Source organism: Pezoporus wallicus, unplaced genomic scaffold (genome assembly GCF_028554395.1).
Source record: "Pezoporus wallicus isolate ANWC-B61680 ecotype Strahan unplaced genomic scaffold, APGP_CSIRO_Pwel_v1 contig_7866, whole genome shotgun sequence".
Classification (NCBI taxonomy): Eukaryota; Metazoa; Chordata; class Aves; order Psittaciformes; family Psittacidae; genus Pezoporus; species Pezoporus wallicus.
This window is the reverse complement of record NW_026636013.1, coordinates 603,129-675,217: the sequence shown is the minus strand read 5'-3', so window position 1 is coordinate 675,217 and position 72,089 is coordinate 603,129.

Below are 72,089 nucleotides of genomic sequence, written 5' to 3'. Positions count from 1 at the left end.
CCCTTCTCTGGACCCTCCCCAGTCTATCCACATATTTTTTGTACAGCAGGGACCAAAACTGAGCACAGTACTCCAGATGTGGCCTGACAAGCACTGACAATGGCATCTTTATCTCTGCTAGTGATGCCCTTGTTGATGCAACCCCGTATCCTGTTGGCTTTCTTTGCCACAGAAGCACACTGTACATTCATATTAAACTTGCTGTCCTCCAGGACCCTCGGGTCCCTTTCCACAAGCTACTCCACAGCCGGGCAGATCCCAGCCTGTGCTGCACTTGGATTGTGTTTATCCAGGTGCAAGACCTTACATTTGCCCTTGTTGAACTTTATAAGGTTCTTGTTACTCCTCTCTTCCAGTCTGTCCATGTCTTCCTGCAGGGTGGCTCTCCCTTCCAAAGTGCTGATTTCTCCACAGAGTTTGGCATCATTAGCAATAAAAAATATAGAATATTAAAAATATAGGTTTGGGTTTATGCTTTTATTTTTTAGTATTTTTTTATATATTTATACTTCAGTGGTAGTAAAAGACCATGCTTGGTCCTAGGATTCAGCATAACTCTACAAGTGCTTCTAGACTAAACCTGTTTCCTTCTTACCCTTTTCACCTTCTTTCTTTTCCGGTTTTTCTGTCCAGCTATAAGGCTTTTTTTTACAGCCAGTTATTTGGTTCTCTTTTCATTCAGACAAACTCAACACAAACCTATAGAATAACATTTCTTTTTTTTTTTTTAGTTTCTTTTCTTCTTTGTTTGCACTTCATTTCCAGCTGTGAGCTGGGGTCAGGGTACCATCAGCAGCTGGAGTCGTGTTGAGCTAATGGCATGCTGAGGGAAGAGGTATGTTCACTATGGAGCATTAGGAATCAATATTTAAAAAAAATCCCCTTGAAAATATGGCTCCGGCTGCTCTCTCTCCGTTTAGAAACCTCCTTCTGTTTTTTTAATCCCACTACTTTCATGCTAGATATGACATGGACATGACAGTTTCTTGGGATTACAGTTTGTTTCTTCAATGTCAGTGAGCTTCTTATGCTAGTTCCCTGGTGGCCTCAACAGTATTTTCTATTCCTGACCTTGGAGAAACTTTATAGCATGTAAGATTGGATAACTGAGGCTCTCACACATGCTGAAGCCTTGCAGTGGGTACTGATGAACAGAATAGAGCCCTGCACCCAGAGAAGAAGAAAACATTTTATGCTCAAATGCAAATCAGATGTACAGGAAGATTTTCTTTCAATTCTTTTGTTTGTCATCAGACTTCCTCTATTTCCTTCCTTTAACATTAGTCAGAGTTTCTTTGTTTTCAGTATATATACATATATTCATTTATTCATTCATTCACTCAGGTTTATATGGAAATTTTCATGCTATAATTCACCTTTGAAGGAAAAAAAAAAAATCAGTAATGATGGTACTGCTCCTGCTTCTTTTCTGCTATGAACTGCAGTTTTTGAGGCTTCTTACTGGAATAGTGACTTAGTAAGAAAACAAGGGATTATTTCTATTAAGAAACTTTGATTTAGGAAACTCTTCCATGCCTAGTGTTCTACACTGTGAGAATATTGCACACTTTTTGACAATTTGAAAAAAGCATCCTTCTGCAAAAATAATAAAATGCAAATAGATCTACTCTGTCACACCTTTTTAAACACTGGCTTTTGTTGTTGTCAGAATAAGTATATTTTCGTTTGAGTCAAAAATAGTCGGTGAACCAAGTGTTTGACAGTTGTGCTACTTAATGAAAACATTATGTCATGAGAAATTTGTTATTGCCTTTGTCCCTCATTTCATTCAGAGGAAGGAAAAACATTCTCAAGGGGTTTTGAAGGTAGAACAGAGAAGTAGTTCTGCAATGCCATATAGGCATGTGTGCACTGAAAATAAGTCGAAGAAGTAGGGCATTTTCCTAAATACCAAAAATTGCTGAGGAATGAGTGAGGAAAAAGTGTTACAGCCCTTCAGAGATGGAGACTGTGGCTTTGCAGTCATTTTCATGGAATCATAGAATCATAGAATAGTTAGGGTTGGAAAGGACCTTAAGATCAACCAGTTCCAACCCCCTGCCATGGGCAGGGACACCTCACACTAAACCATGTCAACCAAGGCTCTGTCCAACCTGGCCTTGAGCACTGCCAGGGTTCGAGCATTTACAACAGCCTGGGGCAACCCATTCCAGTGCCTCACCATCCTTATAGTTAAGAACTTCTTCCTTATATCCAATCTAAACTTCCCCTGTTTAAGTTTGAACCCGTTACCCCTTGTTCTATCACTACAATCCCTAATGAAGAGTCCCTCCCCAGCATCCCTATAGGCCCCCTTCAGATACTGGAAGGCTGCTATGAGTTCTCCATGCAGCCTTCTCTTCTCCAGGCTGAACAGCCCCAACTTTCGCAGCCTATCTTCATACGGGAGGTGCTCCAGTCCCCTGATCATCTTGTGGCCCATACCTATAGAATCCCTTCCTGTTATCCTTAATACCCCTAGCCAAGTTTAATTCTAACTGGGCCTTAGATTTCCTAACCTGGTCCCTAGCCTCCCAGACAACATCCCTATATTCTTCCCAGGCTGCCTGTCCTTGCTTCCACTTTTTATAAGCCTCTTTTTTCCCTCTAAGTTTCCTCAGCAGCACCTCATCCATCCAAGGAGGTCTCCTGGCCCTCCTGCTGTACTTCCTTCTAGTCAGGACGCAACATTGCTGCGCTTGTAGCAGGTGATCCTTGAATATCAACCAAGAGTCTTGGGCTCCCCTGCCCTCTACGTCATGTATCTGTGATACCTATTATAGCATATCCCCTTAGATGTGCACACATCTCTAATTCATCTTGTTTGTTCCCCATACTACGGGTGTTTGTATAAAGGCATCTGAGTCGAGCTCCAATTGAAGCTGGCTGATTGGCTGGAGTGGCTGAAATGTCTGTACATTGCTCTGAGCATTTATTACAGGTGCTGGCAACTGACTGGGAGTGTTGGGTTGGAATGATGTCCCTCTCCCCCAGTACTTCTAGTTCAAAGCTTTATTGACCAGCCTGGCAAGCCTCCTACCAAAACCACTCTTCCCTTTCATTGTCAGACCAGCTCCACCTGGACTCCCAAATAGAGTCTCAATCCTTTTAAAATCTTATATTAGTGATATAAACCTTTGAAAGGATCTGGTAGTGGCTATTGTTAGTAACAGGATATTGCACCAAACAAAACATTGGTCTGCCTTTTAGAACAATTCCTAAATATTTAAATTGTCACTCATCTTGTGTGCCATGTTGGTATTCTTAATGTCAACTATATAAAAAAATAAAAAATAATTCAGAAATAACAACTTAATGTTGTAAAACCATAAAGAGCAAATAAGATTAGAAAAGCCATTTCCTTTAGTGGGATTTGTGAGCTAAAGGTTAACTTCCAATTAGAGTTTAAAAGGAAGAACTTTTATTCTGCATTGGTTGAGGCTTTTAGCAAATCACATTTATATGTGCAGAACATTTGTATATTTCCTAATAATTTCCCATTGCATTAAAGGCTGTAAGCATGCTGCTAGAATTTGTATAGCCAATTTGAACATAAGATATTATCAGATGATATTGCTTTGCAACTGATTGGAATCACGTTACTGTTCAGTTGCCAGGTAAATCCTATTCGCCAACCTTGTGCTGCTACATATAAATAATATTCAGTAGAGGAAGATTAATTCCTGTGTCATAGTCGTATTGCAGCAAAACAGCAATAATAATATTGCATTAAAAATAACATAAAGGAAAAAGATAAATAGTGCAAAACAATAACCGACATATTTAAATAATAGCAGGCCCAAGGGATTAAGTAATACTTTGCATTTTTATAGAGCTTTCAATATAAGGATCTCAAAACACTTCACAAACATTAGCAAAATAAGCCTCCCAACACTCTTTAGGTAGGAAAATGTTATTATCCTCATTTTACAGATGAATAAGCTTCTTTATGAGGAAGATAAAGCCAAGCGAAGTTCCCAAAGCCACAAAGCATGTCAGAAGCAAAATTACTAAATAGGCTCCGTGCTTAGATTACACAGAGTGTAGACAGAGACCTTGACGGATAGATGAGAAGCCATCTACTGCCTTGAAAGACAGGTCACATGTTATGGAGTCACCATCTTAATGAGAATTGTAAACATGAAAAAGCTACATTTTCATTTCTGAAGTCAAAACTAGACTGTAGTGAGAACCTGCCATCACAGTGCCTGCAAAGACTGCCCATGGAATCTCAAGGCAAAGCTTTGCTCATTGTATGGTTCACAGCATACATACCCCGGGGGACCTAGCTTGAATTCTCTAAAGGCTTGTCCCACACTGCCCACACTGCTTTAATCTGCCTCACATGAACCCAAATTTCATTTTTGCCAGTCTGCAGATTTTTTTTCCTGTTTTCAATTGATAAAAAATGGTCTTTTTTCCTGTCAGTGATGCATAATTCAGAGTGGGTGCAAGCAGACCATGAAGCAGATGGGTTTTTTTTCTTCCTGTACATACCCTTTTCTCAAATGATCTGTTGATAATAGAAGTTTGTTTTATAGATACAGAAATTTATTTTACAGGTTTAACTGCAAAATCACTGTGAAACTTGGATGATATCTGACCTAGTAGAAAAGATAGGAAATAGACAGCTCATATCAGATATCAAGTGCCCAATTCTGAACAGCAGCTGTACAGGAAAATCTAGTTATCTTGGTTTTTCACAGCTGTAATAAAGCACAGAACCTGACTTCTGGCATAAATAATGGAACTAAATTGCTAGAATGAAAGAAACAAAAAAAAATCAGATCCAGATGATTTGGAGGTTTTTTTGCAGGGTAAATAAGAAGAAGCAGCTGGGGCAATTCCTTTGGGTGGGTCCTGCTCATTTTAGGTGCGAGAGAACCTGGAGAAATTAAGAAATAAATATCTTCCCTTCCACTTTACTCTGATTGATACAGATCCCACTGTTACTGCTGCTCAGTCACTGTCAGAGCAGCAGAAGCTTCAGTAATGTCATCAGAAGAAAGGGTGTGTATATATATCTACTTATACTACTGCTATATATAGATGATACACATACATGTGTATCTATCGACAATCTAAGCTTTCAAGGCAGGGTCACAGCAGCTCTCAACCCCTTCTCTGATATCAAACTTCTAGCCACCTTTCACAGCAGGGTAAGTCTGACAGTTCCATGCACAGTTGCAGAGGAACTGCTGAAAACTCATGTTCCTAGATGTGCTCATGTCAGCTGCTCACATGAGGAAGTGGGTTTTTACAACAGATTTAAGCAAATCTAACCAACTCCATTAAAAGGAATTATCAAAAGAACAGACTGCTTTTCAGCCTGATCCACACCTATGGCACAGTCACTGAGGACGCGTGGCCAGGAGCAGAGATGGGGACAAGAACATCCCTTTACAAAGCAGCCCACAGTTATCATAAAACGAGGTGAAATAGATAGAGATGTGTGCACATCTATGGGGATATGATATAATAGGTATCACAGAAACACAGTGGGATGGCTCCTATGCCTGGAGCGTTGGAATGGAAGGTTACAGGCTCTTTAGAAAAGACAGGCCCTGCAGGCGGGGATGGGGAGTTGCCCTTTATGTTAGGGATAGGCTGGAGAGTATGGAACTCTGTCTAGGGACAGGTGAGCAGTCCACAGAGAGTTTGTGGGTCAGGGTTAAAGGGAGAACAGCTATGGGGGACATTACTGTGGGGATCTGTTACAGACCGCCTGATCAAGAAGACTCTGTGGATGAAGCACTCTACAGACAGATAGGAAAAGCCTCACACTCACAGGCCCTTGTTCCCATGGGGGACTTCAACCACCCTGGTATCTGTTGGAGGTACGGTACAGCCCGGCACAAGCAATCCAGGAGGTTCCTCAAGTGTGTGGAAGACAACTTCCTTCTGCAAATAATAGAGGAGCTGACAAGGAGAGGTGCCATGCTTGACCTCGTGCTCACCAACAGGGAAGGGCTCGTTGGAAATGTGACTCTCCAGGGCAGCCTTGGATGCAGCAATCACAAAATGGTCAAATTTGAGATCCTCAGGACAGTGAGAAGAGCGTGCAGCAAGCTCACTGCCCTGGACTTCAAGAGAGCAGACTTTGGCCTCTTCAGGAACCTGCTTAGTAAGGTTCCATGGGATATAGCCCTAGAGGGCAGGGGGGCCCAAGACTCTTGGTTGATATTCAAGGATCACCTGCTACAAGCTCAGGAGTGTTGCATCCCAACTAGAAGAAAGTGCAGCAGGAGGGCCAGGAGACCTCCTTGGATGGATAAGGAGATGCTGAGGAACCTTAGAAGTAAAAAGGAGGCTTATAAAAAGTGGAAGCAAGGACAGGCAGCCTAGGAAGAGTACAGGGATGTTGTCTGGGAAGCTAGGGACCAGGTTAGGAAATCAGTTAGAATTAAACTTGGCTAGGGATGTTAAGGATAACAGGAAGGGATTCTATAGGTATGTAGCGAATAAAAGACAGACTAAGGACAACGTAGGCCCCCTCAGGAAGCCATCAATCAGAACTGACTACCCTGGATTTGGGGAAGGCTGAGGTTCTTAATGACTTCTTTGTCTCAGTCTTCACTGGCAAATGCTCTGATCACACCACCCAAGTCTTGGAAGGCAGAAGAAGGGACTGTGAGAAGGAAGACCTTGGGCCCACTGGAGATGAGGATCTGGTCTGAGACCATTTTAAGAACCTGAACGTGCACAAGCCCATGAGACCTGACAAAATCCATTCGCAGGTCCTGAAGGAGCTGGCGAATGAAGTTGCTAAGCCGCTGGCCATCATATTTGAGAAATCATGGCAGTCAGGTGAAGTTCTTGACAACTGGAAAAAGGGAAATATAATCCCCATTTTCAAGAAGGGGAAAATGGATGACCCAGGGAACTACAGAGCAGTCAGTCTCACCTCTGTGCCTGGCAAAATCTTGGAGCAGATTCTCCTGGAAGGCCTGCTAAGGCACATGAAAATCAACACGGTGCTTGGTGACAGCCAGCATGGCTTCACTAAGGGGAAATCCTGCCTGACCAATTTGGTGGCCTTCTATGATGGGGCTACAGAAATGATGGACAGGGGTAGAGCAGTTAATGTCATCTACCTGGACTTTTTAAAGCATTCAACACTGTCCCACACAACATCCTTGTCTCTAAAATGGAGAAACATCAATTTGATGGATGGACCACTCGGTGGATAAAGAACTGGCTGGACAGCCACACACAAAGAGTTGTGGCCAATGGCTCAGTGTCCAGCTGGAGACCAGTAACAAGTGGTGTCCCTCAGGGATCGGTGTTGGGACCGGTCTTGTTCAACATCTTTGTCGTTGACATGGAGAGTGGGATTGAGTGCACCCTCAGCAAGTTTGCCGATGACACCAAGCTGTGTGGTTCAGTTGATACCCTGGAGGGAAGGAATGCCATCCAGAGGGACCTCGACACGCTTGTGAGGTGGGCTGATGCCAACCTCATGAAGTTTAACCATGCCAAGTGCAAGGTCCCACACCTGGGTCGGAGCAATCCCAGGCACAGCTACAGGTTGGGCAGAGAAGAAATTCAGAGCAGCCCTGTGGATAAGGACTTGGGGGTGTTGGCTGATGACAAAATGAACATAAGCTGGCTTCAGTGTGAACTCACAGCTCAGAAAGCCAACCGTATCTTGGGCTGCATCAAAAGAGGCATGACCAGCAAGTTGAAGGAGGTGATCCTGCCCCTTTATTCTGCTCTTGTGAGACCTCACTTGGAGTATTGTGTGCAGTTCTGGTGTCCTCAACATAAAAAGAACATGGAAGTGTTGGAACAAGTCCAGAGGAGGGGCACGAGGATGATCAGGGGACTGGAGCACCTCCCGTATGAAGATAGGCTGAGAAAGTTGGGGCTGTTCAGCCTGGAGAAGAGAAGGCTGCATGGAGACCTCATAGCAGCCTTCCAGTATCTGAAGGAGGCCTATAAATAGAAAAGGGTTTGCTTTTAATATTCTGAGTTTTTAGCCTACCATTGTAGTTGAGTATCCCCTCATTAATGGCAGAAAGAAGAATCTGTTAAATAGGGCTGCCTTTTCCACTATCTTGAGTATTTCTGTACCATTCCTCTTACACTCCAGTGTAAGTAGTGCTCTTTGTTCTATCAGTTGTTTCCAGCATTTTTTGTTGACACTACATTATCCTAGAGTGCCTTATCATTGTTATCTGAGAGAACAGGCCTGTTACATGCAGGCATCCTTTGGAGTAAAACGAGATTAGTGCCAAGAATCCACTTAGGTTCTTTCATATATATATATTTATAAATTTCCTCCTTAATTGCTCCTTAGCTCCCTCACATTTTCATGGTATATCCTTAAAATATATATATATTTAGATTAGCTCTTCTGATTTGTTCTTTAAGTCCTTTAACTCTTTAAATTATCTCATGAATTTTACAGCATAATTTGTTTGCCCTTGTTTAGATGTCTCTCCAGGGAGATCACTGTGACTTCATTTCCATCCTTTGTTATTTCTTGGGTTCAGAAATCTTCTTTTTCTCTATTCACAGTAGACCTGTTTCTCCTCTCTTTTGTTGATTTTAGGATCACTGTGGCTTGTTCTGTGTTCAGTCCAGTTTTGCTGTCCATTATGTTGATGGATTTCCTCTGTACTTAAGTATTGGAATTCCACAACCATTTAGAAGGACATAAAGACTTAAATCAGAAAAACACTCAAACCTATATTTAAACCCCATTGACTTAATGCATGTCACTGATTTGCTGAATTAGTCCTAAGTGCAAGCAATAAGTGAGTCCTAAGTGGGAACAATAACATTTCGCGACAGAACTTTCTCAGAGATGGAGGAATTGACAGGTATGGGATATTGCCTAATGGCTTTTCCTCTTATTCTCTCTGGATCCCTTGTTTTATGTTTCTCTATACTGTGTCTTGAGGCACTGGCTGTGATCATTACATGTCTGAAGCAATATACAATATCAGATCAGATATCTGATTCTAAGCCACTGATTTGGTCTACAATGGCAAGTTTGACATTCCCAAATATTTAATATAGGAAAAGAATAACATGTGCATGTAAACAAACAAACAAACAAAAAACCCAACCCTGAAACAAAAAAAAAAACACATCCAACCAGCAATGAATTTATCTCAAATTGTATATATGCTGCTGCCCAGTAACACTTTTCCTTCTTAAATCTTTAAATCTATTTTTTCTTTTACAATTCACTGATATTTAGACTTTTCCAACAATCTTCTCAAATCTGCAAATAATTCTTAGCTTGCTGCTTCCAATAATACAACTGATACATGTGGGGTAGTAAAGCCTGTGCTTGCTATGAATATTTTCAACAGTTCTTAAGGTTTCGCAGGGTGAAGCAGAGTAAAATCCCAGCATCTTTGTAAAGGGACCCATAGCAGTTCTCATTCAGTGCTGATCTGTCTTTTGTTTTCTGCTTCTCATTTTGCCAGAGGTTTGTTGAGCAAATTAGTTTGTCTTGTCAATCTTTTTCTTCCTTGTTCTCCCCTCTTTATTATTTATACTGTACTTTATTAAGAGCTTTTCCTACAACTCTTTCTCCATAGTGGAGCTGTTCCTATCTTAATTTGCTGTAAGCAAGGTCAGCATCTAGCCAAGCATGTTAAGCCAGCTATACATAACACAGACCTGACTTACCCTTATGCAAATGAGAAGATTTGGTTTTGGGGTTTTATTTATTTTTAATTAAATTATTGCACTGTATAAAAACTAAAGAATTTACACTTACTGTTCCAAGGACTAATTGTTATGTGTCATATACATGAGGGCAAGAAGACAACATAACTCTCTGATCATGAAGATTCTCAGTGATGTTATTATGGAACATAGATGGACTTATTAATTATTAAGATAATCATAATATAATTGTACACAGAATAGCTATGATACCTGCAGTCAATACCATGAATTATATTTATTCCCCGTCTTTTAACAAGTCCAAGACCTGAGAACAGCTAATAACAATGAAGGCACAGACCTGGTAAAAGACATTGATTGCATGAATAATGACAAATAAACTCAATCTGTCTGATATGAGTGCAATTTGAACTGTCAGTATTGTGTTGCTACGATTGTGGTGAATACCATCTATCCTTAGGATTCTGTACAAAGTGAGCTTACAAGTCATCCCCCTCCTTCAAGACCTTCCTGTAGTTTCCTTCTGAGGACTCACAGTTACATATATGTTGAAAATATATGGATCCCTGTAAAACAAGCATTCTGAGAAAACCAGGTTTAAAGGCCAAAGTCATTTACAATGAGTGGTAAGGATTTCTGAGACTTAAACCTGATAGGTGACCCCCATCTTTGTTTTGACACTGACTGCTTGGTTTTAGGCAAATAACTTAATTTCCAGTTTCTGTATCTATAACATGGAAGATATACCATAATATCAGAGTTGACAAATTTCCCTTATTAAATGAGCTGATAAAATCCTAATCTCACCAAGAACTACAAGACAAGGGAAGGAAGAGCTTGGAGAGAAAAACTCAAGAAAGTGCTAACAAAAGTTTGCTGGAGGTTTCACTGCTCTCAGTTTGTACAGTATGAATATGAATAGGAATCCCAGAGCAACCCTGAAAGTTCAGCGACAACACCACCTGCCAGCTTGTCCCTACTGCAGCCAGTGCAGTCCTGCTCCTAATCAGATGACACAGTCATTGTGTCACAGTCCTGACTGTTGGAAAACTGCCTGGGGATCATGCATCACCACTGGGGTACTCCTGTGATATAAGGCCAACCTTGGAATTTATTGATTAGTGCTGAGAGTTCTCTGAGGTGCTCAACTACTATTTCTGCGAGGAAAACTAAGGAATATTTCTGTTCTTGGGTGAAAGCCCACAGTAATTAATAAAAAAGCCCGTTCTCTTTTAACTGGAGCCAGTAGCACCCAAGGGTTTTTCTTGATTTGCAAGATCAAACTGAGTCTGAAGATTTAAACATCAAATATTGTTTATGGGCATTTACACTTAGAGAGACAAAATTTGAGATGATGGCTGCAGCTTGATATCAGACTCAACCACAGTGCAATGTTCAATATATATGGATTTTTTTCATCAGCTGTGTCAAATAAAACATCATGAAAAGAAAATCAAAGATCACCATAAAATGACAGTATGATAGTAGTACACCTTGAAAAAGGTCAAATGAAGAGTACTTTTTAATCAGTTGTTTTACTTTAGATCACTCTCTCCTACTGAAACATTGCTATGTAGAAAGAACAACCGTATTTGTCTAGTGCCAAGGACCTGCTTCTGTACTAAATCTCTTTTGTATAGTTGATAATTTATTTATTCATTGTGTTTCTTCCATTGGGATATGTGGGTTTTTTTGTCAATAATCACAAGAAAAAAGAAGCAGAATTAAGGAAGTTAATGGAGTGCTTATGCTTGCATAACTGTTCTCTCTTGCTTGACGTTCACAGGCCAGACCCAGAGACAGCAAACAACAGTTCACACACAACAAGATTGATTTGGAAAAGTCAGAATTCAGAATCCACTGGAAACAGTATATTTAGTAGAGATTTCATATCAAGTGACTACTGACTTCAGCTAAAATACCCTGATCCTGCTCTTGTAAGAGATACCAGAAATAGGAGATGGTGCATTTGGAAAAGCAGCTTGAAGCAGAGTAGAATCCAAATCAGACTCCTCATTCCTTTCCTTCCACTAGCACTGATCCTACTGCTGTGACAGGCTGGCATGTCTCTATATTGAATTAACATTTTGCACTGAATTCAGCTAAGGCAGCCGGTTTACACAGGGAAGATTCTTGAGGCTTTATTGAAGGTCAACACTGAGAAGGCATGAAAAGAGCTTTTGACCGCCTCTCACTTGTTGACCCACCCCTGTAGAAAAATATTCTTTCTATACAGACGCTACTATGGAGTATGGAAGGATCTGGAAAAGATCTGATCTAGGCTAAAATCACTGTCCATATGAGTACGAGCACAGAGAATAAAACTGGCTTTACAGCAGGGTGCTGTGCTGTGTAAAGGCACACTGATACATAAGGAGAACTTGATGGAGGATTCACCTGGCCAGAAAATTGAGCTGTTCCTGATATCACAGTAAGGGTAAGATAAGACATTAGGAACTTTTGTTTTCAAAAATCTCTAAGTCTTGTTTGTTCCAAGACTTCAGGCAGTCTCAGAGCAGTTTTGAAATGTCTCTGCTAAGCTTCCTTTACATGCTTTTTTGTCACCTTGTTGACCAGAGACCAAGAACCTGCAGTTTTAAAATGCTTGGGAGTTTGTAAAGTGTCCATCTACAAATCAGGGAGTTTCTAGTACATCTGTGGGATTCTGCTGTGTTTCAAAGAAAGAAAGAAGAATATTCCACAGCAAAGCAGACTGTCAGGCTGAATGAGGAGGCTAAGCAGACGTGTTACATCTGTAACAGAAAACCTATAAATGTGGTCCAGGTTCTCCAGTTTTAGAAGGAGTTGGTTAAAACTGTAATTTAGAGACAGACATTGTTTTAATATGCAGAATATCTGTTGGTAAAATACCTTATTGTTATGCACTGACTGACCCCATCTTCATTATTGGTTCCAAGAAAGCAGGTGTAATTTCCTTATCCATCCCCTTGGGACGTTTGAATAAATTATAGAGCAAAAGAATTTACAGCTACCTGTAACAGCAAATTGAAAATGTACTGAATCACTCAGAACAGATAAAACAGAGTTACTTTTTGTTGCAAATTTCATTCTCATAGCAGCACTCCCACCAGCCTAATCATAACTCAGTATATTGGGAATTCTCTCTCTTAATCACCCATTCTTTCTCTGACTTTGGCCTTTGGATAACATTTTTGTTATGTGCATACAATATATAATGTGTATAACTATAAATCCCAGATTGAAATCATATATAAGTTCCTAAATCACCCAGGGCTGAGAAAATGTTTTCACTCCAACCATTACCCAGGTTTAACAGTATATCCAGATTTTGCCCTTGTTGCAAAGGCTGTGACTTGCACATGTATTCTGACACAAAATAAAAAACACTTCTAGGGAAGTCCTTCTGTTACAGGTCATCACTCTTACTTGGGGAAAGACTACACTTAGTGGCTAGATGGGCTTAATTTAGGTATCTTCAGACTCCTTCCTAAAACCCAAAGTTGGATATCTTAAAAAATTAAAGAGAGTAGAGTAAGAGATCTGTGTTATTTGCTGCATCTATTGCTTTTCACAAGGTACTTTGCAGTGCAAGAACATTTTATTACTCAAGGTTAAGCACCAAATATTGGGCCATTTCAATCACAATACTGCTCAGTACAGTACATGCTATCCATCTTTTATGTGTATTTGTGTACTTTATACCACCCTTCAGCGCCATATCCCTAGGTTGTTTATCCACTTGACGGATTACTCATGCAGTGGGTCCAGGAACACCTGGAGTAGGTGTGCATTGGCATAGCTGTTTGGGCAGGAGTGTGTAGGGTGAACTCAATGGCTTGGCTGTAGGGTAGTTTGGGAATCCATGCTCTTCACAATCAACACTGTCGTGGATCTTCTGTGTCTCCATCCTCTCACTGTACAGCTGTTGTAGCACATGCCTTCAATTATCAATGTTTTCACTTTCAGTTATCCCACCTCTCTGTTATCTTTGTTAATTTTGCTCTGGCTACACATTTATTTTGCAAATGATGAGCTGAAGTCCAGAGTGAGGAAATGAATTGCCCAAGGACACTCAGGAATTCTATGGCAAAGTCACAGAGACACTAAAGCACATTAATTATTTAGGTAACCTGCTATTTAAATGGGGATTCATGCACAGAAGCAAGTGGAGTGCAGAGCAGTGGAAACTTGAACCAGTTAATCTATTAGCACAGGGCAGTGCAATGTGTTCTCATCAGTTCATTTCCAGTTTGACTCCAGTTTGTAGTCCTGCATGGTGCCCAGGCTGATATGCCTTGGTTTCAGCAGGGCTCATGACCTAGGACCACAGCCACATGAAGGAGCTAGGCTGTAATCACAGCCTAGCTGCCTGACAAACAGCCACCTCAAATGCCTCCCAGCTGTGCTTGCCCCAGCTCTTGTTTCAGTATTCACAGGGACAAAGGAACTTGGATCTCTCTCTGTCTGCCTTTAGGAAGATGTTCTTTGTGTCCTCTGTTTTTTGGCTGCCAATATTGCATTCATATGACATCAGGAGGCACACATGAGTCCCTGCCTACCCTTACTGCCTTAAGTCTCTGTGTGGCTGCTTTCCATCAGGACTCTCTCCTTTTAAGTACACTAATACAGAAGAGCAAGTACACTGTTTTTGGTATTCTGGTATCTGACTAAGGGGAAATATTTATGGCTTTATTTATAATTACAGACCTACTGTAATTACAGTTATATATTAACATTATATTTTCCAAGCAACATTAATAGAAGTAAAGGTAATAAGAGTATTTGCTGTCTTAATGTAGGAGGTAGGGGATTATCCTTATGTACTGTTCCTTAGAAGCGAGAAATTATGCACAATCCCCTGACTGTGTATAACTCCTGTGGTCTGGCATTTCTTTGGCAAGTGATCACAATTTAGCTCCAAATTGCCTGAGACCAGTATAGTGGAAAGAAGAGCATTTGCTTTGTCATAGTGGTACTTGCAAAGTCAGCTGAGGTAACCACTAATTAAGGGGCTAATGCAGAGTAAATACCTTCAAATCCAGCTCAGACCTCCATGTCCCCTTCCGCAACCTCAGCTGAAAACAACTCCACAGTGATCAGCAAATACAGTGAAACACGGCCACTATGTCACAGCTCAAACCTTGGAACGGCTGCTCTATCTTGCTGGTCCTCACTGACTGCTCTTGCACCCGCCTGGGATACTGTGCAAGCAGCCTGGGATGAGCAGAGGTGTGTTCCAGAACAAAAAGCCAGCTACCCACCCCTTGCAGTTTGTGAATAGCAAATGCTTGCCTCATCAGGGAGAGCTGTACTTCACAAGCAAATGAGGAGACTTCAGATCAGCTCTCACAGCTGCTTTTATTCTTACTACATCCTACAACTGGTGCTTACTAATAACACAATATAAGTGCCTTGAAATAAAAGTTCATTTGCTAAACCCCTAACATGCATTTGCATAAGTTTTGCACTGACTCTCTGTTGTAGTCCCACTATTCAGTCATGACCGCATTTCATTATAAAGATAGGCAAATAAACCATTTTTTTTTGTTTTCTTAGCTCTCCTTCATTAATTAGCTCACACTCATGCTTATCTCCTTAGACACCATTTTGGCACTTGCTTTGTGGCTAGTTTCTGCTTGATGTGAAGAACAAACTGGCTGACTCTCAGAGCACCATAATTTAATCTTTCTCAGAAGGGTTCTGCTGCTCCTTTATCCGATGTCTCTACCTAAAGGTTCTGCTAAAATTATCACTGGATAGGAATCAAAAGGAGGTACATCTGACACATTTACAATATTATAAAGAAAATAAAAATAGAATCACACCTTAAATGTTCTCTTCTCCAAATTGATCAACAGTTTTGTAGAAAAAAATACCTTTACCTTGCCTGTGGTGTAATGTGTTATGAGAGACAGTTCTACAGAGATTTATAATCTGGAACAACTGGAAAAAAATATTTATAGGGTAGAAAAAGAGTCATGGAAAAAAAAAAAAGAAAAAGAAGGGAATTGGAAAATGCAATGAAATCAACAGCCAGGCAAAGATTCAGTTTTCTCAGTTTTACACTGGTTTATGAATCCTGAAAGGTGGTTTAGTTTATATTCAGAGCCAGCTTTATAACCAACAGAATTATTGAAGTCATTAAATGGAGATGATTGGTTAGGCACAATAGAGAACTAGACAGGGGGTTAATTTACTTCTGAAGCATGACAAAATTGTGCCATTATTCTTAGTTTACATGACTTTTAAAGAGAGACAGTATATGACATTCAGGTCACTGTATTGGTTTGAGCTCATCTCTAGCTTGTAGATGATGGTGAGAGGACCTGTTAAAAAGAGATAGTTGGTTAACCACTTCCTCACTAGCCCCTGTTAAAAGCAAATTCTGCACTGCTTTTGCACCCAGCAGTCAGACTATCCTTTCCTACTTCTTGTCAGCTAGCAATAAAACACCAGATGGTGTCCTTCCAAAAATAAATTCATTACAGTTTCATTCTGGGTTTTCTTTAAGAATTTAGGGACAGAACTTCAGCTAATGCAACTCAACACAGTGCCGCTGAAGTCACTGCGGCTATGACATTTTATACCATCTGAGTATTACAAACTAGTATTTTTTACTTTTTGGAAGGAATACCATATCCTTTCATCCCACACAAGCTTCATTGCAAGTTTTATGCTAGCCACCTTACCCAGAATTCATAGCTGGTGCTTCTTGGTATACAGCAATTCACAAGCCAAGTGTATTGGATCAGACTAATTCACTGTTAAGACTCTCATAACTATTATCATTTAGTGTCTTTGTTTATCTCCATCGGCACACCCATTAGCTTCCTCTGGTGACACACAGGACTATTCATGGAAGAATATTTTAAGAGCCGCTAGCATCTGAATAACCCTGTGATGCTTATGCTTCTGTGTGTGTTTAGTTTTGCCTAATTTCAACCATCAAATGAGAACAAAAGTCTTTAACTATACCATTAACCTAGACATATAAATAATTCTAATAGCAAAGAATCTTAAAAGAAGCCTTGAGCATTTAGATAAATCAATTAAGACTCCTTTCATAATTGTTACTATGCCCTAGCATTAGTCATTGTTTCATCAAGCTGTGCATATTATCTCTTTTATATATCACTGCTTCTAGCCTCGCAATAACTTTTGTTCTTTTTCTTCAAGATCTCTTTAACTTATCTGTGTCTTCCTGGCAATGCTGTGCCCAGAAGTGAGCATGAGTTTGCTTGCAGATGGAAAGCTGCAAAATTACAAACACCTACAGCACTACAAACCATAAAATGGAAAGTCTCTGCTGCCCTATTCTGAAAATGAATATCAAAATAGCTAAACGCACACATTTCAGCTGCACAGCTGAAGGTATTAATATATTAATAGTATTTATTTGTTTATTAATATTTAATATTGTTCAGCTGTAGGTATTAATAGCCTAAGAGGGAAAAGGTGATCATTAAATCTGCCTTTATCATGTGTCCTCATGTGTCACACTTTTATCTAGTTTCTCATACCACAAATAAAATTGTTCTACCAACTTCTTCTCTTCCATATGCCTTGCCTTCCTGTGTTGGGGAGCATCAATGTGAAAGAGACTTTTTAAAACTCTTTTTTAGCATTCCCAGAATTAACCAGCTTGTTTTCTGCGAGCAGATGGGTGGTGACCTGAGATTTGGAATTCAGCTGCTTCTCAGGCAAGAAATTCTTTAAAAAATCTCCCAAGAAGAGATGTAGGAAGGAAACAGGTGCTTTCGATAAAACAGTAGCACTTATTTATCAAAGATGCAAGGAGAAGATCATCAATTTTATTCCTCCCACTTGGCGATACAGCTAATAAAACAAAGTAGTGTTGGGTGCCACAGTGACACCCAAGATGATACATTTGTGAGGCTTTACCCAGGCTTTTTAGGAATCAAACCCACCTAACCCAGCATATTTTTCTTGCTTAATCAACTTATCTTTTCACACATCTTATCAAAATGTGTACAGCTCTATTCTGCTCTGATGACACACACATTGTTAGGTGGCTTCGTCGTCCCTGAGCCTTATATGGCTGCCCATCCTCATGAGCCTCACACCCATGAGCAGTCTCCTAATAGAGAGCCTAGCCCACAGTCTAAGGCTCACAGTTGTAGAAGCCTCAGGTATTGTTAGAGGTGAAGGTGATGCTGCAAGGGGCAGAGACAGTGCGTGTTAGTATTGCATGTGCTCCACACCATGTAGTGGGGGGACTTTGCCAAACTGCAGGTTTCCACCTTGTTTAATTTCTCTTACCACCATTAATCTACTGCAACCCTGGGTGCTATTTATTGGCTTGTTCTTAAGCTTCGCTTTACAATATAAAAATTTAACTCTGTCCTGGTCCTGTGTGATCTAAATACTGCATGTTTTTTTCTTCTGTGCACCCCAGATGCTGAGTAACAACAGTGCCTTTGCATTTTAAATGCCTATGTTAAGCATAGATTTATCAAGCTTTTGGTCACCTGGTAAAGAACGGTCCTTCTTCTCTTCAAGTTAGGTTTACTCCATTGATTTACTCAATTTTCATTTATTCTAAACCCCTGTTTTATCATTTGGTTGTGCAAAGAGGGCTTCCTGCACCATGCATCAAGATGAGGAGGCCTCAGAAGTTAATACGTAAGTAACAGTAAAACACCGTCCTTGAAAATGTCACATCATGATTTTTGTAACAAGGGTCAGAAATACGCATCTTTTCCTCCAATGGCTGTTAATTCTTCCTGCTTATCTATATCTCAACCACTACTGAGCAAAGGCATTTATTTATTTGTTTATAAATGGGAAACATACTGATTGGTTTATTTTGATTTTAACTTGTTTTTCCAAGAAGGACCAATTCCAAGGAGAGCATTACAGGCTGAGTAGGCTCCATTGTATTTTTCATGCACAGAGGCCCATTACGGATCAAGAGCAAGTGAAAATACTGGCTTGTTTTAGGTTTCCTTTTACAGTCAGGATGGTGAATACATCTGTTTGTGTCACCAGCGCAGAACACATCGTTTTATGGTTCTCAAAGGTTATTCATAATTCAATTATAGGATGTTTCATGAATATTTGGAATGGTATTTACAGAAGGCAGTACTGAGCTTGGAGGTTTACTTGTGACCAAGAATATGAAGAAAACAGCCTATAATTCATTTTTAAGTACCCTCTAGAAATCATATAATTATATTGTATGACAGTGTTGAAAAAGGAAGAAATGTAAATTTTAAATTATTTGTATTGTGGTCTTTAATCAAGCTTATATACATACAGACTGGTACACAGTAGCAAAGACCAGGCAGGTTACAATGAACACAACACCATGTTTTTTTTTTGTTTTAGATTTGATTCTGAGCCAGCACTGGTTTCATACACTAGAGCATTTCCCTGGTGTATGTTATAGACAGATTTTGTAGTAAGAAAAGGAAAAGGTAGTTTTCTCTTTCAGTATCTCCAGCAAGTAATGGAAGTGCAAAGCATCTTGTGAACTCTCACATGATTCACGACAGAGTGGCAGAGCTATTAAGGGTCTCAGGGAGACCTCTGCTTTGTCTTGGGGAAGACTGCTTCCCTTCCTCTGGGGAAGAGAAACCAGACTATCCCCACACCCCATGCTGTTTTTGCAGCACCTCAGCTGCTGCAAAAAGCTATGGCTCCATTCCTCTGATGGGGACCAGGGCTGGTGAATGCACATCAGATGCATTCCAAAACTTAGGACTGACACCAGGGAGAAGGCTATATAAAGCTGCCCAGCCCCCAGTCACTGTCCAAGGTTTAAGCTGGTGTTATAGCTTGAGATTTAAAGATATTTGTAAATTCAACAAGAGCACTGAGTTTCAATCTCAGTTGTTTCCCACACACACTGTGAAAAGACTTCAGAACTAGAAAAAACAGTCAGCATTTTCTTTCACAAGCCATTGCACACAATAAGTATGTACCAGAAAATGGGTATAGATGTCTCTCTTACTTGCCTTAATAGGACTAAACACCAAGAAAGAAGCTTGTACATTCCGATCTGGTAGCAAAAATGCAATCGTGTTCCTGAACAGTATAAATAGCCAGAACCACAACTGATGGCATTTTTTTCCTTTCTTTTTGACTTCCTTGTACGTTATTTGCTTTTGCCTTGTCCTTTGTCTATCTGGACAATAAATAGTCTGGAACAGGAACAATATATTGTTGTATATTTGTAAAATGCACAGCAGAAAAGGGCCCTTATCTTGACTAAATCCTCAGAAGTAGCAGATTGAATGTAATCAATAATGATAAATTAATTCAATGTAGAGGAATTATTTTTATTTACCCCAAATGAAAGTTTGACCTATTAAAACAGAAGTTACTGGCAATACTTGTTTGTAAAATCAGTGTTTTGTAATGGGAAAACAGGGCTGGTGAGATTACAAAGACAATAAGGAAGTAAAGAACAAAAAAAAAAAGAGCAGAAAAGGAGAAAGAACGTCCTGTGTGTTGTCTCACATAGGAGAGGAAATACTGGAAATCCGCAGTCTTGGCTTTGGAGAAATGCTGACAAGTTATTTTGTGTTTCTAGTCTGAGGCGTTTGCTAGAGACAGTTAATTTGCAAATTGTGTGCAAATCACCAATCTGTGGATTGGGATCATGGATTACCAAATAAAATTTTCATAGAAAAGAGCTGTGAAGGCTTATGCATCCATCATGAGTGACAGATATTACAGACCTGATTTGCCCAGCTTTACTTCAGATGCTTTCAATGTCCCTGTTTATAAGAACTGGTGTTGATATCAGGAAGGCTTCACTGTTCAATGAGAATTCTCAATTTCTCACATACTTCTTAGTGGGCCCAGTACACATGGTAGTGGTGACAGCTGAACAAAATACTAGTTTATTGGTTATAAAGAAGACCCACCTCTACCTGAAGAAAAAGTGAGTGGAGGGCATCTGGAGCTGACTGTGAGCTGCAGAAGGACAAGCCTGATAGTTGCACACAACAGATAAAATTTTTAATACCATATTTTGCCATTGCAGGTTCATGACATTTTTTTATTATTATTTAGTGAGAAATTTGGTGCATGAACCAAAAAATATTTCTAGCAGAAGGGAAGGTAGATTGGTTTACTCTGAAAGTAGAAGGCAGGTGCTCAGTGCGTCATTGGGCAGCAGTTGAACAGGACTGTGAAAGTTCAATAAGATACTTTGGTTTTGGGAGACATTTGCAATGAACTCACAGACAGCAAGGAGAGCATTTCATATGATCAACCCACAGAGCAGTGGCATGCCACCTGCTGAGTATTACCTTACGTGACATGGGGCATGATCTTGTCACTTAGCCTGAAGCATGGACTTTGGGGAAATACTTGCTAGGACCCATACCTCACTGTTAATTGGCTGCTTTAATGGTCTATGAGATGTATTTCCCTAGGAAATAAAGGTATTCTCTTCCTGCACCTTAGCTAACACTGAAACCAGCCTAACCTAAAAATGTTAGGAAAATGTATTTAATACAAGTTAGTTGGCCAAAATCAACCATGTGATTTTTAAAATACCTTAGAGTTTGTATTTTAACCTTCTAAAGACTTTCTTCTCTGAAAAATAAACAAAAAATAAAGAAAGGGGTTTAGTCACCCTCTTGTTTCCAAAAAGAAAGTCTCTTTTTCTTTTCTGGTTTCACTGACAAATTTCAAAAGTTAATAATATTTTAGTAAGGTCAGCAAAATGTTCACTTTTTCTTCAACACAGAAAAACAAATTACTAGAGCAAACAGTGGCTTACAGAGAGTTTTAACGACGCTGGTTTTTCCTATTTTCTGTACTGTTAATTCATATAATAGCAGGGACTATTCTTGGTGAAGTATAAGGTATATGGGCAGGTTAAACCTGCAGCAGTTTATCTATTCAAAATGTTTCTGATTATTTTCTTTGCAATTTGTTATCTGTGGTTTGCTCATGGTTCACATGTGCAGTGGGGAAGTCTGGGACTGCCCTGCTGCGTGACCTGATCCATCCACTGTCACAAATCTGAACACAACATTGCACAGGGGAATAATACCAGTGCCATCACTTTTCTGATCCTTCGTGCCAGAAAAAAGCATATCTGTGCCTGGCAGATGGGGCAGATCATCATACAGGCCATGTGGGTGACAGCGGCCTGTGCAGAGAGTTAGGGTCAGAGACAGCTGTGTGACACCCATGCTTAGTACATGAGACTCAACAGTCTGCCAAGACACCAGAGAGACACCCAAGAGAAGGTTAAATTGCCACTTCAAAGACTTAGTTTTGTAGCAGATCATTTCAGGGGTCCAAGGTGATTCACTGTCTTCTGCATGCGGAAGCAAATGCATATCTATCTCTCTTGCACAAAGCCATGCCTGTACCCTTGAATCTAGGCTCTCTGAATTTGAAAATTGGAGGCTGAGAAAGTGAATCAGGAGGAGGGAGTAATTAGAGTTGAGATGTCACACTAAATCACAGGCGCTGGTTAGTCAAGCAGCTTGCTTCTGACAGCGCCAGTTGGATGCAATGAATAGTGGACAGTAGTAGAGTTTAATATTTTAGCACCTGCTTTATTTTGAATGCAGGAGATCAGCTTCACATTTAAAGATGTCCACAGTTCTAAGCAGCTTTTCCAGGGGAAAACTGCCTACTGCCTGTTAGCTTGCAAATGACCACTTTAAACCCCAGCAAAAACAGTGAGTAAGTTACAGATAGGACTGGCAGAATAATGAAAATGCCATAAACCTCTTTCATTTTGCAAAAAACATGGACATTTCTGTATTTGGTTTGGCTTTGAGGCTTTTTTGAGGCAATGGTGCTGTTCTAGCAAGCTTACTTTGTACAAATAATTAAAAATGAGGACATGGAGGAAAAGAAATTATTTATTTTGAGTCAATCCTGTAACCTGGCGTTTAAGGCTGTTACCTGAATCGATGACAGGTTTAATGCGTATTAGCTGCTGGGGATTGCAGTAGAAAATTTTGGGATGTACTTTCTGTGTGTATGTGTGTGTAAGTACATAGATTTCACTATATATGTATTCAATGTGTATGGGCATGAAGCTTAAAAGAACAATACTGTACAAAACAAAAAGAACATACATTATTCATCAATAAGAAATAGAAACAAAGTATTTTGGTTTTAAATATATGGAAAATTAAAAATGGCCATTTGTTTGTGAAAGACCTTGTAGCTTTGCCTGTATGCCCCTTACTGATCTCAGACCTCATTGCCTGTCCCTGCAAATCTGTGTTCAGCCCTGCTGATGGATGGTTACTGTGCAGGGTCAATGCACTCCCTGTTTGGGTGCACTCCTCCTCCACTGTCCTGTACTGCTGGGCTTGGTGTCAGCATGCACAGTGTCTGCGCTTGATGTAAGAGCAAAATAATACAGAGACTTCATGAAGGGATATAAATAGCTCTTGGGGACAGACACCACCATCCCCAAAGAAAGAGATACCCCAATATGAGGTGTGGAAGGAACACGTCAGGTTCAAGGAGCTGCTCTTCACCATAAACGGCACTTATAACTGGGATGGGTTCCTACTGCTGGGGAACAATTTGCTTTTCATACATTAAAAAATAAAATAAACCAAAATCTTTAAAGTATTTTTAATTACAGCTGATCATTAACTGTTCTTCAGACTTCGAACAAGCAATCAGCAGGAGTTTATACTTTGATTATTCCAACTTGTCCTTTGCTAAAGCTGTGAAATGGGATGCTGTCTGAGCCTTGATTTCATCTAGGAGTGTGCATCTAAACTACTTCATCTGCAGGACAATTGAAATGTAAATTATTATTTTTTGTTACTATCAATATGTCTAATAATTTAATAAGTGTTGAGCACTAACATTTTCAGTGTCAGTTATTAACCTTGCTGAATAGAGTCAATATTATTGGCTATAATGTAGTAATTGATCCAACTGACTCTGCAGTGTTCCTTGCTTCTATTAAAAAAAAAAAAAAAAGAGAAAGTATTTCATTCAGGCACAAAATACGCATAGAGAAAATGTCATGACTATGATTTACGCCCATAATGGAAATGTAATTTGAAAATCTGGTATCCTAGGAAGGCAGATTTTGATCTCAATTATATTGAGATGTTGCAATTGAAACCAATGTACCAGAATAACAGGTAGGGGCTACAGGCCATTTCTCACTGGGCTGTGCAAACAAACTCTATTCAAAATGGATTCAATTCAGCCCCCAGGGGCTTGAATCAGGAAGATATTCTTGCATTCCCTGTAAGGACGTGGTCAGAGTGATACCACATGTTGTGCTGACACTGCAGTACATTTCCTACCCTAAAACCACCCCTGTGCTAAACCTTTCTGACCACGTTCATCTCCCTCTTCTTCCAGGAGGTCTGCAAACATGAGCCACAGCTCAGTGTCAAGCTGCTCTCCTTTCTCCCTCCCAATTTGTTTCAATAGCTTTTTACTTTCTGATGGCAGATACACCGCAACCCTTAAGTTTCACCAGTTCAAGAGACAGCAGAGACTAAGGAGGATGATGAGGTTAAATGGTATTCATGAGGACTAAATATAGTCTTTTTAAGAATTATTTTTAGTTTCTTTCCACTATCCCTGGCATTCAGAAGTTCAAGAACATCATCAAGAAACTATAACACTAAAATTATAATGAAATCTTGGAATTCATCTTTTGTCTTCATCATCCAGTGCAGAATGTCCTCACAAGTACTTAGCAGATGATTTAGATCCCAGGTGTATTTGGTTGTTGATGCAGATAGGTTGTATTTATGTGAATGTGGTGACTAAGAAACCTGTCAGCCAGAATTGCTGTGAGCTAGAAAAGATATTTTTACAGTTTTTCCTAATTTTCAAATCTCTTTTTTTTTTTTTTTTGGTGAAAGAACAAATATTTCTCTAATAAATGTAAACCATATTTTCAGACACCCTGCAAATAGCTTGAAGATCTTTTTACCTTGGAGTCCAGACAACCTACATGAGAACCTGCCTACAAATCTCAGGAAAAATCATAAACAAAAGCAAATAGAAAAAGTAGAAAAACATACAGTAAAAGACTCCAGGGTTTCCTGGGAAACAGGATTTCTCTTTCATGAGAAATTTTGAGAAAATGAATGTGTATCTTGAAATTATAATGGAAACTTAACAGTATATCCACGCAGTGATATTAAAAAAACGATACCGATAATTGAGAATTAAAATAATTCTGTAGTGTTATTTGATCATAAACCATGTTATTTATCTTAATATTATTATATGAAATATACATAGACAAAATTAGTCATTGAATAACAGTATTACAGTGTTTCTATTTTAGAATAATATTGTTTTCAATAGTATTTCTCAAATAGTACTTGTGTGTTCAGATTTTTCTACCAGAGTCAAAACCCATAGTCTTCCAAATGCTTTGTTTCAAGCCTGCTCAGTATTTTTGGTGGCAACCTGAAATTTCAGAGTGTAACCTAAGATTCCTTTTACACTTCTCTTTTTACAGGCAATGGACAAATGTGTACATTGATACCGTAATTGAACATCCCTTTCTGAAGTTTTGATTGTGCATCCTGATTCTTGCACAATTCCAGACCTACATAGATTCTGCGCAGGGAGGATGACTGCAAGAGCTGTTCTGCAGTGTTAATCACTCAAATGCAGGAAATGCTGCAGCACCATTTCTCAGTGTCATTGAAGCACTTCCCTGGCACCAGATTGGCACTGGAATGGTGATTACAAGGATACCTCCAGCTTGTCGTTAGAAGGCAGAGAACTGTCATCTGTCACCTGCATGTCTAGGAACCAAGCGAGTGCTGACTCTTTCCTTGATGTCAGCTGAAGACATATGCATTAATTAAACAATATAATAATAGAGTCAGAAAATCAACTAGGTTGGAAGACCTTTAAGATCATCAAGTCCAACCGTTGCCCCAGGACTACCAAGTCCACCACTAAACCATGGTAGTTTTGTAATCAGGTACTTTTTAACCCATACTTTTGTCCAACATCCATGGAAGTCATTCTCCCTTTTCACAACTTGCTAGCTTGTGCCAGTTTGCAACCTACTTGTTCACCCTGATGATTTCCAGCCTAGCATAAACATTTCAGCAAAAGTAGTAATTTTTAATCCCTCTGTTTAAATAACCATTGATGAGGCTGGCCTCTGAGCCAAGTGATGGTGGTGGTTGGTTAACCTTTTGAATTACATGTAGAGCTAACACAGCATGCTCATCCTTTAGGCACTAAGCTCCAGTGTCCTTTCTTGTCTTTTGTAACCTCATAGGCTGTTGTGTTAATATGCAGACCATTACTACTTTGCTGATGAGACAGACTGCCGAGGATCAATATGTCTTTGCATTTGTCAGCCCCGTATACCCCAGAGTTAAGTTCTCAGCTCTGCAGCCAGTGTTTGTGTCCCACTGTGTAATCGCAGAGAATTGTCAATTCCTTATGCAGCATGTCCGTACTCCAGGCTTGGTGGGGCGCTTTGCAGAACAAGTAGGAAAAATCCAAATGTCGTATTTGTTTGGCTCCCACTGCTTGAGTAATAGTAGGTGCAGCCAGAATACCAGAGGACAGCTTGCTTACAGGGTCACTGCAGCTCAACAGCTAACCATTGATGTTGTCAGGCAGACTTGGGAAAGATGCCCAAATACTCTCAACTAGAGGACATTGCATTTTAATGAATGACAAAAGAAAAATTAAGATTAAAAAAAAGGAGAAAGGTAAACTCCCTGGTCAAACATAATAAACAAAAGAAGAGATCTAGTGGCACTTTTTTTTTTTTTCTCCCCTTGCTGCTCACTTTTTCCATGCCTTTATCTTGATGCAGTAGATTCAGGGCAAACAGTGCTGAGATTCATGGGAACTGAATACAATAACATCATCTGCCATGAAAACTCTTAATTATAGGTCAAGCCTTTCATGGAATTATGCATGGTATCCACATAGTACGTTCTAATACACAGACAAATAGCTTGAGCGATTTAGATGTGAAGTCTCTCCAAAGGTTTTCCATATGTATTGACTGAAGCTTTTTATAGAATAAAATGTGAATTTACTTTTGTGTTACCTTGTTTTCTTTCTGTCCTGTATGTCTGAAGATAACATCGTGCAGAGATTTTTGGAGAATATGGGATGTATTTCATGCAGCCTCCCGGGGTACTAATAGACTCTGGCGTATCAGATAGATTCAGGGCTCCAGATCAGGTGTCTCAGGTGTTTTGTTAACCAGTGAGGTTGGAAGATCACATACATTATGCAATCTCATTATTATAAATGTGTGAACATGAGTCTGGGTCATGCCATGTGGAAGCGGCAGTTGGTGACAGCAATACATATTTCAAGTCTCCACATGTATTTGTGGCAAAGCCTCAGAGCTGAAGGAGTCAAACACTTTGGAGTTTTCTCTGCTGATGGAGAACTACTTTTCTTTCCCACTTTTCCAGCTAGAAATGTTCTGGTAAAATGTAGGAGGCAGAGTAAAGTTGTTGAGAAAAATTACTAAGTGTGGGAGAAGCCAAGAAATGACTGGGTCTTCATATGTAATTTTTTGATCTGGTTCACACTTTAAAATAACTGTCTAAAATGCAGAGCCCTGAGGATGTTTAGTCAGGAAGTCAAAGGGAACCTCTGCTGATTTTTGTTTTGCAGGGGTGGTGAATTTTAAATACATCTTGAACAGACATCCTCACAACCTTGTTCAACTTGTCTTTTTGACAGCTTGCATGGAAACTGCAGAAGAAACCAAACCTGTGCATTTTTTTCCTTAAACAGCTAGGGTGTTCCAGCACTAGAAGTGTCCCAGCTATCCCATCTCTAACTATGAACCTTATAGAAGAATCTAAGAGCTATCATGTGTAAAATAGGACTTCTCACATCTGTCTTCCCAGATTCTGGTACATGCATGCTGGAAAAAGGTAATACAGAAAGGCTGAAAGATGAAAATCAGAGGCAGGTCTACACAAAGTGAATGCAGGCAGTGGGGGTCTGGTTCTGCTCAAGGTAACACAAGAGCCCCAAGTGATGAGCAGAAACATCCTTCCATCCTGGAAGGACTTCAGGCATGTACTGAGCAATTGCATTCTCACAGTGTTGTCCAGGAGTTGATAAACCACAGCTATGAGATGTCCAGCTCCACATTGGTAGTGCTGCATGGAGCCCAGCAGTCTGGGAAGTCCTGAATTGTTTGCTTGAGGCTCTCCATTTGAGTAGTTTGCCTTGAAGCTATCCTCCTATTATTTGAGGAGCCTTTCAGATGAACTGATGAATCAGGTCAGGTTCTGACAGTCACCTTTACCTTAGGTTCAATGACAGTTTAATTAATATAAGCTTCTCAGAAATATTTAATTGGTTTCAATATAAAAATCTCAGATGTTATATCACAAGACCAATGAAGATTGAGAAAATCTGGTCTCTTTCAAAATTCCTGAAGATCAAAGGACTTAATACCATAACAAGGTCTTAATGTTTGTTTTCTCCTCTGATTTAATAACTAATTTAGTGCATGTATCCATAAACAGATGTCTTTTTCCTCCTACCTTGCCTGCTCCCAAAATGAGATTATGCCTGTTGGTATCAGTCAGAAATACAGAGGTACCCAGATTTTCATTGCCCTGATTCATTGTCTCCACCATAAATGAAGTTTTTCCATTGTTTGCAGAAATTCTTGAATTAATGGCTTCAGTTTCCTTGTTAATTATTCTTTTATTAATGATCTTTCAGATCATTTTTCAAAGAGACTATGAATCTCTCAGTGAAAGTAATGGGTAGCTACTCACAGGAGTAATCCCATTACAATCAGCTTCATTACTGTTTGTCATTTGAAGGAAGGTGCTAGAGCTCTGACCCTTACTGATTTACCACTCTTCATAATTAGTTGTAGTGATTAAAATGCATTTTAGATTACACTGCAGTTTTCCTTCCTTAAAAGTTCTTTTTTCACTGAGGAGAAACTCAGGTTCTGAAGGTGAACGATTGTCCTCCAGTATAAAACAATAGTAGCAAAGAGGAATGCCACAGATAAGGCTTACAAAAGAAATCAGAAGTAGAGATGTTTGGGCAAAAACTGTTGCTGGGGGTGGAGGGGCTGTCTTAGATGACAGAGACAGCTCATGCAGGAATTTAGCATACTAGCTTAATGAAACTGAAAACACTGCTTGAAACACTGACAGCAGCACATGGAAATAATGAATCAATCTGTTGCATCTGTATCTAATTAAGAATCATTATAATATAGTCTTTTTCTCTAGTGATCAAGATTAGTGGATACCCCACAGGAAAGAGGCTAATAAATAGATTCAAGTGTCAGGACACTATACATCTTTATCTAGGACTATGGTTCTCAAGCACTTTTCTTCAATCCAGGCAGACTCTCCTGTGAGAATCTGACACAGCTAGGATTCCTTTATAGAGGTTTTTAAGGCACTGAAGAAAAAAACCCAAGGAAATAGTCAGATGCTGAAAATAGTTTCTGGCAAGGTCAGACATTCTACTTCTATTTCTGCTACAATTAGAAAAGTAGTTTCCCTATATTTTTCCTTTCCTCTCTTCCACCTTCTGCCATTACTTCCTCCTCCTCAACAAAAAATCATTAAGCTACTAACAGCTTTGTTTGCTTTAAGCTTCTTTGGAGATCTGTTTTTTTTACCAAGGGTACAAATAACCCCACAGGAGTCAGTATTAGTAACTGGCACCCTACAGTCAGACGGTATGTACCTTGAGAGTGGTAGGGATTCCTGTTTTCACTTTTTTTTGTAACCGTCCTCAGAGTGTAATATATTTAATATTTTTTGTTATTGTTGGGGAGGGTGTTTGGGGCAGCATTTTTATTTTCTGTTTTTTTTGGGGGGGGGGTTATGTGTTTTGGTGTTGTTTTGTTTTGTTTTGTTCAGAGTCATGGCAAAGGCTTCTTGGGGGAAAAGCTCTACCATCCCTTTCTTTCTCCTGCTTGTTAGGGTACTTTTTTGACTGTGATGGTTTAGATCCCAGGGGAAGCAATCTAGGATGATTTCTGAGATAGAGGAAGGCTCTGGAGTGGAGTCTCAAAGCTGTCCCTCAAGTTTTAGTGAAGCTTGAGGTAAAATGTTTCAGTGCCTCCATGAGGCCAGTTCTGCTGTCTGTGCCGCAGGCAGCTCTGGATGGAGACTGGTGCAAGGAGGGGGTGCTGGGACCTGCGCCAGGAAAACACTAAACTGAGCATCATTTGTTGTAGGCATTCATGGGATGCCTCTGCTGTGTCACCACTGTGTGCAGTAAAGAGCATTGTTCCTTTAATGTTCATCTTTCTTGGAACTGCAAGCGAATGTACAGCCCAATTAGTGCAGCAGCTTAAAACAATAAACCCTCCTGAATCTCTGGTGGGGGAAACATGCTTTTATCTATTTGGTAAATAATTTATTAATCACACTGATGTATCCTCCTTGACAGCAACAGAGCCAGATAAGTGATGGTTCAAAATCAATTTGCCATGGTCCAATGTGCACTCAGTGACCTACTTGGTCTGTTATATAGGTCAAACTTGTACATGATGCTCTGATAGCAGAGGCACTTCTTAAAAACAACAACAGCAACAACAAAACTCATGGGCACAATACAGACTTTGGGACCCTGTTCTGGCTGGTACTCAGGCACACCATTCAAAAACTCAGCTTGCAGAGAGGGGCAAGGACAGGAGCCGGGCAGGTGACATTTTGGGCTCTCAGTGAAACTCGCTCAAAAATGTCCTGCACTGGCTGTGCAGCAGCAGTATCCAGGAGGTAGATCCATACTTTCTGACCTATTTCTATGACCTTGTTATTATCACGCTGCCCTTTGCCACTGATAATACCCTTAGCATCCCCCTACTATTTCCCTGTTTGTCCTGCTTCTGACTCTACTTTTCTTGCTCTACCCTACCCACGTCTTTTTATTCAGATGAAGTAGAAATCCATTCCCTCCTGCTCTCTGTACCCCTGCTGTGGAGTCCATATGAGTCTCACATTTGAAGTCTTCTGCTTCTGAGCAAGTTAGCTGGGTTAAGGAACGAGATTATTTTAAACTGCAGGGAGACAGAAATTAAAACCTATGACAGAGCTTTTGAGTAGTCAGTTTACTGGTGCCCGCTTTGTGGCTTGACAGATATCTCGATTGTCATTTGTTTATGGAATTTGGTACACTTTCTATTTCATTAATGCATGCTCCAGAGGTTTCTGCCAGTAAGTCCTGGAGAACTAAGCAGTGTGTGAGGTGACAGGTTGAATAGGAAGTGCTGACACTCCCAAGAACATCAGGCAGCTTCGTAATGGTCTGCATGCTGTGTCTCATTCACCTGCCATCAGAAAGAAATTTCTCCCAAAATCATATTGGTAAACACTGTTTTAGGGAGGTAACATGGGCCTTATTCCTCTCAGCATTTTCACCAAAACAGTGCTCTGCTGCTGAAGGGAGTTGGGCACCTACTGGACTTGTGAGCTTTCCTCTTCTTTTCCCACTGCACCTACTAGGGTGGTGGGTTTTGGTTTTTTTTTGGGTTTTCTTTTGAGGATTTTGACATTTTTTGCTTAACAGTCTCACTGGTTTCTGCTGGGATAGAATTACTTTTTTTTTTTTCTTAGTAGCTGGTGCTGTGCTGTCTTTTTTACTTCAGTCTGAGAACAGTGCTGATAACACACTGATGTTTTAGTTGCTCAGTAATGTTTACACCAATCAAGGACTTTTCAATCTCTCACGCTCTGCCAGTGAGTGAGAAGGGGCACGGGAAGCTTGGAGGAAGCAGAGACAGGACACCTGACCCAAAATAGCCAAAGAGATATTCCATACCACAGCATGTCATGCCCTGCATATAAACTGGAGGAACTTCAGGCTCCCAGAGTACCACCACCACAAGCAGGAGCTAAAAGGAATGGAAATAAACCCACCAATGTAGATTTTTGAATAAATAGTGTGCACCTGTAAGGATGTTTATAGCCCTGACAAACACAGGACAGATTCCTTCCATTTTCCTTGCCACTTCTCCAGAGGCACAGTAAAATTCCATAAACCAGGAAGGACCATGGGGTTCATGGCATGAACTTCTTGTTTGGCCTTGGCAAATCAGTAACATCCCTCTCCCCCTCCCCCCCCCCCCCCCAAGCAGTCTCTGATAGCACTGTCTCCTCCCACTGATTCCCTGAAGGACATCTGCAACCCAGGACTTTGTACAAATCACGCAATACACCCTGGAGACAGGATACAAATCCTTCTTAAAACCAACATGCAAGTAAACAGACAAACCCCCAGCAGGCTATTTTCAGCACTTTAGAATTGTTTGTATTTGTCGGGGTGTTTTAATAAGATGACTATTAACGTTTTCCAGGAGGTGTCAGCAGTTCTTTAAACCAAGGCAGGGGTTGCAACAAATGGCTTCTTTTGCTGAGAATTCAAAAGATATTCTTTAAAGCCTGAAAACTGCCAGTGAGCTTCAATAGAACAAGTGTTCTCAAGGTGTATTTATGTTGTCTCTATCATAGTCCAAAGGATTTCTGCCAGCACACCCCATTACAATGAGTAATGTTTCCTTTAAAAGCAAATGCAGAAGTCTTAGATCTTGGTTAATTAAATAATCTTCTCTTTTTTTAATTATTTGCAATAAGAGACTGACACGAATCTTCTAGTTTCCCACCCTGAACCTCAGGACATGATTGTGTTTACCTTGGTGCAAGCTGAAGGGTCAAAACATTTGTGTTATCTATCTGATGTGTAATAAAAGAGCAGAGAATGTGTAATTAAGTACAGATTAAGACTACCACAAGCTTCATTAGGAAAAAAAAAGAAAAGGCAAAAAAATAGCTGCTGCTATGTGGTGGGATGTACTGGCATCCGGTTCTTGGCATAACACATTGACAGTGGTGGAGCAGCACTAGGTGAGCTCTTATCTCCTCATTTTTATTTACTGTCCGTGAAGGCTGGCAGTTCTCCATGTGGAACTCTGTTTATAGGAGATTTATCTGAGGTGTGTAAGCAGCACCCTGGCATCATGAATGTCCATCTAACAAAAATGCTGAAGCATACCCCATGACGGAATAGGGATGTTTTTGCTGAATGCAGAGCAGAGAAGGAGCATGTAAACACTCTGAAAAGAGCAAGCAGCAAGTATTATAGTCTCAAAATCAATTTATATCAGTCAGGAAAGTGTGACAGGAGGACCAAAGTGCAGAGCAAGGCCAGTTTCTAAGAGTCTACCTAAGTACCAGTCTCCTTGGTGTCTGAACTCCACAGACAAGAATGAATGTCCCTGTGTCAGTCCTAAAGAATTAGCAATTATCTTCTTCATGCAGTGCATGGGTATAGTTCTTTTGTTATTTTGTCCTGGACTGCAAGGTTTGTATGAAGGCATGCAAGAAAAAAATTGGTATTTTTTTTCAGTTTCAGTGGTTGCTATATCTTTTCTTTCTGTCTTTACTCTGCAGTGGAATTCTTAAGGGATGGACTATTGATTTTTTTGCATTTCTATTTTTTGTTTATTGTCAGAAGCCTAAAACCTCAGGCTCTACCTCAGGAATCTATTTTGGTCCCGCTGCATAAAAAACAAAACAAACAAACAAAAAATAAGGAGGGAGGAAAATTCTCACATTTAAGAAAATAAAAAATAAAAAATTAAGAAATCAGGTTAGTTCATCTTTATGTAACTAAATGTGCTTTTTAATATTTTTTTTCTAAACAAGAATTTTATAGCTGGCATCTTATACCTTCCATTATTCATTGCTGGCTCATTCCAGACTTTGTTCTAAACTCTGGCGCTTGTCTGTCAAATGAGCAAGGTGCAGATGTGCAAAAATACAGAAAAAGAAACAATCTTTTGGGTACCTAGGAGGTCAGTAACCAGAACATTGCAATAGATCAGAGAGAATCTTCATGAAAAATACTCTCCAAGACACTCACTGAAGGTTTCTGTTTGCAAATGCCAGCCAAAATGTACCTTTATTCTTATATACAGAGATGAAGACCACTGATTGCCTCTTCTGACTTCACCTGGAGCTGAAGATGCTTAACATTTCAGAAAATCAAGTGAACGTGTCACAAGATGGACATTCAGAGTTAGTGACTTATTGAAAGTGAGCCTGCATTTTCCATTCCTCCATTTTCCCCTCTTTAAAGTGGGATGAATGCTTTTCACCTATCATGTAAATGTTCTGAGACCTAATTAGTTAATGTGTGTAAATTGCTTTTGAGATGAACAGTGCTAAGTGTTATTATTACTATATTAAAATATGGCCAGCAGCCAACCTCTCCATGTAGCTTCAGGGTAATGACAAAGCTGATAAACTGCAGGATTTTACTGCTAGTGATCTGAAACAACAAATAATTTCTGTGCATTTATCTAGTAACAAGTGCAAACAAATAATACAATTTTAGTCTGAATGTGAGTAAACAGAGATGCAGCTGAATGTATTATTATTATTATTATTTTAATTTTTTGATATTCCAAAATATTCCAAGAAAACAGAGTAAATTTACAGCCAGGTAGTTAGGTATTCCTTATTCCTTTGCTAGCATTTTCATCTGGGGGAATGTGTGTGCAGTTTGTCATGTAGAACATAAATGTTCCTTTTGTGTACTGTTTTAGAAGGTCAAATTTCTTTCTCTGAAAAGTTGGAGAAGATTGAAGAAAAAGGCAGACCTCTCAGGACATCAGTCAAGGAGGAGAGGAGGTGAATGAAGGTTGTGGGTCACCTCAAGTGGCAATCTGAAGTGAAAAGAATGAATTGATCATCTAATAGAAATCCTTCTGAGATTATGAACAAAACATGGCATCAATAGCATATATCTACCAAAATACAACACTGAAATGGTTTTAACCTTCAACATCCTATGTAGTCATAAAACTGTTTAGATTGACTGGTTGATCACTGTTGTAAGCACTTCAGTTTTCATCAAATCTTGCTGTGCATGGACAGACTTCATCTGCTGGACCCATTAACCACATCAGAACTACAGCAGACTGCAATACACAGCTGGACTCTGATCTCAGTACGTATAGAGTGATTTGAACATCCTACCTTTGTTTTTCACAGGAGCTAAAGAGGAAATATATGTGTGTGTGTGTGCATTCACACAGACATGCATGAACAATATTCAGTCACATCCATGGACTTTTAGCTCTTGTGAGAGCCAGAAACAGAATTATCCCAAATTCTTGTTGAAACTTCTTTCTACACAGTTTTGATCATCCATTTTTGAAAGCTGTAGAATCATATTTGTGTATAAAATATTGCTTTACTTCTGTAATGATTATCACTCAAATGTTACTTCAGTGTTGTGGTCATATTCCACTCACTATTCAGTACAAATTAAATCTTTGAAGTAGATAAATATCATCCTTTGTTGACAGATAATCTATGCTGGAGCTTAAGAAAATCACCTGGTGACATAAATTTTACTTAGTGTTTAGGCCTCTGAGAATAGCCTGCAAATACAGTTGGAAAATTATATACTTCTTGTACATTTTTGCAAAGGGTAAAGTGCTGTTCATCAAAGTTGGCTAACTTGGGCAAAGCCTCACAAAACTTTTAAATAGCTAACTCTCATGGTAATTGCAATATAACAAAGCAGCCTACATGCTGTCCTAAATGAAGGGAGACAGAAGTGCTTCTGAGTATCTGAAGAAGGCAATCTAGTTTTCATGCTTTAAATTCCTCCTCATGCAATTCAGCTACATAGTAATGATCTTTCTTTACACTAAAGAGAAACTATAAAATACAATAATTGTCTCTATTAACATTTATCTTTCTGGTACTTGCTTTTCCACTATGGCTACGGCTTTGCATACTCACCCATGACCTGGGAGTACACAGATACTAGGGAGTGAGTACAATTAAAACTACATAACCTTCTAAAAGCTCCCCATGACTGTTATGTGGTATCCTTGGGGAAAACGTGCCACCAATCTGATCAAACTGGGCCACTCTTCTAGTAGATGTACAAGAACAATGCTCCCAAAAAGACTATGGGCAAGGAAAAGCCTAATCATTCAAGTAGCAAAGACTTGTACAGCTTTGGGCCTTATCTCTAGGACTGCTACTGTTTCTTCTTTGAGACAACATAATGTAAAATTCATAAATATTCCAACAAAGACTTCAGAAACTATAGTTCTCAACACCCAAGTTAAAATCATCTTTCTTCTTTCCCTCTTTCTGATGGAGCAATAACTCTTGCACATGCACATCTCTTTGGACAACAGATTAGTGTCACGTGTAAAGACAAAGAGCATTTTCAGTCAGGATGTCTCATGGATTGTGGTTAGGAGATTTTCCAAAGAATACGGGGTCAATCCTATTAAACATGAATAACTAAATGTATCATTTCCTGGCAGAGTGTTCTGACCATGGGATTATAATACAAAAGCTGAGTAGCACCCTTATTACCATGATGATAGCAAATGAAGTTAAACCATAGTGGTAATGCCATCTGACACTTTTGCATGTCTTGGAGCTATTCTTGAGGAGTCAAGGTTTCTCAACTTAAACTTGAAAATAGGAGGGCTCTAGCTGAGGGATAAATATAGATTTTGCCAGAGTATATATAGCCGAATTAACTTAAATACTCAGAACTCTTCTGGCAGGTAATGAAATTTGATATCCTAGAGGGTTAGGCATTTCAGGCCTGAATTATAGGCAAACCAAATCACTGTCTGAAATTTCTGTTTGGTTTAGGTGCCAGAAAAGTAACAATATTTAAGTGGGATTACAGCAGTTCCAAAATTTCAGTAGATAATAGGACCAGATTCACTAGAGAGATGCTGTCCTTAAAAATTTATTTAAAGTGAATTTATGATTTTTTTGTGATACTGAAGTAGTGCAAAGGACTATAAGGAGTTGGTGAACACGGTCTTGTCTTCTTAAACAACCAAATACTACTGGTATGTCTATACAGCTTCACTACCTGGTTCACAAAATCTTCAGAAAGAAGCTAACTAGGAAGGTAAAAGAAAAAAGGTGGAACTGGCTAATGTAGTGGAATTGTGTACATTTTAAAAAGGGCTGTATTGGTTTTGGCAGCAGAATGGCTAGAGGGGTAGCTTTTGTGAGAAGCTGCTAGAAGTTTCCCCTGTGTCTAACAGAGCCAATGCCCCCCTGGCTCTAAGATAGACCTGCTTCAAGCCCATGAGTGATGGTGGTCATGTCTCTGGGATAACATAGTTAAGATGAGAGAAAAAAGCCCCAGAGTTGCTCAATTGCAGCCAGAGAGAGAAGTGAGAATACCTGAGAGGAATAGCTCTGCAGACACCCAGGTCAGTGCAGAAGGAGGGCGGGAGGTGCACCAGGTACTGGAGCAGAGATTCCCCTGCAGCTCATAATGCAGACCACGATGAGGCAGCTGTGCCCCTGCAGCAACATGGAGGTTCTTGGTGGAGCAGATACCCACCTACAGCCCAGAGAGGACCCCACACTGGATCAGGGGATGCCTGAAGGAGGCTGTAACCCCATGGGGAGTCTGCACTGGAACAGGATTCTGTGACCCTGTGGGGAGAGCACACACTGGAGCCAGTTTTCTGCAGGACTTGTGACCCCATGGGGAACCCACGCTGGAGCAGTCTGTTCCTGAAGGACTGCATCCATGGAAGGGACCCACACTGAAGCAGTTTGTGAAAAACTCTAGCCCATGGGAAAGACTCATGTTGGAGAAGTTCATGAAGAACGTCTCTCATGGGAGGGACCCCAGGCTGAACCAGCGAAATAGTATGAGGAGTCCTCCCCTGAGGAGAAAAGAACAGCAGAGACATGTAATGAACTTGCCATAACCTCCTACCAGTCTCCCTGTACCACTGGTGGGGAGGACATAGGGAATTTGGGAGTGAATTGACCTAGGAAGAAAGGAGAGGTGTGGGGGGGAAGGTGTTTATAAGACTTGGTTGTATTTCTCATTTGATTTCTCAGGTATGGTATGTAATAAATTAAACTGATATCCCCAAGTCCAGTCTGTTTACCCATGACAGTAACTGGTGAATGATCTCTCCCTGTCCATATCTCGACCCATGAGCCTTTCGCTATATTTTCTCTTCCCTGTCCAGCTGAGCAGGGGAGTGACAGAGCAGCTTTGGTGGGACACTGGTGCCCAACCAGGGTCAACCCACCACACGGCAAAAAAGAACTGGAAGAAAAAAAAATTAAAAAAAGAAATTAAAAATTAGTAAAGCCACAGATATGAAAGTTTACCCTTGGCTAAACAAAGCTTTAGCATGAAGTAGTAGATCTGAAGGGAAATGTAGAGAGTGATTCATAAATTGTGGAAGACCACTGTCTTAGTGGGTTTCTTTTATCCTAATTAATTACTTTCTAAAGAGGTGACAATTCCTGAGCTGGGTCACTGAAATTGTCCTTACAAACAGTGAAGTAGTCTTAATAGATCAGGAAGATCTTTTTCTAAACCATAATGATGAAATCATTTGCTTGAATATATTTTAATCCGTCATTATTTTAACCGCGTGTTTCATTATAATGAACATATTTTTTGAAATCTCTTATTTTAGTTTTGGCTTAAAGTTCATAAAATTTTGTTTAAAGGTCAAAATTTTCCTTGATACATTATGAAACAGAAATATGCTACCTGAAATTTGAAAGCTATTATGATATGTCACTCTTTTTATTTCTAGTGTAGGCTTGTCAAAGAAATCATGGATCAGCCTGCAGTGGTATTATTCATGAATGAGCAGGGAAATTTACTAACCTGTATCTACACGTGTTTGCTCAGATTTCAACTTGGCCAGGATAAGCAATAGCTGGGAGAGTAACAGGTTACTGTTCTCTATAAGTTATATAGAGTACGTAGTTTTCCTATTGTTTTGCTATGCGTATGAATGAAACAGCTTGATGGGGATAACACTTTAAAAAAATCTATTATTTTGGGTATATAATTAATACCAATTATAGAACAAACCAGCCCAAAAGGGAACAGTTATTTATAAAATCAAAGCAGTTACTGATAGAAGGAAAAAAAGGATTAACAAGGAAAGCAGGAAACAAGGAAATTCTTGCACCTTTTCAGTATTTTTCAGGGCTTAAATGCTCTGAGTAAATTAGCTAACAAGCTCACCTGCTCTGAAAATATCCCCAGGTGTACCTTGAGGCATTCATCACAGGCATATGTCTGCATGCCTATTAAGGGAATATTTTTCCACCTTGCACTTCCCCTAGGCCCCAGCTAGAAAGAGGACAGGGATTTTCAAGGCAGGATGTTAGCTCCAAGGCTGCCAACCTGCTGGGTGTCCAGGAGCCTTTACCTCCCCAAAATGGAGAGCATGAGACACTGTCGGTGTACAACAGATGAGGTTTCACTGCACCATGGTGAAAAGGAGAAATCCACATCTGCATACAGAGTCTCTTGGGAAACCGGAATTTTAGGGTTGTCCTTTTTTCTTCACACATCCTTGCAAAAAAAGTAAAAAACTGGTTACTTTATGCATTTTGTCAGTGTTTTATGCTGCAAAATCACAGAACAATACAGGAAAGGATCTCTGGATGTCATCTGGTCCAATGCCCTGCTCAGAGTAAACAGCAGAAGGTACCTTGAAATTCACTTTACAGTTTGAATTTCAGGAAATCAGTTTTATTATGCCTCTGAGAATTCAAAAACTTCCAAACATCCTTTAAAATGAAGACTATTAATTTGTCATAAGTAATACTAACAGGCCAAAGGTCAGTTAGGAATATGTATAAGCGTACACTATTACAAGACTTCATGAAAATTCCCTCTACTTATGAAAATAAACACAAGCCTTTTTTAAAATCAGATGCCAAACTCCTATTAAACATTCATCTGAGTAGTACTGTTGTACCATATAAATTGAACATGCTTAGAAAAAAATGCATAATTAATAACTTTTACTGCTAAATAATATCAACAAATAATAACTTTTATGCCTAAAATGGTAACTTATGGTATTTTGTAGTATTATTTTAATCTTAATCTTTTAATCATGCCAGTTTTCCTGTCTGTATTTGACAATCTTCTATCTGATACAATGCCAAAATTTGCCAATTTGCAAGCAGGTTCATATTACTGATGCTTGGGGGGTTTTTTGATACACAGATATTCATCCAAGGTTCTATCCATGAATAAGATTCTTTTCTAACTATTATTTGAGGAGAGCAATTAGATGGAATTTTCACAGAAATCTAAAATAACCATTATTTCTACTTTCTGGATTTGTTTTTTAAGGTCCTTGCTGTTTCTGTTCCAGTTTTGTGATATATATACTAGCATTAGCATTGCTTCTGCTGAGCAAAGTGAGAGGAAGTATTTGCCCAGATGTTCTCTGCAGCTGCAGCTTTGTTAGATGAGACAGGGACTGTCTTCTTAGATACCAGTCATTGTTCCTACTACAATTTATTAACTCCTCAAACCTGCTGTTTGTCCCTGCTGCTCCTCCTAATCCGTTTCAGCAAACACAAGCTATATTTACTTAAACATCTTAAAAAGCTCTTTACAAACGTGGTTCAATTCAAAAGACCTCGGCTAGTTAAACAGGTTAGGGAATTGCTCATATCAGCAGCTCCTCTGCCTGTTCTGCTGAGGAAAGTTTCTGCTGGGGACAGTTTCTGCTGGAGAGTGAAGGTTGAGCAGCAAGGGGATGGTGAGGTCTTCAAACAAGACAGTAAAAAAAACTTGTGCATAGAGAACAGGTTGGTAACCGCAAACCTTGAGGGAATACCACAAAATGTCCTTTGTAGGTCTGATGGGAGAACTTACCATTCAGTAGATACTCACAACTAAACATGTATTTCCACTCTTTTCCCCGTCCATCGTTAGGATAGGAGCAATTTCATATCAAAGGTTTGCTTTCAAAGTGATACACTCTGGATTAATTAACTTCTTATCCTTTTTCTTAGTTTTCCACTTATGAATTCAGGTTCCTCTTGTATCTCTCTGGATTTTATATCTTTATCCATTTACAGTATTTAAAGGGAGAGATGTTCTATGATGTGTTACAATATTTATCTTCTTTTGTGCAGACAGCGATAATTCATGACTAGCACAGCCAGAAGTGACTTATTAGGGCTTTCTTCGCTAGAGAAGAAAAAGGTCGTAAAGTAACTCAGTACATCTTGTGCTTTATGATTATAGCTATATTGTATAGTACACTCTTCCCCAACCCCCCCCCCAGCCCTTGCAGTTTACTGAGTATATATCTTTAGTCTACCTGGACCTTTCAAATAATATCTGTTGCCATAAATGTGGTGCAGTCAGATTCCAACCCTGTTTGGTTTCAAAAGCCATATTATATTGTTCTTTTAAATATGTGACTTCATAGTCTCTGGTGCCTTCTTTATTCCAAAAAACATAAATGTAATTCCATCTATATTGCTTATTTTTATGTTTTCCATGACCATTTTCTCTTCTTTTTTTTTTTTTTCATTCCCAGGAAAGTAATTGAAGTAAAATGAAAAGTCTTCCTGCTCAGACAATAAGCTGTGGGGAACCCACAGGTATGCACACTGTACATGCTCACGTGAGAATGCAGGTAGGACACAGTTGTGTTCAGTACAGGTGATTTACTGCCCTAGGTATATATCATGTATGAAACCTATGCTCAGTGTGTCTGGCACATCCCAGCTGCATTAGATGCACTAACTCTCCTATCCTTATTGACAGGAATAATTAACTGGGGATGCCAGGGAGCCTCCTTCACTGACATCTTTGAGAATGGGTGACACCAAAATGCTCCCAGAATTGTTTTCAACTTCCACTGGGGACAAGGCATCCCCACCCCTGCTGCTGTCATGGACCTCATGGCCACATGGCCAGGCTCATCAGGCGTCCCAGGCCACCAGAGCAGGGTATTGTATTGCATACACAGCTAGTGACAGAGTTGCATGCTATTGATCCCAAAGCATTTCTATGAAAAAGGTGGCAGAGCTGTACTTCAGCACATTGTGCAGTGCAGTCAAAGTTCACACCATCTGTATGTTATCAAACAAAGAAGTGTTATTCAGGATTTGCTGAAAGAGTAGGTTCTATCAAACTGCTAATTCAGTGATGGAAGATCTTTTGTCACCTAGAAGTAACATTTTCTTTGCACTCAAATTACGAATTCCTTAAGATATTTATATGAAGATATTCTATTTTATTAGATTTCTGCCTTAAAAAACCCTGTGTCATTACCTTTCTTACACAAAAGGCTGACTTAAACAAAGGATTCATAATAACCTATCCTTCAAGCACCTTTTCCAGTAGTTTTCTGTACAAAGTTATCTCTCTGGTCTTGCAATGTTAGCAAGCACATCAAATAGTACCACAGTTACTCATCATGATTTAGAAAACGGTATTAAAGACCAAATAGTCATTGCCAACACAGTTTACATTGTAAGAAGTCTTTTTTAATCTGAGAAGCGCAAGATAGCACTGTTATAAATTGCCAGTACTCTGGGATCAGCAGGACAGATTGGGAAGGAAGCTGAATACAGCCCTACAATGTTCTCCACATCGCAAAGATTCATAGTGAGAATAAGGGAGATCCAAGCAGCCATGTTGCACTCATTCATTTTGGTTTATACACAACCCTGAAGTCAGACAGAACTCAGCAGTATAACTGAGTCACCCACAGGCAAACTCAAAGGAGTACATTTTTAAAAATGCATGCTTTTTCCAGACTCACATGTTTTTTCTGTCTTTTGTGGTTGTCTCTTTAATAGTCTGTGCCTCTGAGCCATCTGGATGATCACCTTAAGAGATGCTGAGCAAACTTCCTGTCTTGATCTTGGTGCATGCACATTTCTCTCTCACTTGTGTCAAGCTTCTGGCACCGTTTTGAAATCAGATTAATTTCTAGACAATATCCACTAAAATATCCATTTATACTGTCTTTTGTCTTACAGTAGTTACCACATGGACTTCTTTTGTGCATATTTGGGACTCATTGATCACTCTGCTACTGTGGATTTCATGGCCTTCATTGCAAGATATATCATCTTTAAAGTTCAATCCTATTGGAATCAATGGAAAAATTCTCACTGATTTCACAGGCTTTGAAGCAGACCCTAAATCAGTTCAGTTCAGTTTTTAAGACAAAATGAATTGCATGTTTTTGTACTATGAAAGGTGCTACTTATTGCATTGTGCAGCAGTCATTTAGACATATTACATACAAAGATACTGTCTTTGGAAGGCTCACAATCTTCCTCCCTATCTCTCCATCCTGGGTATTTTATCTTTGGGTTTCCAAATAGAAAAATCAAAGCTTTATGATCTATAACTACATGGAGATGAGCTTCATAAATGTATACATAAAAGTGACTGCTGCATCCACAGACCACAGCAAGTGTTTTATCTGCTTGCAAGTATTTCTGTTCCATCTCAATTATTCTGTGACTGGCATATGAAATATTTTTGCTCTGTATAGCACATCTTCACTCCTAGCACTGCTCCTACTTTTGGAGGGTTGCAATTCACTTCTTCCACTCTTCAGTTTCATGTTCAACACACTGCAGAACTGACACAAAAAATAAACTTTTTCCAAGAGTTGCTCAGACCGCCAGGTCTTGAACATCCAGGGTCAGATCATAAATTCATGCATAATAGCAAAACTGTCCCACAGGAAAGCATTTATGCTGAATTATCTCCTGAGCATCTAAGCCATGCTGCATTGATGGTGGGAAAAGCTCTGCTGAAGAGACAGAAGTATTCCTGCCACAGAAGGAGGAGAGAATTCGTATACGAGCTGATACCAGAACCACGGTCTCTTAGGGTAACACACAATTTGGTTTCAGTCCCTCAATTATCTGACAGTTTTTCCAAGAATTCATCATTTGCATTTGGCTTTCAGTTTTCTTCTAGAGTCTGACTAGTAGACTGGCCCTACTTAAAATACTGTGGGGCTGATGGCAGTGAAGAGTATAAAATTTGAGTCAGACTTTGCAACAAGATTGCACAACATCTTTTCAATGAGCAAGCCTCAGGAAACCTCACTGTAATGCCAGTTTAATGCTTTTCAGAAGACAAGAAATTCACTCTTTTTTCAGGCAGTCAGAATAAAGCTTATGAATTTATCTCTTTTTGCTAATCTGGGCCCTGGGAGTTAAATTTCTCTCTGGGTAGGAGTAAACTGTAGCTGAACAAGATTTCAGAAATAAAGTAATCTTAAGAAGGTTGCTATTTTTTTTTCCTTAGCTTCATATCACAGACTATTCCTAAGAACGGGTTTTAACCCAGATTCAGTCAGCTGTTTTTCATGTCAGCCCCACAATGGTGTTAGTGCACTTGATGGGGTCAAGAATGAGTGGCCAGGAACATGAGCCTCCTCACAAACTCATTTCACTCTTGGAGATCATCAAATCCAGTTTTAGGAGGTCTTCCAGGAGATCTCATCCATAAAATCCTATATTAATTGGTTGCCTGACATCCACCATGGCAGGCCCAGGTGCTTTTCTATATACAATGGTGAACATTACCCAAAAGGAGTGTTTAAAATAAAAAAAATAACCCCCAAAACAAAATAAAACCAATCTCAAGTATCATATGTTATAAAAAGCTTGATTAAGCTCTACAAAAAGAAAACAAGTCACAACACGAAGCTACTGAAACTCTTACTTTCTGGCAGAAGAAAAGCTTCAGAAGTGATGAACTGAAGGACTAGGGCTTCAAGGTAACAGGGAGTACACAAGACTTCTCAGATTTGCAAATTATTTTGCTGCCTTTGTTGAAGTTCTCAGAAGATAATTATTCAAAAGCTGAATGTGTAAAGTAACGGCATGTAAACTCAATATGAGTATTCGAAGAACCCAACTGATGTTTAGTACAAATATAGAAAGGAGTGAAGAAGCATGAGAAGCTGTTAAATCAAGCTATGTGTCTGCCTGTCAGACAAATGTTTGTAATCCCAAACAAAACGCCAGCAGGTCAGATCCTCAGCTGGTGGAAACTTGTTTATCTCTCCCTAATTCAGCAGAATGCAGCTGAATGCCTGGTCCCATCCTAGTAGTTTTCACTTGGAAATTTATGTTCATATTTATTTTAATAGTCTATACTGTGCAACTAAAAAAAGCCCTACAACCCTCCCCCTACCCATTTAGAAAATGATTTCCTGTCAGAGAGATGCTGAAGATCACTAAGAGCTTTCTAAAAGGAACAATGTGACTCTGAATAAAAGGGGGGGGGGGGGAGAGGATAAAATTCAGCCCTGCTTTAAAATTCAATATAAGGGCTATTTGTGACCAAAACCAATGGAATCTTTCAGACATCATTAGGCATTTCTCTGCTTCATGTGTTAAACTGAAATTCAACCCCAAATATTTTGTCATATGTAAATGCCACAAAATCAACAGCACATTTCTCTTGAGGATTTTTTTTGTTTGCTTGTTTTTCAAAGAAATTTCTTAAATTTAGATTCTCTCTGTTTTAAGAACAGGTAATTCTCTTTATTTGAAGGCTTTAATGAAAAAATTATTCTCATAACTGGTTCTCAGATGATATAACTACTTTGATGAATTTTGAGATGCTTTTGTTAAATGGCCTTTGGTCTTCTGATGTTTTTTCCTCTGTACATTGTTGAATGGGAGTTTGATATAAACAGAAACTGCAGAATAGGCTCCTGCAAAAGAGAGGTTTAATATCCTTTGCAGAGATACATTTTTTTCTTTTTCTTTTTAGGAACATCTTAACAGGTAATAAACTGACTTTGCGGTAATAAACTGACTTTGCAGTAATAAAACTGGAAACTGTGAAAAAGAAAAGATAATTCTCTCATATACCATAAAACGTACGAGCCAATAAAACTCACACATTTCCCAAGAACCTGGAAATTGAAGCAATATAGAAGTGAAGAGAAATTTTTCAGATAATTGTTAATCAAAGCTAGCTCATGGAGAAGACATCTGGTAAAATTAATATCAGTGTGAATGATTATTTTCATTTTTCCTCTTTTGACTACTGAATCAATATTAAGGTCAAGCAGTTTTGTTTCAAAAGTGCTTAAACTTACCTTTATTTAAACAGAAATAGAAACCAAGAAATTACTTTTAAAGCCTAAGAAGATAAAATGATGGAGATATGTCCCAAGATGTATAAAGTAGCTATCAATTAAAGTAAATACTGTATGTTAGCACATGTGTTTACTAGGGTTACCTTTAAAATTGCATATGAAACACTTTCCTATCAGAAGACAGTTTTGCTAAAATAGAAATAACTTGTAGTGCAAGTGGTTTGCACTGAAGTAGTCATTTAAACGTTTTGGTTGGGACTCATTCAAACGTAGCATTTCAGTAGGGTTTAGAAACAAAAAATGAAGCACGTTTTATGAGGCAAATGTCACCTCTGTATCCAATACCATGGTTGCCTATTAGCAATGAAACTGATGCCTCCTGTCTGCACTGGTGACTTCCTCAGTTTTCACACACTCTTCGGGAGTTTTCAGGGACAGAGCTGCTGTATACAACGTTGTTCCCAACCGGAAGATTGCAGACCAGATCAGAACCCAAACTGCAAAGTGCTGCTGCATTCTTCCCAGCACTCCAAATGCCTTTGGCCCTTTGAATGAACTAATCTCTTTGCTATGTTTATGCCTTTTTTACAGATTTAGACAAAAAATGCCAGGGTCAGGTGGGAACTTAGATTTGGGCTGTCCCTGGGGATCAACTGAGGGTGAGCACGGGAGAAAACCAGCCAAACTCAAGGGTGTTGCAGAGAAGGGAGAGTCACAGTCAGAAACTGCAACCCAGGGCAGCAGAGACTGAGGAACTTCTGCAATGAGAAGGAAGACAACAACAAACCTCAGAAGCGGTGGAAGAAGCTCTGCTGAGAGGGGATTTCTCAGTGTTAGCTGTAACTCAGGAAGCCCACAAGTAAACTGAAACCAAAACAGCAAGTAGATGCAGGTTGCAAGGGAGATTTAAATATGAAGTCCTTCTTCCCAATCTAGTAACTCTGAGCTTTGTCTGAAAAATTTCTATTCTCATTTATATTCTAATATGATATAAATTTGTTTTGTTTGTGTTGGGTGTAGGGGTTGTATGTGTGTTTGGTCAATTCAGGGTATCACCTTTGAATTTCTGTAATTTTTAAAGATAGCCTTTACTAGAAATGCAACAAAATCTTTTTAATCAATAGATTTTAGGATTTTCATTTCCTTGTAAAGCTTAGGAATTCATTTTTTTCATTTGAATATGTATCAAAATAATAGAATTTCTTACAAGATAAAAATTTTGTATTTTTTTCTTAATTTCTTAAGGAAAGTACATTAATAATGTGTTTCCTGTCTTTCTGTTTATTGCCTTTAATTCCTTACTACAGTGGACAATTTCAAGTAATACAGCAGCATATAAGAACCAAGAAGAGTAATGGGACAGCATTTTACTAAGTTTCATTTTGGAGGGAAATGCTAGAGGGTAAACTCTTGTCCTGTTAGATAAAAAGTGGTCAGGCAAAAAGAAAATTTGCTTCTACCTGGGGAAAAAAATTCAACCAGAGTTTTCAGTCAGTAATGAGAGAGAAAACCTTGTATTTAAGAAGACTACGAATCCAGGTTTTGTTCACTCCAACACTCATGGACTAAAAATCGTTTTGTTATGGCAAGAGTCTGAAAGAAGGTACAAACTATTCTTAAAGTTGAAGGTAATTAAGTCATACTTTCACAACATGTACACGCAGGAACTTGGCAGGGTATTTATACATTAAATGGTGCCTAACTGAATAAAATACCTTGCCTGAACTAGCACATCTTCCAGGCTGATTTGCAAGTATAGGCAAGTCTAACTGTAAGGAAAAAGACAAAAGATGGATATGAGTAAATAGAATATGACATTGCCTGCGCAATAGACCACTATAAATAATAATACCAGTCAAATGCCAAAACAACTACATGGCTGAGTTTATGTCAGATGACACAAGTTTACACTGTACTGAGAGAAGCTGTACCTGTCCTTGCCAGTGAAGCCTCATCTCTGGTGTAGGCTTCCCTTAAAACACAGTTTGTTCTCTTCCTGCCCAGGATAGCAGCCTAGTTGCATCCTGCAATAGCAGGAGTTGGCAGGATGGTTGCTGACTGTGAAACTGCATATTTTTCACCACTTGTTATAAAAGCTATTCATTGTCCCTCCAAAAATTCGCTTGTTTGCTTCTCAAAATGGCAATGTACTTTCATTAGCCTGCGCTTGCAGTAGGATATAATGATAGGATTCCCATAAAGTTTCCACTAAGCAGTGTAACCTAAGAACTCACTATGAAGATCAGGCTGTCTTCTCCATACAATAGGGTTCTAAGAGTTAATATATTCATTTTGACAGCATATTCAAATACATTTATAGTGACTCTCTACTTATGAGTACATTTGTCAAAGCAGTTTCAGAAAAATTTATATAGGATCTCCCTGTTGAATGCTTCTTTAAAGAAAAGGAAATACCGGTAAAAAAAATAAATAAAAATGCCTTCATGTTTGGTTTTGATTTACATTGCAATGGAAATATCTCTGGAGCTTTCTCTTCCTCTGCAGCTTTTAAGCAGTGAAATAGATGATGTTCACACTAATTAAGCCACAGATCATTCTATCTATTTACCAGTAAAACCTAGACCCCAGTCAGGCTTTTTTTTTTTTTTCAGCAATGCAATATTCTTGGAAATCATATTCTAAGTTGCTAATAGGGAAGTATGCATATTGCACAAGCAGATTATTACTAACATGAGTACATAAATCAGACTTTATTAGCCACTTAATACTAACAGCATTTGTTGTTCAGCTTATTGAGCACTCAGTAGCTCTACAAAAATGACCAAACCCAAGGTGTTTATTGCATGCTTCAATTACATTTGTGGGAGAATAGGTTTTTACATCCTGTCTGAAATCAAAAGTTAAATACCGGTGTGAATAAGGATCAAGAAATAATGACTTGAAAACAATTTTATTTAAAGTGAACTATTTTTTATATTTAAGTACTTTTATCCCCAAAGCATGAACGTATCAATACAAAGCTGAGCGGCTTCCAGACAGAGCTTATTTTGTAACACCCCTAGCAGCAAGATGTTAGGCATCCAGCAGGTAAGGTGTTACTTTTCCTGTTATGGCTTAGCTGGACTGTGTTATAAAAAGAAAAAGACCTGTTTTGTCTCCTCCATAGATTTTGAGTGCTACAGTTAGGGTACAGGAACAGCAGCTGCATTGTCCTCATGTTTTGACTTGGGAAATAAAGCAAGTCTGGAAGGAAGGAATGAGAAGTAATTTAACTTGTATTTCTCTGACTTTTGAGATTTCAGTTTACAGTCCTTATTTTTTCATTCCATTCCGGAATATTCTAATGCCAGCCCAAAGTAATGGGTCAAAATGAAACCAAAAAAGTATGACCTACTAATGTAGTAGTAACCTTTGGGCTTTATCAACTCTGTTGATGTTTTGTATTTACCCAAGGAATAAAAACTTTTCTTTTAAAATGAGAGCAGAATTTTTCACTTATCCACCTAAGAATTTAAGAAGAAAACACAAATAATGGACAATCTGAAATAAAAAAAACACAACAGCTGGCCATGCCGTATAAAAAAAAAATCTCGTCATTTTCCCTTTGTCATGAAATTTCCCATGTTTGGTCTTTGGCTAAAGGTAGGTTTCTGCTTTTCAAAAAGATAGAATTTTTTAGCTGTGTGTCATTAAAAAAAAAAAAAGTTGTTTAGCTGTTTTCCAGATATTACATTAAATTCTTATTTAAAAGTAACCACATCCTCGTCATGGCTAAGGCCGACACAAAGTCTTCAGGATTTCACACCATCAACAGACCTTAGCAGCTGAGACTGCAAAAGTTCCCAGCAGTGTCTCCCGCTGTGCACCCATGCAGCTCCTGCAGCAGCAGAACACTGATCTCTCCTGCGGTGGATGGGTACATCCAAAAATGCAAAGCAGGGATTCACAGACCCTGCCAGGTACCAGGATGCACCAAGAATGGATCACACTATTGGGAGTGATAGGTCCTGGCTGTATGCTGCATTATTCATTACTTTGAAGATAATCTCACACATACACAGAGACACATGTTCCACAGTGTGCGACCGCTACTCAAACAAACAAACAAACCTGAAAAAAAACTTGGAGAATGTGATAAAATCAGATTTGGGCCAATGAGGACTGCTCCAGCTCCTGATCTGCAAGGTTGTCATTAAACTTTTTCTGGCAATAACAAGGTGTATTCAAACCCCTCTTTTTCCCCCCACCTATTCTTACTGCCTCCTGTAGTCAGAAACTTGTTAAGACACTGTTACAACTAGTTGTTGGATGAGAACCTACTGAGTGCTTACATAGGTGGAGAGAACCATGGCTACAGGAAACTGGCCCAGAAAGCAGTGGTGCTGGAAGAAAGAAGGTGGACCAGCAAGATGCTGCTGATCTCCATTAATGTCGCTTTGCTGCTGGGGAGGAGGCCAAGCTGTCATGCCCACAGTCAGCTCCATGACTCTGTGACCTGGATTGCTCCTATGTATCACTGCTTGGATCTGCCAAAAATATGAGCAAAGTGATATCCTAAATTATTTCAGTAAAGGATGTCGGTCTTCCAACTGGAATATAGGAAATCCCCTACTACATGGGATGTCTGGCAGTCCTAATAATAGCGTGGAAGGCCTGTGCTTATAAAAGTCAACTTCTCAGTAAGAGAACTATTTAAAGAGCTGAAGTAATTGCAGCTGGCGCAGCAGTCATGCACTACATGTATACTGGATTTTCTGGTGACTTCCAAACGATTTTTTTTTCTGCATTACATGTTGTTTCCTGCAGCTTCAGTGAAGGATGCTCCAGCAGACCTATCCTAAAGCAGTAGAAAAACTTTCAGAGGCACACTGTCAGCTTCTCCTCTTTGCATTGTAATTATCTCAAGCATTTTTTTTTTTTTAACTTGGTTTCCCTTAAGAGAAAAACAAATGCATGTTTGTGTGCTTGGATGAGTCCATGTATAAATGGTTTTTAAAAACTCAGAGAGACCATTCCCTTGCACACAGACTTCTCCGTGTGTAGAGAATGAGATGTGAAAAATACTTGTTCCATGGCTTATTGCTCTTCTGGAAGGCACCCAGATTTTCCTTCAATTAGTATAAGAGAAGCAATATAAAACAGAAAGGAGGCCTGTGCCACTGCCACTAAGGGGACACAATCCATCTTTATGTTTAAATCCAGAGGGCAACTTCATTTGGAATTTTTAAGATCTGGACATCTCAAATGAGATTCAGATCCCACAAGGTGGTGTGTGGTGTGCATATCTAGGCCAAGTAGGACAGGGTGACAAACAAACAGTAGCTCATTGATGCTGATCAGGGGCATGGTTACCTGCTGCCCTGGCTCTCCACTCTCCTCCCTTTGTACCCCAAGCAATGGTGTCCATCTGACTCAGTGGGGAATGGGTTCCCATTACAACACTGGAGCTGGAGCTGCAAAAAAGGGAAAGACCAGTCTTCAGGGTTAAGGGCAAGGGATCAGAAAACTGTCAGGGCTGGCACAGAACTGGAAATAAAGCAGGCAGGGAAAGGTCAGAGGTGGAAAGGAGAACAAGTATTGCTGCTTTTGAAAGCCCTGGGTTGACCACCTCACATCATCACTCCTGAGTGGACAAAGCCTGCCCATCTCAGTGTAACTGGGGAACCCCTCAGGTAGATCCTGCAACTGTCTTGTCTCCTAGGGAGAGAGATGGGGACGTGTTTGGTCTCCATGCAGGGCACAACTGTCACTGCATGGGTGGGAAGGAGGAATTAAATTGTGTCTAGAAATATGCAGCTGGGAAGTTTCTTTGCTCAAGGGTCCCACGGCACAGTGCCCTCATGAGAGACACTCGGAAGCAGTTACAGGTGTGGGAAACAGAGGGAATTGTGGGGATCAGTAGTGGGGTTCAATGGCACGAACACATGGCGCAGGGAAAACACAGGCTGAGGAAAGTAGTGTTACCACTGTTGTAAATCATGTTCAAATGCATGGGATTTCTTTTCAAAACAGCAAACACTTTTGGCTCTAAACCATAACCAGAATAATGGGAAAACATAAACATCTCCCCAGACATATGCCATGGGCAATGATTCCCTGTTTGCAAGTACCAAGATGGCATAGAAAAAGGTGAAATATTATTAGAGGGAGAGCAAAGAACACCAACTTGGGAAAATATATATGTATTCATGTATGTCAATAATAAACACAGTATTGCCAAAGATCCCATGGGAGTATGTTTTACTTCTTTTTCATACACATTGTATAAATAACAATATTTAATCTTTGCTTAAGGAATGTTTTCCTATGACAAATTATCTCCTTTCTGTTGTTGTTGGCATTGGCTTGTTTTAGTTTTTGCAAGACAGAAACATAATGTGCCACAACATGTGGGTGACTTACACTGAATACACCTAAAGCTTCAGCTGTCTGTACTCTGCTCACACATCCATTAAGGGCAAGTCACTCTTTCCTTTACTTTTCAGTCAACCTTTCGATATTTCAAGTCTGATCATGTTAGGTGCTCTGTGACCTTCATTTCCTTTGGGGTCAGCCTTTGTGCCGGAAGAGGTGGGAGATTTCCCTCCTGTTTCAAGCACAGCACATGCTCTACTGACACACAGCCAAGCTCTTCAGCACCTTTCAGGATCAAACCCTTATTTTATCAAGTGTGAAAATATTCATTAGTAAAAATAGCCTGCACAAAATCTTTCACGACTCTGTAGGCAGGGCTGCTTGATTTACACTATCCAGAGTTCACAGCCCCATGGTGGTGTGATGGCAGGATCAGATGGTGTCTTCTCAGATAGCAGACATTGTCTTGAGCCATATTGTAACAGTGGGGTCACTCCATGGCACCTTGGCAGAGATGGAGCACAGCTGTTAGAAATGTACAGTGAACACAAAATAGTTCTGCAGAAAATGCAAAAAGACAAGGAAAATCTAAAACAGAGTATTGTAAGGTGTTAATGGTTACTGCAGCATCACCTGTGATTAGATAATATTATTCTAATTTTCAATCAACTACAAGATATCCCCTGTCCTGCTGAGAGGGTAAAAACAAATGTGTGACAGAGAGCAAGAAAGAGCACGCATGGGGAGCTCTTAAGTGCTCGGCCTTGAAGGACTCTTAATCTGATCTTCCTAAAAGGTCAGTACCTGTGTCAAGCATTCTACTCAATCAGACAAAGGAGATTGCTTACAAATGTCAACATGGAGCTTCTTTCATAATTGTCCTGGCCTTATAAAATGGAGTCTTAGGCATATCTTTTGAAAACTCAGTAATATGCTCATTAGTATTCTCATTAGCTTGCTCTCAATGGCAATAGTTTCCTATTTCCCATATTACTGAAAGAGCCACTGAAAATATTCAAATCGTGGTGGTGACCTTGTTAAGAAGGAACATCACCCCTAGCAGGACTGTAATGTGTAAGAAAGAATAACTTCCTGTAGTGATACTAGGAATTTACTTTTTTTTTTTTCCTGTCTATTGTTCTTTAGTGTTTCCCATAGGAAGATATTGGGTGTGCCTTTCCTCATATTATGCAAAATACAAAGATGGTATCTATGAAAACATTTGTTAAATCTCTTTAAGCCTTCAGTAAGAATGTAACAAGTGCACACTTCAGACCTCTGGAAGGGTGTACGTGTCTCAGAGCAAACAAGATTGGTCCTCATCTTTTACGCTTTACAAAACCTTACTCAGCAATGAAATTCTTGGGTGACATTCCGGTTACCACACCAGTCAGGAAGTTGGACTAAGAAGTTACTTCAGCTGTCTCCCAGCCTTAAACAGAGCTGTGAGTAAGAGTCACATCTGAACTACTCAGGGTTGAGGGATTCTTAACAGTGAGTTCATGACCAAATCTTGCAAGGTTCTGAAATATAAATTCAACTCCAAGATTCGAAAAGGTCCATTTTCTTATATCATTATGAAGAGGCCTGGAAGGGACATTAATTTTACTTTCATTTAATGAGAAATATTTTAATTTCTGTCATGGGGAAAAAAAAAAACATATTTCCGTGCTGCAGTGAGGCCTTTAAACAGATGACGTCACACAGGTCTAATTTGGATGGGGGAAGTCCAAGGGGTAGAAAAACTGAGCACAGCAAAATGAATCCCAAATATATAGCAGATTAAAAAATACAATAGAACTACAAACTCAGTTGAACTGATCTCAGCACAAAACTGCTGTTTGCAACAGAGAAGGATACTTTCACTTCTTTCCTGATTCTTAATATGTAGTTCTTCATTTCATTGTTGTGAACAGTCTATAACCTCTTAAAACAGCAATTAACTCTAAATTTCTTCTCCTATTGAGTCATGTTTCTTGCTTAAATAAACCTGATGCTGGCCACTGAGATTTTGGTTTCTTTTAATAGTTGTTGTTTGATTCTTATTCACGCATTGCAAAGAATTAATATCATCCTGGTCAAACAAGCTCTCAACTCAGTTGATTTGTCAGACCCAGTTTACTTTTTCATAAAATTTCAAAATATTCCTTTAGGTGTTTCTGTATTTTTATCATGGTAACACATTAATTTCAAATTATCAAGTTAACTTTGATTTTATTTTCACAACTTCATGTATTCCTTAGCTGACATTCCCATTTTTCAACTAAGACAGCTAACAAAAAGAAAATTAAAAATGAAACACTTTTGATTGTGGTTGATTAATATATTATCATAAAATACAATTGAATTCTTTCACTAACTTTGATAAAGTCATAGATACTTCAAGGCCTTTTATCAACAGAAGTATACCATCTACATATAATGGAGCTTTATTCTGAATACCTTTTGTCTTCATTCCTTTTACGGGTTCCTTGTTCCATCTTGTTAAAAGGTGCTTTTAAGGGTATTTTTTGAAACTGGGAAGCAGTAATAAGGAAAGGAACAAGTACATCGATGTCCAAGGCTTTGAATGATAATAATAATATATGAGCTATTTTTTACAAACATGCAAGTGTGTGTGTATATATATATATATTTAAAGTCGTTATCTTTACTAATGTTAAGTTAAATTACTGTGACGTTATTCATATTGTAAAGAGTGCACAGTTTCAAAAATCTTTTAATATGAAAAGACAAAACAAAATTTTTGGCATAATGGATACTCAGACACATACGGATGCAAAGGCACAATATTAGATATATTTTAATATCAAACTGACCCAAACCTGCTATTTAGATATTTCTCTGAATACAAAGGACTCTATGAAAGTTACAGAAAACCAGAATTCACACTAGAAGGAAAAGATATCCTTGATATTTAAATGTATATACAAATATTTAGATAAGCAAATGTGGCTTTGAGAACGGAGGACTGTACGAGGGTTTGGTTTCTATTTCTGCTTGCACTATCTTACTCAGCTACCTGAGCCAGTCACCTTGTCTTTCTTCATCATAATTTTGCTAGTGGTAAATAAAGGATATGACATTTATATTTTCTGGAAATAATTCCTTACAAAGTGTTTGAACATGAGTGCCTATAAGCTTAGGTATTGCTAAGTTATAAAGCAGGGATTGGAAGACCTTTGTTTACTCTTCCTCACTATTCCTGCTGACTAATTAAGGTGAGATCCCCAAGGGCTGAGGTTTTCCATGGATATGTTATATCGTGCATTGCCTAATAGGGTTCTCAAAAGCCCAGCACGCAGGGGAAAGACATAATTACATTAAATTAGGTTTTATTTATTTCATTGCACAGAACAGGCATGAAGATGGTACTATTTTTAACCTTCCACACTCATTTCAATCCTATGCTTATATACAAGTAAGGTACTCCAAAGTCAAAAATGACAACCTAAAGCTGTCCAGGCAAGGTTAAGTACAATCTTCAGCGCCAACACATTATTATACAATTCTTAATAATAAGACCATGTACTATTTTTAGCTCTCATAGGCAGTAGTTTTGTGTGGAATATTAAGACTAAACAGCTTATGGGTTTTGGGTTCCTTTTCTTATTCTTCTTTTGCTGCCTTCCTTTCACCCTCCTACCTGAAATGTATTTGATTGTTTCCAGTGTGACTACATTAAAATTAGAAGGTAATAGTCAATTATCCAATCAAGCAACAACTTCCAACAATTCACAAATTCTTTCAAGGTAGACAATTATTTAACAACTGAAAAAGCTTAAATATCTTGAATTACTAACATGTATGACCTTGCATTTTCTACAAGTTTGTTTTTTGGTGTATGTTAAAAGCATTCTCAAGTGGACAGAACATCCAAAACTCTACCTGTCTTTCCACCAGTCTTAGAAACACATTTTGCAAGAGATGGTCCTTGAAAAAAAACAAAACAAAACCAAACCAAATGCCTTTCTGAATTAATTTAATTAACAACACACCAGAAGATTCCATCTCTCCATTTTCTAATTAATTAAAGAGTGCTAGTATGAGAACATCCAAAATGAAAAATTCTCGTGGTGTGAAAGGTATCATTAATTAATATGTAGAACCCACAGCTGGGTCCATTATTTACCCTGTTATTCTCTTCCCTTCCAAAGGGTTGGCTCTTCAGATGATGTAAATCAGTTGTGATTTAGTATATCTTTTCCAGATTGAGGGTGTAGGCTGAAGTGTCTTTGGTAGTGTATTGTCCCCACTTCCCATTTACATTAGGTGTTGTATGGTGCTCAATAAGTACGTGTTGTACATCCTAGCAAAATGGTAACATTTCTGCTTTCATTTTATATCTAAAGCATGGGTAGCAATCCCATGTTAATAATGCCAATTAGATGAAAACATGAGAAGAAAGCAAAAAAGCTGTTTCCACTCATATCTTCCTTTTTCCCTTTTCTTGTCAAGAAATTTGCAACTTCCTCCAGATGAGCAAAATGAGGTCTCTGTTATTTCAACTAACATAGCAGGTCATATATTCTTTGTTCTGCAGTTTTATCAAATGATTGTGATCTCTCTCTTTCTGAAGTGCTGTCTCCCTGGCCATATCTGTGTATTTTTATAATTGTGATCTGGTGTTCTGCTTCCTGTTTTTAATTATTCCAAATTTGCTTTATATCCTATCTAACATCAGACTCTTATTATCTAAGTCTCAGAAGAGGTAGGGAGAATCTTCCTGTCCTCCTGACAGGAGTGTCAGGTTAGTCATATCTGTAGCGGTAACTCCTGGAAGATCAGATGTCCCAGATCACATGCAGGTGTTCAGGATTGACCTCAGCTGTGGACAGCCCTGCTGGAACCTGTCCTTTACGCTAGTGAGTTAAGTAAATCTTGCATTGGAATATACTAACTTCCTTAATATTTGTCTTTCTTCTTCCTTTGTACAACTCCCACACACTTACTGCTGCTATAGCTTCAATCTCACCATTATCTAAACCAACAGATTTTAAGCCAGTTGGAGAGGTCTAAAGGAGCTGCAGTCATTATAGCCTATAATGCAGATATATCCTGAAGTGCTCTCTAGAGCAAAATCTAGAATTCTGTACATAGAAGTGTAAGGAATCTCTAGATGTCAATGTTTGTGGTGCTGAGGAAAACCAGTGGTGCACATCCAGGGAGTATGAGCTTCTGAAAGTATCCTGAGGACACCAGCTGTCAAGGTAGTCAGACTCCCTTCTGTGCAATCTCCCAGGTCCCCGGCTGTTGTGTTCCAGGCTACACAATAACTCAGTCCCTCAAAAGGGATGGTGCATGTTCATTTAATCCCTTAATTTAGGAACTCAACTAGAGGAGCTACATTTTTTGGGCAAGTAGTCTTGCTGCTTTTGCAACCTAGGCAACACTTCTGCCAGTGGATTATCAAGAGAAATGGTATCTAAGCCCTGCCACAACACTGAAACCCAGTGTCTTAAAGACGGCCAGCTGCAACGATCAGATAAGTTCTAAGTCCAAGAAGGAAATGTTTTCTGAAATATATTTTTCTCCAGGACTTAAAATAGACTGACTCAATGTGTTAGTAGCTGTGAACCCCCGTAGAAGATCTTGAAATCCCTGAACACAGCATATAAGAAATGCGTGGCATCTAAGACAGCCTTATGAGTTTTGTTCGTATAATCTGAGTTTTACAACATGCAAGCAGTTTCCTTGCATCTAAATTGCTTAAAGTCTGATTCTAATAAATTGTCTAATTAGAAAAATTATGTATGTGGAATAAGCAACAAAGAAAAGTGCCATATAGAGGCTGAGACTTCTTACAACCGATATATTATACCTCAGAGACTGTCTCAGGTTCAAACTGTTTTCTCTAAAAAAAGTCATGTCCTTGGGAGCAGATGCATGTCCTGAATAGATAAATCTTCATTGTATCTCATAATCTTTGGTGTATCATACATACCACAATTATGGGCATAAGACAGGAACTTACAAAAATTGGCAAATTATGAATCTCATGGACACTTGAGCATGGACACTGAAGGAAACATAAAATACCCTGCCATGGAAAGCCAAAGATGACTGAAAGTTTTATCCTAATGGAAAACCATGTGCAAAGCCATATTTTTAATGAAAAGTTACAGAAATTTCAACATCAGTGTTGAGCAGGTAGTGTATAAAAGTGTTGGATGATACTAGGTCTTAAAGAGCAATTACACCCAGCACATAGGTAAATATTTCAGTATCTAAAGAAGTTAGGAGTAAGCTAACAGTAGATATTAACTATTAGTGGATAAGTTTATATTAATGCCTGTTACATTCAACATTTGAAATTAATTGTTGTAGTGCGTTTTAATTCAAACGTGTATATAAACATGTTTGTGTCACTTACAGATTTCTCTTATGGTGGGTCTTACAGTGGGACTTCTAAATTTCTGAGTTCTACCATGCCACTAAAAGAGAGATTTTTTTAGGTCTTCTAGTAAACCTTTAAGTACATGAGCAGAGCACAGAATTATGCTTAAATTTGCTACGTCAAATAAATGGGATAGTGTGAAATTCCCAGAATGATAACGTCTAGATTGTAGTTCTTATGATATAATAATATATTTCCTTACATATTTAACTTCAGCATGAATTTATCCAGCATACTGTATTTGCAGAACCTACCACAGGATCATAGGGTAGGTATGCTACATAGCCAATTTCGTGTATAACAAATGGAAAAGATGGGGATATGCAATTAGCCTTCCCTCTGTTGATGTTAAGGAAGGAACTATAGAGACAAGATTGCATATGTAAGCAGCCCATTAAGTTTCTGGAGATAAGCAGAACAAAGATGGATCTGAAACAGCTTACTTCCAAGAATACCAGAGAAAATCAAAACAGTGCATGGACTTTCCTTTCTTCTCTCATGCTTGAGTGCTGAACATGCTGTTTACAGGCATAAAGTTGTTTTTCATGCGTTTAATTGTAACATCACAGTTAAATATATGTCTTAAGAGGTTTTTGAGAGCATCTATACATTAAGCTTTTCCTCTAAGTCTTTTCCTTTGGAGACACTACAATTTCTCTTACTGTGTGTTGAAGTTCCGCATTAGTTACTCTGAGTTTTCCTTGATTTATAGGACTTCATGCAAACCCTTTTCCAAAGGTATGCATGGTGAGTGAAATTTCTGAGAATTCCTGAGAAACCTAAAACCCAAGTCCCATTCGCTTTCAATAAAACCTGAGTGTTTGAGGGCCAGGACTTTTAAAACACTCAGTTACTTAAAGGTGAAAATAGTCTTCTAATGGGATTTACTAAAATGATGTGGTTAGTCTGCGACTGTTCTTTGCTTATCTGTTCTATTTACATGGTATACTTTATTACTTCCTGATTAAAACATGTAATAAATTTTCTCCCATATAGTTTTGTTGGGTTATTTTGATAGATTATTCTTTCTCTGATAAAGTAGGACTGGCCAGAGCTTCTCCAAGTAACTGTTTTTTGTGGAGTTCAATCTTTTGCACTTATTACTCACTACCTGTACAAAAGGTAACTTCTGTAATTTTGCCGATTTTCCATAGTTCCCCACTGACAGACTCACAAAGGAAATTAGTCACTGAGATGCTGACTGCCTAAGCAAGCACTGAGAGAAGTATGCTTACATCGATGATGTGGTCCCTCAATGACTAAGCAGGATATCTGTGAATCACTGCTCCAGAGCAAAACTCCACCTGAGGTGAAACGTCAGTGTCTGCCTTCTACTGTGACTATTAAACACTGGGGACAAAATTCTAATCTCACTTTTAACTGTGTGAATCTTAAGTAAGTCTGTTGACTTCAGTCTGGATTTATATTATTGTGGTCTCATCCAATTTCCATTTGGAAAGCTTCCACTGATTTTAACTAGAGTTGGACCAGACCTGGAGTCTTTTATATTGCAACAATCTGATTACCTTATGTCAAGCTTCCTTCTCAAGTGCATAAACTACTACAAAATTACTGAATATTCACTGATTGAAATTAAATTAAACACCAAGCTGATCATTTATGCAGATATATACCAGCATGAATTTAATGGTTTATTTATGTCAAAGTACTAATTTTCAGTTATTTCCAGGTTCAGTTTCTAACAATTTAGAATAAGAATCTAAACCCTGAAATCAAGCTAAGCTCCCCAAAGTTAAAGTCTCCATCAAAAATATTTTGGCCATCTATGTTAACATCTTAGTTGAAAATCATAATTCATAAACATTTCTAAAGATAAAAAAATTGGAGTGATATTAGACATTTTTTAATCACCAGAGGGGACATATGAGCATTGGACTGGATAGAGCCTTGCAGGTAACTGAGTCCACTTCCTTGGAATGGGGAGAAAGATATTCAGTAAATGTCTGCTTTAGAAGGATCCTCTTCTACATGACTTATAACCAACATCATAGACTTCAAAATATTCACCAGCAGCATATAGTAAAGAATAGCCCTAAAGCACATTACTACAATTCACAACAATAATTTGCCACAGAAGGAGATGAAGTAGGACTAAGAACCTTATCAGTAAATGTCTTATTAAAGAAATCTTCCAGGTAATGCTAAGAGAGAAATCATACAAAGGAAGTCAAAAGAGAAAAGCAGTAAATTCCACCTATCTGACCCCAGGGAGATATTTTTTACTTCCATCCAAAGAGGTGATTGCTTTAATCCCAAGATTTGAGGGGATCTAATGTCGATAAGAGTACCAGGACATGAACCTGCAGCTTCTTTCCAGCTATCACTAAACTCCAATGTTTCAGAGACAGAAGAAAAGCAAAATTCTTTATAAGCTAAATTATTCATCCTGTGAGAAAGGAAAATAATTAAAACCAGAAAGGTCAAAGTTACGAATGCTACATCTGACCAAGCTAGCAGGAGCCCCTAACAGAATATTCCAGGGTGAAGAAGACACAATGACATACTTTTTCCTAATTATGTCATAACCTTTATCTTCACTGATTTGAAGCATTATCTCCATTGTCTACCCCATCCATTTGCAGAGCAAGAAGGAAAAAACACTCCACATCTGAATGTGTATTCCTGTCACTCTGTGGAGCTAAAATTGGTCATTCAAATAGAACCACAGAATCATTAAGGTTGGAAAAGACCTTTAAGATTGTCAAGTCCAACTGTAAAGCTAACACTGTCAAGTCCACCACTAAGTGGGCTGAGGGAGATCTTCAGGCCTAATCCCAAGTGTCAATGTAGACATTCCCCATGACACTTTTTCTCCACTGTTACAGTATCTCAGCAACTTAAAGTGTCTAAAATGTTTGTCCCTGTAATACTCACAGGAGTGTTATATGCCACAGAAGAACTGAGGAGCAAAGAGGAGGACAGGAGATTTGCTCTCTAAAAGTTTTGGCAATGTCTCTGTATGTTTATTGAAAGGAAATTGGTGCTTTTAAGTGGTGATTCAGAGCACTTGATTGAAGTATCAGTTGTATAATGTAGCATTCATAATTGCTATTTGGAGGTGCCTGCTTCTCATTTACTCAGAGATGAGGCTTTCAACTTCAGACACTTCTCTGGCTTTTGGGGGAAAGTCACTTCTTTCTGTAATATTCCCATAACAGTTACACAGCAGGCTAATCAAAACATCAGTCCCATTATTTTTTAAAATGTGAAAAAAAGTGTTTATTTTAAATTTCACATAATCAGGAGCTGGCATGCTCTGTCATTACAGAATGGCAGAAATAAGAGGCAGAGAGCATGAGTGCATCAAATCAGGATTGCTATGCAATGTGAGACCTCACCTTCTCAGGGAGAATGTTTGTGAGACCATGCTGCAGAACTGAGACATCAACCTGGATCTGAGAGGCAAGCTGTGCCTCCTGGGTGGCACATCCACTGGGAAAGAAATGCTACAGACTGAACTATCACTTACCGCTGAAGAGAATTACTGTCTCAGCAGGCTCCGATGTCCTGCAAAATCAAAAATTACAAAAAAGCATGTTATGTTAAGAGTATTATTAACTGTGATTACACTTCTGCCCTCATTTTATTCTATAGTTCCTAAGAGAGTATTTCTGGGAGAAAATATTATGCTACTCAAGTAAGGGAGGTACAAGCCCAATGACAGTAGGTGGATACAGCAGACATCACTCTGGGATAGACCAAGGACTGGGCAGCTTTTTTACACTAGAGGATAAAATCCTCCTTTAAATAGTAGGAGCTTATTTCGTTGGGTGTTTTGTTGTTGATGGGTTTTTTCTGGTAGTTTATGTTTCATTTTTGTTGGTTTGGTTTGGTTTTGTGTGTAATTTTGGGGGGGGGGGGGGGTGTGTTTTGGTTTTGGGTTGGTTTGTTTTTCTCTCTTATACATTTAAACTACCAGTGAAATCAGCAGGGTTGCTCTAGATTTATGCCATTTTGGAAAAGTGATATTTTCTGATTTTACTAGGCACACTGCAAGCTACTTAAGCATCAAGTATAGAATCCCTGCTATTAAGAGATGATGATGTTGGCTTGAAAGTCTAATGTAAGAAAAACTAAAATAATTTCCATTTGTTCTAAAGATTGTTTATATATTAATAAAAAAGTGCTGATTTAAGCAAAGCCCAGTGTTAAAGTTTGAGATATAATATACTCACCAAACAGTAAGGAGCTATTATTATTCAAGGCCATTCTTACCTGGTCTTAATAACACCTTGTGGCAAAATTAATTTACTTTTAAATTCCAGTTGCCATAACAACTTGGTGCAGCTGTTCATGTGACTTAATGAGATTCCAAAAGAGCTATTTCATGAAGAAAAAAGCCAGATGAATGGCGATCAACTAAGAAAGGTTTTCTTCCCCATTACTGTATTTAATCATTAATAGGTAGTTGATGAAAATGCTTCCTGTAAAAACAAAAATAAATACTCTTAGAGCTACAGTACTCGTATTATGTAATCCTTGGAGCTTTCACACTTTCCAACAAATAGTGACTCAGTTTGTGATAGCTGCATATTGTACATCAGCTTGATAAGCAATTGTGTTCATCTTTGCATCCATTGCCCTTCCCCTAAAAGGATGACTGCCCATGGTGATCTGTTCCTTAGCACCATAAATATTGTTGTGCTGAGAGCAGCTGTCAAGTAGGAATCACAGTAAAATAGTGCCAAAACTGTTTCATGGTCATAATCATCATCCACTTGCACCCTATTTATTAATTATATATTTACAGATAGACAAATATATAGATCAGACCAGGGCAGCAGCCCAAAATGGGTGCAGTACTAGTCCTCCGTGCACACATGTATGAATAGTCACAATAAAGAGCCTGTCATACATTGAGGATAACTATAGAAGTATCAAGGCAGATGAGCTATGCAATACAAAATCTTGTATCTCCTGTGACAATTTTAGAAAAATCTCCCACTGCCATTACCTTTCTTAACAGTGAATCATGACCTTTCTTGTTTGGCTCTCCATCAGTGTGGTCAGTTGCTGGTCCCCAGCTGTGACTTCAATGTCTACCTTCCTTAGACCAGGAGATTGTTCAAGTTATGCCTAAATTTTATATCACAGAAGTCATTAACACTCAAAATTATTCTGACCTTTTGCCACCATATCAAAGAGCTGGATCAGAAGTAAGTCGAAAGCTATAGCATTTGAGCATTGGTCTGACTTGCATGAGAAGAAACAAATATTACAAATATCATTCTTATTACCATTACTGTTTCATGTTAACTAAAGCTGACAGAAAAAGTTGGAGGAAATAATTGATAATGACAAATAATTAAGTTTCTTTTTTATGTTTGTGAATTATCTCTGAATACTGCAATTAGTGTTAATATATTTATTCCTTGAAAATAATTTGCAAATAATTCATAGGCTACTGAAGGTTTGAAGAACAGTTATAGTTATTTTATATTCAGAATTTGAAGTATGTTGTTGGCATATTTTGAATTGATGAGTCATGTGATGCTTATTTAATATGAATAAAAGAAAATGGTTTGGGATGCAAATATTTATATTTATTAGAGTCAAAATTGCTGATTATTCATATTCTCTACAATTCATTTAAAAGCTACACTTCTTGCAAACCTGACTGCTAAGAAATATGACTGGGAATATACTGGTATTTCATGCAAAGCAATTCTAGAGAAAACTAATTCAGTATTCAGCTGAATTGTCATAGGCAAGTAATTTCAAAATTGACATAGTCATAAGTACATCTACGATCAAAACTGGAATAATTTATGAAAAGTTTCTCAAATAATCGTATAAAAAAGCATTATAGCAGTAATAAACAGATCAAATAAAGGAAGAAATTCACATCAGGTTTATCAGTCATTTTGTTTATGGCTGTACAAATCTTTCATAGTTAAAGCATCTCTTTTTCTTACCACACTATTCTAACTAACTAAAAGGCAACTTAATCAGTTCAATAGTATTATCCAACTGTCATTCATCCAGTTTTGATTTATGTTGCTTTTTAATTTCAAATAGCTTCCTCAGTAATCTAGTTTTCTGGGAATTTATCAGGCTTTTATCTCTGGCCTATAACCTATCCAAATTATTACTCTAATTTTGCTCATATTGGCACATAACACATTCTGACTTTGCATTTTCTCTTTTATGTTCTTCTATTCTGACTTTTATTAATCTTCTTGTCTCATGCTTTTCTGCTGTAACAGCTGGGAGTTTAAGCAATTCTTGATGCTTTGAAATTTGGCACTGATAGTGTGCCAATCAGGACAAAGATTTTTCAGCTGTCTTTGCTGTTTCTTCCCCTTTCATCCCTCTCCCCCCAGTAAAGATGTTTTCATTTTATGTCTTAATGGACTGGTTGCTACAATGTGTGTACTATCACTGCCTTATATTTCATGAATATGTAACATAAATCACAATAAGCAATAATAAGCAAGATGAGGAGTAAATATTCTGTTACTCTGCTTTAGGCCATATTCTTATATTTTTACCCTGGTTGGATAAGTAGTCGATGAAAAGTAGTGTGGTCTCTTAATAACGTGGGCAGTAGCATGCAGGTGTGAAGAATCAGTTGTCAGGCATAAGTCCCAGCTGAAAGACTTAAGTAGCAACTGACAGCAAATTGGGGAGCTTAGAGGTCAGTGAGAGAAAGTACATATCATAGATGATCTTGCCTCAAACAAGAGGAAGGAAGTGATGTTTGCTCTTTTAATTTGTTTTTACTTGCTCTTGGTGTAAATGGTAGAATTCTTTTGTTGCTTTTCTTCGGACTGGTTGAATCTTTTGTTTGGTTTTGCGAAAATCTAGCTAATTTCAAAGATTGTTAGTTAAGGTGGAATGGTAATCTGGGGTGAGAAATTACTCTAAAGATTAACAAATATTTGTGCTTGTGGGAATTTGAGGTTACTTTATGCTGTCAGGGGTTGTTTTGGGTTTTTTTTTTCTTTTTTCAACCACATTTGGGTAAGGTGTTTTTCATGCCTGGTGCTATTGCTGGGTAGTTTTGCTGTGTTTCCTCATGCAGCCATTCTTCCGTATATAGTGTTGGCTGCACAGTGGAGTAGGTATAAGAATTCCTGTAAATGGCTTTGGATCCTGTAGACTTTTATTGTTTTAATGCAAGCTGGCAGGGGTATACCATATAATGATGTTGAAAGTTTTTTTTCTTTATGGCAGTACAAAAAAAAAAGCATGACTTCTGACAGGTTTCAAGAGAACCTTTTGTTTGTCCTGAGTGTTTTGAAGAAGCTTAAAAGAAGTACTTCAAATAAATATTACAGCTACCAGCAAGTATTTTATAATAATACATGGAGTATGTTATTTAAAATAAGCTTAAATATAGCTAGGCTTTTTTCATCAATTGTGCTTACTGTATGGAAAAATAAATACTGTTTTCAAGCCCCACTTATTTATTGTCCCTCATGTCAGCAGTTGAAATGGTCAGTGTTAAATTATTTGTCTGCCCTTGTTCTTCCTGCTTAGTGGCATGGTACTCCAAGCGTGACTACCAGATTAGACTGCAAGGCAGAATAACTAAGACATCTTCTGCTTGTTCTAGAGTTGGGAGAACTGAAGCTACTTTGAGTAAATACCTGCTGTGGTACTGATGTACTATTGCAGCAAGCTCAAGCAGGCAGGTATGCTGGAGGTCTTCTGCTTTGTAGGCTCTTTGTTCTCCAGGCACATCAGGTTGGGCCATATTAGCTCATCCTCATAGGTAAAACCTGCTCTATGTCACTGACTTGCAAAATGTTTTGTACCCAAGTTGTGCTTGTCACATGTGGAAAACTGTCAAGGTTTTGCAGGTTCAAAAAGTGGTTACAGGGATATTGATACAAGAGGTTACAGCATTTGGCTTCTGCTACGGAGTAAATGAATATTTCCTAGAATCATAGACTAGTTAGGGAAAAGCTTAATTTTGACAACAAATATATTCATAACTCCTATATTCCTCAGTTAAAGCACTTTATCTGACTCCTTTTCCAGCTTTCAGGAGCTGGAGTCTCCCATGGAACACTCTGGCCCTCACCGTCAAGGGGGACACCTCTGCCTGCCCTCTACTCCCCCAGCCTGCTGGAGGTCATACAAAGCTGTCTGGCTCCTTATGTACCTATGAGGGACTGTACGGAGAGGGGCCATGCTTGAAAAATGGACAGGAGGGTTTGTACAAATACAGGTGTGGCCTGTATTGAAAAGACTGCGGTGCCCAGAGGTTAGTTGGAGAGAAGGGGGAAAACAGCTGGGTTCCTTGAGTGAGCTGCAGGGCTGGGGACCAGGGCATAGGTCGTTCCCACAAGCATTGTTTAACAGCGGGAAGGAAGCCCTTGTTATTTTGCTGAACTGCTTATAGTTGTTAGCTGTGTAGCCCATATCACTATAAGCCACATATATTCTTAGGTGTGCACATTTTCAACAGCAGTCTTGATATCACAGGTGTTACTCCTGGAAAGTACATGGATTTCTTTGGGGTTTTGGCTATTTTAACAGAAAAGCTCTGTTGTTTCTTTAATCACAAATACAGAAGAAGCAGTGATGAAGATTGTCACTAAATTAACCTAAAAGAAGTTTCCTTAAAGAACATCTAGTTTTCTTCCCCTTCATGAGACTGGGTGGAAATTAAACAATCTATATATAGACCTGACAGTATGCCTAGTTCCACAGTCTTGTGGCCTTACCAATGACTCCATAGCAGAGTGTAAGAAGCAGAATCATAAACAATGATACAGAGCTTTAAGGATAATTGCCTTTTCTTAGGCATTAGACAGATGTGGGCCAACAGCTGTTCTTTCTCAGAGATTGTGATGGGACTGGGGGAAAGGGTGGTGGTGCTAGGATTTGTTAAAAAAAACTTTCAACACAGATTAACAGTACAAATTGGCAATTGTGAAGCTCATCCTCTTGATTTCCCAATCTGACAATCTCTGATGTCATGCCAGTGGAAACAGATTTCTGTAACGTCAATTACATGTAACGCTCAAACGGAGGCTTTTGAATATTTATGATACTTGGCTGACTAAAAAAGATTTTTTTTTTGCGTTTAAAGATAGACCTTCAGATATGAAAATCTGAGATCTCCTTAAAAAAGATTGTATAAGGAATTTAAACTCTGAATTATACTACATCCTGCATGATAACATTCTCTTCACTGAAAGTCAGGACTGATGCCTGACCTGAACTTCTAGAAAACAACAGCGTTAATCAGTTAATCATGATTTTTTTTCTGATCTCATTTTTACAATTGTAAACAAAACCAGATTTCTGATTTTTTTATTTTTTATTATTATTTTTAGACTTTGCTTTCATCAAAGTAAATAATGAACTCTAGTAAGAAGAATTAAATCCCGAATAAAATGCTGTAGAATGCTGCCTGATATATGAAACACTCCATGTTAGTGTTGGCCTTTGAAATACTGAAAAAACTGTCTGGCTCTGTGAGCTGTAATTGAGGCCTCTATCCTGTTGCCTGTCAAATTGTTTGCCATGTTATCAGCCTAGTTTGAGACTTGAATCAAGATACGTATATGGCTTGTTTCCACACAGGCTGCAGCTCAAACATAGTTTTATTTCAGCTCTTAGAAAGAAATTTAATTGTAGATGTTATGTGTACACAGGGTTTTTTTTTAATATTTCTCCTGCTGACCCTTCTTTTCATGCCTTTGACCTTTTTGTCAGTGGTGCTGTTGGGCTTATGACTCAACTTGGGGTCAAATCCCACAACAGAAATTTTTAAGGCCCATAGCAACACTGGCTTCAGATTGCAATCACTTATTTTGGAAACCAGAAGGTTAAGGTCTTTAGGCTAGTCTGTTATAGCTTTGCTGACTCACTTCAGTTAAGGATCTAGCCTTTGGTTCATATAATAATGTGTCATATTTACCTCCATGTATTCCTCTGCTGCCTTCAGGTCTCTGCTTGGCAAGGCACTACAATTCTCTTCCTAATATAAGCCACCTGCAAAGTAAAAGCTTTATTGATAAGGTGCTAACAGTGATTAGTGTGCCCTAAAGTTCACTGCATTCATATGCTATTTGTCTTGAAATTAAGTTATTTGCTTCTTTTACCTAGGAGTTTTTTGTTTTGCAATCTATTTTCCATTAAGGTGCTGACATCACTGAGCAGTTTTACTTCTGACTCCTCCAGTCACTGCCCTTTCTAGGTCATTTCAGATGTCCTGTGTTGCTGCTCAGTACTTGAGCTGAATAGAGAGATTCATAGATGATACTTTCTTCAAACGAAGGATCTTGGGATGCGTATGTTTATAAGACAGTGCTTGTGCAAACAAAGGCAAATAGCCTCCCCAAAGCCTTGGCCTCCATGTCCAGAGGAGTACTGACAGAAATAGAGATGGACTAGTGGGGTATGTGGTTTTGATCTTGGGAGTAACTGGGCTGCATACCCTGAAGTGGTACTACTGGTGCCAAATTCAGTGTTACCACAGCTAATGCAAAAAAAACCAACCTCATTAACATCTCTTCCTAGACCTGGATGCTCATCTAGGTAGATTTTCCTCTGCAGTCAAGAGCCATACGAGCTAACAAACTTCAGTGTTGTGGAAGGACTTTGCTCACAGTTGTACTGGACTCACTCTTGAGAAACCTGGTTATACTGTACAGCTATATTGGAGATCTTGGTCTCACTGACCTTTCTTCTATATTTTCCTGTAACAATGCTTCTATTCTCTGCCCACAAATTTTCAGCAATATAGAAGTTAAACATTACAAGTTGCACAGTAGGCAAGTGGTCAGGTATAGGAGGTAACTTAAAAAAAAGAACAGATACAGTGATGTATGCAAAGTTAATCAAGGTTGAGTTCTCTTGAAGTAAATAGCTCAAACCACATTACAAAGATGTACAGAATGCACAGACGTAGTACTAAAGAAAAGGAGCTGTAAGCTAGTCCAGCCCCTTCTTTTAGTGCATGCATTTAAAAACAAATTGGGTCTTTCAGGGACTCCCTGAACCCTTACTTTTTCCCCCCCAAACTCTTGGCAGCTACAGAAACATTGCCCTTGCCAAGAGAAATGATGCACATCTTCCTGGTCTGCTGATTGGCTTTATGAGCAGCTCTTACCCTGTCACCTGGGGACTTGCCTTAGGTGAAGTAACAACCATTGTAAAAACAGGCTGAAGATCTGTACATGCAGTGCTGAAAAGATATCTCCTTACCCTACCTTTTGGTGCTTTTGAAACCAGCCCAGCTAGCTAAATTGCAGCCCTGCTGGCTTGCATGTTTATTATCTGCCTGTTAACTCAACTGTGCTATGTTTCTTCTGAACTAACTTTGCATATCAAATATTTTATTGAAACTCAGCAAGATTAGATCTGATTTTGCTTCCCCCATGATATCAGTTGTTTTATCTCAGGTTTGTGACTACAGAATGGTGTCATCCTGCTTTGCTCTCCTTTTGCAGTTGCAAATTCTTGCTGCTTATTTCAGCCTTGCTACATTGGGCTGAAGAACCTACTGACTCAGTTTGATAAACTCTAAGAAAGCTTAATTTTTTCTACACCCTCTAGAAAAGGAGTTATGTGCCAGTCAAGTGAGCTGAACTAATTTACTAATTGATAGGAGTCTCACTGCTAGGCAGAGCAAGGCATTGCTCACCCAGAGTAGTGAAAAGTCTCCTTATGCTGGTAGCTATTAGCAAGTGACCATGTTAGTTCTTAGTAAACATGTATTGTGGTTTACTCTGCTTCCAGTTTGTCTTGGTCTATAATTTGATTTTCAAACTGTTTTTTCTTTCCTACAGTTTGCTTCATGTTTCAGAGTTGTCTAATTGTTTTTACTCTGTGTTTTCAGACACCTGTACCCACTTACTATTCTCCAGGTACACATTTACTGTTTGATGCACAAGATGAGTTTAATACAGTACTTGACAAATAGCAGGTAATATTCATCATCTAGAATCCAGGATGGAAGTTATCCCTCTTCCACCTGGAGTACATTGACCTCTGAATTTTGCTTTCACCCTAAAAATCATAATTCTAACTTCAGTTGGATCACCTGTCATTGCCTGTACTCTTTACAGCACTGCTCTAGTCACAAACATGAAAATCATTGGAATTGTCAGGAGACAATGAAAAATGAAGCTGAACTGCAGCATAATGTACCAAAGAGCATTGCTTTTATAAAATGGTACCATTTAACCCGAACAAGAAAAAAATTCTCTGGAAAAGGTGGCTGGGGAAGTGGTGATAAACAAGGGAGTAAGCGCATCTTAGTTTAAATGCTTATCTTTTGAACAGACTGCATAGATCTAGCACGTTTGCATAGTCATGGCACAGTTCACAGCAACCAGATCCCTGAAGAAGTTCTCTGGTATTGCGGAAAGTCATTAATGCAATGGCAATACCCCTTTGTCTAGGAGGTCTAAGAACTCCCATCCCAACAGGTCCTGCAGAACTGCTGGTGGTCCACCAACTGGCATGAAATGGAAGTCAATGCTAGAAATATTTAAGGAAATATTCTTATTTTTATTTTCAAAAGTTTTAATTGTTTGAATATGCCTCATGGCTAAAGGAAAATGGAAATGGAAACCTGTTTAGATTAACAGGAATACACTATACCTCTAAGTTAACATTTAAAGTTTATCTCAAGAGGCAAAACACATAAAATCAGTCTGTTTGATATATTCAGATATATGTTGGCCTGTTGGCCTCCTGGCCTCCTCAACTAGGATCTGTATTTGTAGGAATCATTTGAGGTAAATAATAAAGTTGGTTTGGGTTTTGTTTTTTTTTGTGGGTTGGTTTTTTTGGTTGGTTGGTTATTGTTTTTTTGGGGGTGTGTTTTTTTTTATTTTTTGTTTTGTGGTTTGTTCAATGGTTTTTTTTTAACATGAAAAATGGAAAAAAATTCTAGGTGAGAAATCAAATAAATACAAGAGATTAGCAAGATCTATACTTTGATACCTTTTTAGCTGGAATTTGCCTTCACAAGTAAAAGCTAGGACCTTCTTTTGGGCATGAAGAGCGCTAACAAAGTCCAAAGAACTCTATTTTACAGTGAAGTGAATTTTTACAAAATCCTTTTATTTTTCTGGACAAAGCCTAGGAGAATCTTTTCTTGAAATCTGAATCTTAGTGAATCTATGCTGATTCTACATCTTGGGGAGCAAAGGGTTGGTTTTGTTTGTTTGTTTTCTCCTTGCCTTGCATATAAAAAATGGGGCAAATTAAACCTTAAAGGTTCAAATTAAGCTCTCTTTGTTTTCTAATATGAGATGACTGCATTTAAGTTTTTCTCACCGCTATGACAAAAGGTCATACCTCTGTTCTTCTTTACCCCATTCTTAGCCCCTCCTATAATAAATACAAGATTTTTTTTCAAAACTCAGCAGTGATTCCATTTTAATGCTTCCTTTTTCTAAGCAAGATGTGCCAGTTTGGAAAGGCTCTGGTAACCTGAATCTTCAGAAAGTGCCTCTATGTCAATTACCCAGACCCTAAGCATTAATGAATTTTAAACTCCTCTTGTTGTGCTTATTGAACATATATGTAATTTATTTCCATCCCAGTGATGGTTTCCTATAAAAGGACATATGGAAGTTATTGAGTATTTTGATGTGTTGTTCGATATTTCCTCACCCGTAGTCTGAATCAGAATTAGATTACTTTAATAGCTGCTTAAAGGAAAGGTATTTTTGCAACTCACAGAATCTTGTGAGAAATACCATTTTTAATCTATTCTCTGTTCAATAACAAACTATTTTTTTTTAATTTCTGTAAAACAAATTAAGAAAGAAGAATAATAGAATTGTAGAATGGTTAAGAGTACTCTTTGAAAGATATTTAAAAGAGTGAGGGGGTTAGGTTTTTAAAAGCTTTAAGATAAAAAAATAA